The sequence below is a fragment of the Triticum aestivum genome, chromosome 5D (genome assembly GCF_018294505.1).
Source record: "Triticum aestivum cultivar Chinese Spring chromosome 5D, IWGSC CS RefSeq v2.1, whole genome shotgun sequence".
Lineage (NCBI taxonomy): Eukaryota > Viridiplantae > Streptophyta > Magnoliopsida > Poales > Poaceae > Triticum > Triticum aestivum.
The window spans coordinates 325,311,491-325,383,309 of record NC_057808.1 but is presented as its reverse complement, the minus strand read 5'-3'; the positions used below and the strand labels follow the sequence as shown (position 1 = coordinate 325,383,309).

General features: G+C 46.6%; 2 protein-coding genes across 7 annotated transcripts; both read right to left on the bottom strand.

The window, feature by feature from the left end:
* Positions 1-24,518: 24,518 nt before the first annotated feature.
* Positions 24,519-32,050, bottom strand: LOC123121492 (uncharacterized). Of its 4 annotated transcripts, XM_044541491.1 has the most exons (15): positions 31,556-31,919; positions 30,286-30,376; positions 30,120-30,195; positions 29,924-30,008; positions 28,825-28,894; positions 28,444-28,513; positions 27,840-27,885; positions 27,704-27,755; positions 27,506-27,574; positions 26,982-27,187; positions 26,782-26,853; positions 25,968-26,037; positions 25,815-25,895; positions 25,362-25,441; positions 24,519-25,216 (listed from the first exon to the last, which is right to left on the bottom strand). In XM_044541491.1, the coding sequence occupies exons 1-15, from the start codon at positions 31,747-31,749 to the stop codon at positions 25,105-25,107; spliced, it is 1,374 nt and encodes a 457-aa protein (XP_044397426.1). In that variant the 5' UTR covers positions 31,750-31,919; the 3' UTR covers positions 24,519-25,104. The 4 variants fall into 4 exon arrangements, 3 of the variants coding, with proteins under 3 accessions (XP_044397426.1, XP_044397425.1, XP_044397427.1); XM_044541490.1 differs by having other exon boundaries at positions 30,120-30,376; positions 31,556-31,958; XM_044541492.1 differs by lacking the exons at positions 29,924-30,008; positions 30,120-30,195; positions 30,286-30,376 and having other exon boundaries at positions 31,556-31,893.
* A 180-nt stretch (positions 32,051-32,230) lies between these two features.
* On the bottom strand, positions 32,231-46,408 carry LOC123121491 (transcription initiation factor TFIID subunit 2). 3 transcript variants are annotated; one of them, XR_006459759.1, is made up of 25 exons: positions 45,971-46,408; positions 43,399-44,002; positions 43,155-43,306; positions 42,994-43,060; positions 42,530-42,729; positions 42,237-42,390; positions 41,697-41,781; positions 41,513-41,604; positions 40,190-40,315; positions 40,066-40,119; positions 39,652-39,708; positions 39,028-39,125; positions 38,599-38,934; positions 38,436-38,523; positions 37,398-37,523; positions 37,275-37,331; positions 36,724-36,803; positions 36,542-36,597; positions 35,920-36,006; positions 35,729-35,818; positions 34,774-34,832; positions 34,594-34,684; positions 34,330-34,495; positions 34,081-34,264; positions 32,231-33,624 (listed from the first exon to the last, which is right to left on the bottom strand). XR_006459759.1 is itself a non-coding variant. In XM_044541487.1 (25 exons), exons 1-25 carry the CDS (start codon positions 46,078-46,080, stop codon positions 32,592-32,594), a joined length of 4,239 nt encoding a protein of 1,412 aa, XP_044397422.1. In that variant the 5' UTR covers positions 46,081-46,405; the 3' UTR covers positions 32,231-32,591. The 3 variants fall into 3 exon arrangements, 2 of the variants coding, with proteins under 2 accessions (XP_044397422.1, XP_044397423.1); XM_044541487.1 differs by having other exon boundaries at positions 36,555-36,597; positions 45,971-46,405; XM_044541488.1 differs by lacking the exons at positions 32,231-33,624; positions 34,081-34,264 and having other exon boundaries at positions 34,325-34,495; positions 36,555-36,597.
* Positions 46,409-71,819: the final 25,411 nt, after the last annotated feature.

Genomic DNA, 71,819 nt, shown 5'->3' with positions numbered 1-71,819 from the left:
GCCGCTGGGAATGCCATTGGAGCCACAGGGAGTGCCATTGGAACCGCTGGATGTCCTCTCTGTATGTGTCCTCGTGGGTGTGCTTATTGTGTCGTGTGAGACGAGAGATGAAGGTAAATGGCCGCAGGAATAAAATGGGGCCGAGCGGCGTGGATTCTCGGCGCGTCCGCATGGCAGTTTTTGCAGCGGGTAACTGCATCGTCCCACCGCGCCCGGCGCAACCGCTTGCACACGAATGTGCGTGATCGTGTGCCGGCCCAAAACACTGGCAGCACGCGTGGAGGGACGAGGGCAGAGCACCCGGAGGGACGCGAGAGTAGAGCGCGTGCGGTGGGACGCGAGCAGAGCGCGCCGTGGCCACCTGAACCGTAAGCAACCACACGCATAGAGCAGTTGAACATGCAGGAAATGGTTGCCTACAAGCCGGCCGACAGTTGCGTCGCTGCGTAGAGAGCGGCCATGTGGTACCACCTCCGTCTAGTCTATACTCTCCTTTATATTCCGTGCCATATGTTTCCCTCAAATTTAACCAACAAAATGTTAATGCATGTTTTAAAAACTATATAATTGGAAACTATGTTCAAATACAAATCCAACTATATAATCTTTGGCGACGTGCATTCGTATTTTATTAGTTAAATCATACTTATAAACCAGGATGGTGGTATAGTAGGTAATTAAATTGCAAACATTTTTTTATTAACCGTAAGTGTACGTGGCCTTTCGTCCTCCTCTCGCACGTCTTGTCACCCCGCTTCCGCAGATGGCTTACAGCGCAAGCTTGCGCAGCGCGCGGGGGCGTTCTTTTTGCCAAATGGTGGCGCCAATGAATCGTCGGTGAGCCCGTTCCCGCGCAACCTCGCAGGTTCCCGCGCAAGCTTCCCGCCTGACTCTGTGAAATCCCCCAAAATCCCAATGCTTACCGGCCTGCTATAAAATTAAAAACCCTCACGGCCGGCGAGTCCTGCGTCACATTCTCCCCTCCATCCCTGTAGCTTATCTCGTCCGCTTCTCCCACATTCGCCAATGGCACCGGTCCGTCGTCGTCACTCAGCCACTCCGCCGTCATCAGAGGACAGCTCTAGCTGGGAGGCTACACCGCGGCGACGGCGCAGTCCCCGGCGTAGTGTAGTGCGCGTGGCATCCCTGTTGGGTGTTCGCGGAACACCCACCACACGCTCCCCCCCCCCCCGGTGCCCGTCGGCAGCTGTTGCTGGTCGCCATTGCCGCCACACCACCGTCGAAAGCCAGGGCCATCGCCCACTCCGCCGCGGCCCGAAGGCGGGAGATGGCCGTCGTGGCCTCCACCCCACTGCTGGCCACTTTGGCCATCACCCGCTCCGCCACCGCGGCCTGAAGGCAGGAGGTGCTAGTCGTGGCCGCCACCCCGTCGTCGGCCGCCGTGGCCGCCAGCCCACCGTCGACCGCCGGGGTCATCACCCGCTCCGCCACTGCCGCCCGAAGGCGGGAGGCGGAGGTGGATGCCTGCACGTGCGACAGCGACCTTGCGCGCTACACCGAGTTCCTGCGGGAGGAGGAGGAGCGCCTCGTCGAGCACGCAAAGAGCCTTACCGCCGCAGTGGCCGCAGCACATGCCGCCTCAGAGGCGAAGAATCAGGAGATCTACAAGGAGAACCACCACTTCGAGAGGGGTCTTCTGGAGCGGCAGAGGGCGTTCGAGGTGAGCGTCGCTAAAGCTGCATTAGCGGCAGGCACCGCATTGCGGTTTCCCAGCTCGTCGATAGGCTCCTCGTCCTCCGCCTCTTACTGAGCACGCTCGGCAGAGGAGAGGCAGCCGGAAGTAGTACAAAGCCCCTCCACAGTAGTAGTATTTAGGGGCTATTTTGTTCAGTTCATCTGACTATAGATGTGGTGGAACTGTACAACATACTTAAAATTAGCTAGTATATATGGTTGAACTAGCTATTTCAGTATGTGGTTGGCAACAATTGGGGAAAAGTTTGCTCGGTTCAGCTGTCGAGTTGAACTGTTTGTATAAATTAAGAATGACTGCTTAATCTATGAATGAAATCTATGCTTAATTACTGAATTTTAGTTGCAAAAATTAGATACTGCTAGTGATTTTTAGCTTCATATTTTGACAAATCGCAGTGTACAAGGATTGACAAATCTTACCAAATTGTTTGTACGTGGTTGCACACGGGTCATCCAAAACAACTGTTTGCGTTGAAGGGATGCACAAATCTTGCGCTGCTCTCACTTTACATACGGGTGTTCTATCTAAAACGTTTGCGATCAAGAGCTGCAGAAATCCTGCTCGGCACATTTTCTCTTGGCTTCCTGGGGAAGCTGTCGGTTTGCATACGGGTGTTCTAACTAAAACGTTTGCGATGAGTGTTTTATATTTAAAAAGCAAATTAAACTGCGGCTTGGCGCCATTAATGGAGAGGATGCGAGCAAGGCGGGCGGCCATGGAAGTCAAATGGCTAGCTTCCCAGTGAGCCTGCACAGCGTACAGCTCGCACGCTTCCCAGTGAGCCTGCGCACTCGAGGACAGCTTGCACGCCTCTCGGTCAGCCTGTGCACCGGACAGCGTTCGCACGCCTCCCGTTTAGTCTAGGTCAAGCAGCTATCCGCATGGCACCTCCTACAGCCATTAAAACCAAGACACGTGGTGTCACGTGAATGGTTAACAGAATTTTGGATTTACTAGAATTTAAAAACTAGGCATCTCAATGTTTTGCCGGCAATCAACGGTGCCCCGGTGTTTGAAATTCATTCCCATTTCTTGCACGGGACCTAAGCATGCACCCAAGGAGACATATTTGATTTTTCAACCAATTTATATGCACTGCAGCATGCGCATGTAGTTCAAATTTGAATTATGCACATAAATGCATTGAAAACTTAGTTAATGCATAAAAATGTCCAAACAAACCCCAAAAATTCACACAACACTCCTGTTGTTCTATGTTAACACGAGAAAAAAAATTGAAAGCAATAAGAGGCAATGGATATCGTTTCGTCCCCAAAGGTGGGATGTTCCCTACCGAAAACCATCATGCTTGTTGTGAGAAGCTCCGGTTTGTGAGAAGCATATACCCAAACCTCCCCAAATGGGACAAAATTTGTACCACGGCATGTTGATGCCGCTCCATGATAGCATGCCAAGTTTCATGAATTTCAGACGAGTTTTGGATTTACTAGAATTTAAAAACCAAGCATCTCAATGTTTTGCCGGCAATCAACGGTGCCATGGTGTTTCAAATTCATTCCCATTTCTTGCATGGGACCTAAGCATGCACCCAAGGACAAAGATTTGATTTTTCAAAGAATTTATATGCACTGGAGCATGTGCATGTAGTTCAAATTTGAATTGTTCACCTGAAATGGCTAGAAAACCAATTTAATGTATAAAATGTTCAAACGAACCCTGAATAATTCCAATTATTTTACGACACACATATAGTTGCATGTTCACTCTAGATAAAAGGTCTAGCAATTCAAACACCGTCCATTGCCGCTATGACCCCATTATGTAATTCAAATCAAGATGAAAAATCAAGTAGATCGCACGTAGTTTGTTATCAGCAACCGTGTGAGATATAGTACAAAATATCTTGGAGCACCGTTGGTGTATAGTACGCCTATGGCTTACGCGAGAAGGTGCGTCAGCTACAGTCCACAGCCGGCGTCTCAAGCACACTAGCTCGCTCCCCAAATATCATTTCACTATTCAATCGTCGCCGGTGAAAGATGGGAACGTGGACCCGCGTCGTGAGGGCAACTTCGGTGGCCCACTCCGGCGAGAGCGCGACCGTAGCCGCCATGCGCGTGCTAACAAGGTACATGAGCGTGGCCGCAATTTGCGACCAGGTGGCAAAGGTAGCCCAAACGGCCATTGTTGCTTCTCAGGTGGCGGCAGCAACATCTGCCTCTGGGATAGCAACTGGCGAGAGCGGCACAGCAGCTGTCCGTTCCGCAGCAGCGGCCTTAGCCCTGATGAAGGCCGCCCACGACCATGTCAAGGACGCCCATGCCCAGCTCCTGGCGGTCACCGCACAAATCGAACGAAGCTTCTCCGACAACGGTCGGCAACCCACGGCCGAAGAGCTGGCAATCGCCGAGAGCGTTCGAGCAGCCGTCCGTTCCTCCGCCGCATACCTTGCGACGATGGAGCTCTCCAAGCCCAGATCGCGTCCGCCCATGCCCAGCTCGTGGCGGCCTTTTCCAAAGAGATGGCGGACGCGGATGGTGAGATGCTTGCCGAGTATGGTGCGATGGATGCCATGGAGCCCTTCCCCAGGAGACCGTCAGGCATGAGCTGGACATGGAGGCGGCGGCGGAGATCGACGAGCACCAGCCATAGTAGTACTCTTTGTTTTGTTTAATTAAGAGCACCGGTCTTTAATTTGTTAGAGTAATGTTTAGGTCAGCTAGCTCTGTTTAATTGCTGAACTTGCTCGATTAAGAAGTGTGGGTGTGATGTAGACTCCTTTGTGTACCCAAATTATACAATGACGTGGATGACCACTGTAACCATGGAAATTTGAACCAAAACTTTTGACGTTCAAACTCATCACACACGGGTTAAGCTATCTGAATCATTTGTGATGTCCACATATCGTACACAGTTCTGAATAAGGGACCGTGTCTGATGACACTTTACGCGCCAGTTTTTTGGCTGAAGCGATTCCAAATTTTTGGCTTCCACGGAAATATCTACCTCCCCGCCCCCTCCCCCTTACCAAAAGGCACATTTCCCCTCTTTTCGCCTTCCTTTCCAAGTTGAAACCTTCACTCCTTGCTTGCAGCGCCGCCGCCTCCTCGCCGGCGACCCTCCTTCACGCTGCTCGGCCTCCTCTATCCAGGCAGGTAATCCACACCCGACCCCCATCCTCCTCCTCCTTCCACATCCCACAAGCCCCGACCGCCGGCACGCGCGGAGAAGCAAATTGCGGCCGCACGCGCGGATGAGGTCGTGATGGCTGCCATTCGTGCCAACTCCCATATCTTGAAGGAGCACCTTGCCAATTGCTAGCTACGCCGGTTAAGCATGCTCGATTTACCCGTTGCGTGTGCTGCTCCTGCCTTTCCTTCACAAATTCTAGTGAATTGTGCTATCTAATTTAACCATGCAATCTGTTTCTCTAGTGTATATGTTCTATATGTCGTGCAGTGTGGTGCTCACTTATTAACTGTTTTGTTAATTAGTTGTCGTCTTCAGTTAACTGTTTGGTTCAATTCTGCAAATGTGATGTTCAATTCTTCAGGCTGCAATTTTGTATTGTCTTCCATGTGAGAAATAAATCAAATTTATCTTTACAAAATTATGGGTGCATTCTGTTATTGTATACCATGTGAGGAATAAATTGAATTTGGCTGTAGTAAATACATGAGAAACAAATACATTTGCTACAATTGGCTGTAGTTAACTGTTTGGTTAACTCTCCGATCTTCTATTAGGAGTATGTTATATTATGCAATGTGGTGCTCAGTTAATGTTTGGTTCATTTGTTGTGGTGTTTAGTTAACTGATTGGTTCAATTCTGCAATGCGATGTCCAATTGTCGTGGGTAGAATTTTGTATTGTTGTGCATATGAGGAATAAATTGAATTTGGTTGCACTTAATACATGAGAAACATATACAAGTGCTACATTTCCTAGTTCTTAATCATGCTTGGTTTGGGTAAATGGGTTTTCCGTGTGGCTTCAATTAATCTGATGAATCTGCAATGTGCTTATTTTTCATCAACATATTTTACTGATAGCATGCGAACCCTTACTTAACCTGATAACTAACTACCTTATATGTGTTCCAGGGAAACAATGGGAAGCACTGAGGTTTACAATCGAGGTTAGCATGTGCATGCTCCGTTGTCTAATAGCACATTATTGTGCAATTGCAGGAACCATTCTAATATTTAGGTTTTTAACAATTTGGTCTTGCACATGTAGGTCCTGCTGTCAGAGGTTTTGACCCACTGTTCGACCCTTTTTGCATAGGGGGAAATGAGTTGTCCGTGAATATCAATCAAATCGAGAAACTCAGAAAGATTGTTAGGATAAAGAAATTAGCGACAAAAAACGACAAGATCTTTGTCTGCACAATGAAGAAGACATCAGTTCACTACAAGATGGTACTAACTATTATACCTTGCCTTTTTTATTCCTTTGCCCCATTTCCAATATAGAGAAGATATTTATGGACATCCTTGTTTTCAGGCCTTTCCAAAGCAGTTCACTGATGATTACCTCTCAAACCACCTCTATGGTCAGGAGGCGAGGAAGGTTTTCATACAACACCCACGGTTCAATATTGAAGTGTTCCTGAAGAGGACGAAGGACGGACGGTCAATCATCCACAGGCACCGGCCTAAAGTTACAAAGACCTTCAACATGAATGAAGGCTCAATATTCACCTTCCGCTTCAGCAGTTTTCTAGATGAGATGCATCTGACTATATACCGTCTATGATGCTAATTTGGAAAGGTTCTACATGTTGCATGTGGAACTTGCTGCCGGTGCACTTGTGTAATGGGGTAGCTGAGTGCTGAAGCTATATCATGTTGTACTCTGATGTATTACAATTATGAAATTCTGCTTCCTTAATATGGAAATGAAATATATTGTGTGCTTAATATGAAATGCCAATTATATTAATAAATGGATTATGAATAATCGGATAATTAGCCTGCTAATGGCGAATTAGCATGCTAATTGTGTTTTGCTATTGCAAACGCTTGTTGAAAAAATACCATGGGCGATGACCTCAGGCAACGCACACAGTTTCTAGGAATAAACCGTGTTGGATCAATGAACAATCACACACGACTTTCTCTTGAAAACTGTTTGCATTAGGCCACCTTGCGCAAACGTTAACCACATAAAAACTGTGTGTGATGGACAGCCTTTGCCACACAGTTTCTTCTATGGATTGTGTGTGATACATACAATAACGCAAACGATTTAACGGGAAAATTGTGTGTGATGTACCTGTGAACGGAAACGTTTTCCTTGGAGCGACTATGTGGGATGTGCATACGAACGGAAATGTTTAGCGGGGACTAACTGTGTGGGATGTACTTGCGACCAAAAACAATTTCACCGTATAATTGTATTTTTTTTTAGCTCTACTGTACGTATTTCTGTATTTGAGTGCTCGCCGGTCGCACACGGCCTCATTTTGCCGAACGTGTGTGCTAGGAGGGCATATCCCCGATGGTTTCTGGGTCGTGTGGGAAGGACCCCCCTATCGCCCACACTCACTTGGCGACGGTTCCAGATGTCGTCGCGGAAAGGGGTTAAAAACCGTTTGTTTAGGACCGACACGCACCAGTGGAGTATAATGATATGGTATCCTCCTCTGAATGTTCGAGTGGCTTGACTTGGCACATGTTCATGCATGTAGTTGAATCGAAACCAACATAGCCTCTATGATATTTATGTTCATGGTGTTCATATCCTACTCATGCTAGTGTTCAATGTTACTTATGCATAATGCATGTTCATGACCGTTGTTGCTCTCTAGCTGGCCGCTTCTCAATCTATTTGCTAGCCGTCACCTGTACTAAGTGGGAACTCTGCTTGTACATCAAAAACCTTGAAACCAAAGTTATTCCAGATGAGTCCACCATACCTACCTATATGTGGTATTACCCTGCTGTCCTAAGTAAATTTGCATGTGCCACCTCTAAAAACTTCAAATAAATATCATTTTTGTGTGCCTGGATCATTCATGGAACGACAAGAGGTGGTTGGTATCTTTCATGCTAAGCGGGTTATTCTCAGGTCGAGTGTTTATTCACTCGCCATCGCATGAGAAAAGGCGGTAATAGGGATGCCAAAAACTCCCAATGGAGTCAAACCTTTACTTTTATTGCTTGGGAACCGCCACTAGCGTGCTTAGCATGGAAGATATTGATAACTGATGGTCGTGAAGTGAATGAGAAGGGTGCATGTCTCAAAATATCATTTACCTCTGTTTTAAAACTTGAGCTCTGGCACCTCTGCAAATGACTGCTTCCCTCTGCGAAGGGACTATCTATTTACTTTTATGTTGTGTCATCACCTTCTAAAAACAAGCGCTAGAACCTGAGAGCACAACTGTCATGACTTATGCATTGTGTGTAGCTAATGTTGGGTGCATCATGACTAGATCTTTTCTACCATGAATTACAATGTCTAGTCGCTGCTTGAACTTTGGAGGTGCTCTGCATTTATATTTTCCAGTCTCAAAAAGGGCTAGCGAGATACCACTATTGTCATATTATATCATGATTGTTTTGACAACGTGTTGCTGTTTGAGATCTCTTATTATTGCTCGCTAGCTGATTATGTCATTGATATGAGTTAATATAATCTTTAAGAGTTATTGTCGGCATGGTTAGTTATAATGATTGGCTGAAAACCTGGGTGTTGTTTAAGCTTATTTATGCGAACAAGAGCAAAAGAGTTTGTAAAAGTTTTTCTTTTTCACTTTCTGTTTATTAACTGAATTGCTTGAGGACAAGCAAAGGTTTAAGCTTGCGGGAGTTGATACGTCTCCAACGTATCTAATTTTCCTAATGCTTTTCCTCTTGTTTTGGACTCTAATTTGCATGATTTGAACGAAACTAACCACGGACTGACGTTGTTTTTAGCAGAACTACCATGGTATTGTTTTTGTGCAGAAATAAAAGTTCTCGGAATGGAACGAAACTTTGCGAGAATTTTTTTTAATAAATAAGAATTTCTGGAGCCAAGACCTACCGGAGAAGGTCCCCTGGGTGGGCACAACCCACCAGGGCGCGCCCCCCTCTCCTGGCGCGCCCAGGTGGGTTGTCCCCACCTGGTGGCCCCGCAAACCCTGAAACCGACGCTATAAAATCCTATTTTTCCAGAAAAAATCAAGGAGAAAGAATTATCGCGATCCACGAGACGGAGCCGCCGTCACCTCCTGTTCTTCATCGGGAGGCTAGATCTGGAGTCCGTTTGGGGCTCCGGAGAGGGGGATCTTCGTTCTTCATCATCACCAACCCTTCTCCATCGCCAATTCCATGATGCTCCCCACCGGGAGTGAGTAATTCCTTTGTAGGCTCGCTGGTCGGTGAGGAGTTGGATGAGATTCATCATGTAATCGAGTTAGTTTTGTTAGGGCTTGATCCCTAGTATCCACTATCTTCTTAGATTGATGTTGCTATGACTTTGCTATGCTTAATGCTTGTCACTTTGGGCCTGGGTGCCATGATTTCAGATCTGAACCGTTTCTGTTATCATAATTATATCCATGTTCTATATCCGATCTTGCAAGTTATAGTCACCTACTACGTGTTATGATCCGGCAACCCCGGAGTGACAACAATCGGGACCACTCCCGGTGATGACCGTAGTTTGAAGAGTTCATGTATTCACTATGTGTTAATGCTTTGTTCCGGTTCTCTATTAAAAGGAGGCCTTAATATCCCTTAGTTTCCAATATGGACCCCGCTGCCACGGGAGGGTAGGACAAAAGATGTCATGCAAGTTCTTTCCATAAGCACGTACGAGTATTTACGGAATACATGCCTACATTATATTGATGAACTGGAGCTAGTGCCGTATCGACCTAGGTTATAGCTGTCTCATGATGAATATCATCCAACAAGTCACTGATCCAATGCCTACGAATTTATCTTATATTGTTTCTGCTAAGTTACTACTGCTATCATCACTGTTACACTTGCTACAAAACACTGCTATCACTGTTACCGTTACCGTTACTGTTGCTACTATTATCAAAACTATCATACTACTTTGCTACTGATCACCTTGCTGTAGATAATTAATCTCCAGGTGTGGTTGAATTGACAACTCATCTGCTCATACCTTCAAATATTCTTTGGCTCCCCTTGTGTCGAATCTATAAATTTGGGTTGAATACTCTACCCTCGAAAACTGTTGCGATCCCCTATACTTGTGGGTTATGACTTTGTTTCGATGACTCTTAGATTTTTGCAATAAGTATGTGAGTTCTTTATGACTAAAGTTGAGTCCATGGATTATACGCACTCTCACCTTTCCGCCATTGCTAGCCTCTCTAGTACCGCGCAACTTTCGCCGGTACCATAAACCCACCATATACCTTCCTCAAAACAGCCACCATACTACCTATTATGGCGTTTTCATAGCCATTCCGAGATATATTTCCATGCAACTTTCCATTGTTCCGTTTATATGACACGCTCCATCATTGTCATATTGCTTTGCATGATCATGTAGTTGACATTGTATTTGTGGCAAAGCCACCATTCATAATTCTTTCATACATGTCACTGTTGATTCATTGCACATCCCGGTACACCGCCGGAGGCATTCATATAGTTTAGATGTACAGGCGGATCATTGACATGAGGAAGTGCCTCCTTCCCCAAAATGGACAGGGATCCAGCCGGAAGCAGAGCAATGGCAAGCGTCGTCGCAACAAGAAGTAGATGATTAGATCCTCGTTTCTCCTAGTTTAGTGTACATGTAATTGCTTACTTTGGTGTGTGGAAATGTTATGTGTGTAGTCACTTGTGTAATTGTATGCTTAATTTGGTTATGCACTGTTGTCTTTTTAAGTATAGATGTTGATGCTCTGTAGACAGAGCGTAGATTGTGCGGACAGAGGAAATCACATCGCGGACGGACTGAACAATGGAACCCGTCGGTGATGTTTTCATCAATCACTCACAATTGTATATCAGCAATCGTTTGCTCACAACACACACGGCTGGTTAACAGGAATCGTCTATGTTGTTATCGGTATTCCCACACATTTCCGATTGCAGACCTGTTTGCCGCGTATCACACACATCTTGTAAAGTTGAACCGTTTCTGTTCTCTTGGCTCAAACGCAAACAGTTCATCCGACTGAACTGTATGCCGGTATATGGCACACACATTCATCAGGCTGACCGTTTCTTTTGTGTTGCCTAATCACAAACGGTTCATCCGAGTGAACTGTATGCCATATATCACACACATCTTCATCTGGTTGCCCGTTTCTGTTGTTCCGCCTCATCACAGACAGTTTATCGGGGTGAACTGTATGTCGTATATCGCACACACCTTGACCTGGCTGCCCGTTTCTGTTGTTCTGTATCATCGCAAACAGTTCATAGGGATCAACCGTATCCCCTGCATCGCACACGCATCTAAAATATGAACCATGTTTGATGTATCCACCATCGCAAATGTTTTGCATCTTTTTTGATAGTTTTTTTACATCACCGTTTGCGATTAATGCATCGCACACAGTTTCATTGAAGGGTCTCTGATTGTAGTGTCGCGTTAGTAGCATCCTGCAGTAGTGTATGAACCTATCAGCTGCCAAATATCCTTACATCTGGAGCTCCCAACAGGGAGCCTATTTTTTGTGTAGTTGTGCCAGATTATATTAATGTACGCTCCATACTACAGCACACATGGGCTCTCTCATCAGAATCCAGTGATAGCACACAAGGGTTTACACGGAGCCCCGTATTGTTTATGTTTTCATGCTTCTCAGATATTGTACGTAATCACAATGAATATAAGAATGCGCACATCAGAAGAATATTGCGGAACAGTTCAATGGGTAACTAACTTGGCATCAAGGGATTGAGGACCATTCTGGATGCAATGAAACCCACATGTTCCCGGCCTATAGATTCGTATTCAGAATATGATCCTAATGACTATTATGAGCTCAAGGAGTCAAAGGCAGATGGCATATCATGTTCACCCAATAAGGTGTCTGTTCTAATTTGGCAAGGTTTTATTGGTTGCGCGTATCTTGCATAAGGTGTCTTGCATTTCTTCTGCTTCGTTGCACCACCATCTGCTTAGTTTACTCATGATATATGCGAAGATGCCATGCCCGTCCATTATCAATACCTATTCCATTTGTCATCATACCATGTTTTTCCATTCAAATGTTGTTCTTGTGTTTCAGACATCCAAAAGGAATAGGGCGGTTGCAGAACCTGAAGGAGTACAAGGAAAGTCCTTGAAAAAGGTGGTGGTACCAGAGAAATCAGATAGCACCCTACTTATATTGGCGATAGAACCAACGCCGCAAAACCTAGGATATCGCAACTATGTTGCTCGCTGCTTTGCTCTTGTTAATACCTGTTGTCCTATCATTGTACTTACATTCATACCTGGTGGATTATGTGACATCATTGTGCATTATAGCTTGCTTATCCACTGTGCGCTCCAAATTATTAGATCTATATTAATGCTTACATTAATGTAGAATAAACCCAATGCTTATGAAGAAGTTTAGCTCTGCATTGTTCTTTTAAGTATTTGTTGTCCTTCATCACTATACTTATATTGTCAACTAGTTGTTCATGTACACTTTGTAGCTTATTTTCCTTTGCCCTGCATTTTCTACACATCATATCTATATTTACTCTTGCCAAAATGTTGAATAACAATGCTACTGAAGAAGTTTAGCTCTGCATTGCTCTTGTTAGTGCCTTTTGCATGTATGTTGTACTTACATTTATAGTCTACATCTTAGCTTAAATAATCTCCATTTGTTCCTATATTATCACATCTATATTTACTCTAACAAAATGTAGAATAAAGGCAATGCTCTTGAAGAAGAGTCTGTGGTAAACTTCTTGAATTGCCCCCCCCCCCATCAATATGGACAAGGGCTTTATAGAGCCGGTCTTCACTACTAACGTAAGTTTGTCCTCCTCGAGCCTTCAAACTTTGTTGTGTATATTTGGATAGCTATGACTGCAAATGTTGTTTATTTTTGTCGTTTGCATCAAATTGCATGTTCAAAGTTTATTACGAAGAAGTACATAAACATAAGTTTGTCCTTCTCAATTTCAGTTTTTAGTTGTACAACCTAGTTCATTATTCATACCATGTAAATTAAACTAAACATAGCAAGTTATCTTCTTTAGCACTGCATGTATGCTTGTGTTCTTGAACTGTAATCCAGTGGTGTGGTGAAACTACCAACTCCAGCACAATGTCATATCCTGCTATGTCTTAACTATGAACAATGCCATATTATGTTAATGTTATTTAAATCATGTCTTTATTTACCAATCTGAAATGGGATAAATTGACAGTACACTCACCATTCATGCTTATACGTTGTTTAGCACTACATGTATGCTTGTGTTCTTGATCTGTAATCCAGTGGTGTGGTGAAGCTGGCCGCTCCTGCACAATGCCATTTCCTATCGTCTTAACTATGAACAATGACTGTTATGTTAATGTTATTTTAAACTGTGTCTCTTTATGTCTGACTAAGAAATGAGATGGATTAACAGCACTGATGCTTATACGTGCAAAACCTGTTATCTACCTACTTGTTTCTCTTTCAGGGTGACATCACTGATGCTAGGAAGAACTACCACAATGATAGTGAGACGAACCCATTGTTTGTCCCTCTAACATATATTCCAAAGAAGAAGGAAACACATCTTGAGGATAGCGATACAACCCCAAAGTCATGTCTTGATGTAGTGTCGAACTTACTCGCTAATAGCAATGACACAAGCTTGATGAAGTTGCAGCCTCAATCTGTTCGACTTCTTTTGTCTGAAATTCAAGCAGAAAGAGATGCTTCCACTCAAATCCGACTGGAACTCCAATCTCTATGCAAGATTAACCATAAGTACAGGACGTCTATTGATGCTATGCAGCTTGAGTTGGTGGATATAAGCGTCAAACAAGCGCAGTCTCATTGGGTTGCTAAGCTGCTTGCGCTGCAGCTCCTGGGCAGGGCTAACCTTTCTTGAACTATGTTGAAGTGTTGTCGGTTCTGTCTATCATTTGTCGGCGTGTTTACTTCCACTGGTGGCGACTTGCCATGTGTATGGAATCTGCTTTTTGGTTGCCCTTTATTATCACTAGTGGTGAACTTTGATGCCCAGGGGATGTAATATGTTGTAATTTCTTTGTTGTATAGTCTAGGTTTATTCTCCGTCACGATGTTGTAATTTAGTTGCTGTATATGATGTCGTCGCTCTGAGAAAAGGTTGTAATCTTTGATCGGAGCGCAATGAGCCAATACGTTAGGTTTATATAAAAAATCAGTACTAAAACTGGTCGGCCGCCAATCGCTATAAATGGGCCGAACTGTGGGCCTACAATCATCTTGGGCCATTAGCAGGCCTAGACTTAATCTGGCCCACTATTAGTTTCGGGCCTTTAAAAGGCCGACTAAACTGCTTGCCTTAGTTGGGCCAGAAAATAAAATGGGATTAAGAGGCTGAGATGTAGATTGAGCCTGAATTGTGGCGAACAAATCACGGGCTGACAGCACGCTGGAATATACATTGGCCCAGTGATATGACGGGCCATTAACAGGCTGAAATGTTGTTGGGCCTTGGTGGGCCCAATTCCATGACGGGCTGGAAGCAGGCCGGATGCATAGCGGGCAAAAATTAGCCCCAACACTATCAAGGGCCTTTAAATGGGCCGGTAGGCAGTTGGGCCTAAATTGTATCCACGAAGACTACGGGCTGTTAAGAGGCCAAAAGTCACTACAGACCAGAATTAGGCCCAGATGCAGCTCGAGCCTTTAAATGGCCAAAAGTGAAACCAAGCTGAAAGAGGCCCATATGTACACAGGACCACTGACAGGCTGAAACTAATATCGGGTCAAACTATTAAACGGGCCATTAAGAGGCTGAAGAGCAAATCAAGGCCCCAATGGGCCCAAAGGCAAAGTAGTTGTTAACGGGTCATATCTGTTATGGGTTGTAATTTGGCCCAAGATATGAAAGTAGCTAACGGACCGGATCAGATATGGTTGTAATTTGTCCCAAACTATAGCAAGCTGTTAATGGGCCAGATCTGATATGGGCCGTAAACTGGCCCGGAATATTGCAGGCTTTTAACGGGTCATATCTGATGTGGGCCATAATTTGGTCCAGAAAATTGTAGGTTGTTAATGGGTCGGCTCATTAGATCTAATGAAATCTTGTGGGCCTTTTCCTGGGCCGGCTTTTCAACCTATATGGGCCTCTATTGGGCCATCCCACGTGTCAACATTTCATTGGCGACTCCTGTCCAGTGGACAGTTGACATCTGTCCCAACACGATGCTGACACGTGGATCCTTTAGCCAGTGAGACTTTTACACATGGAAAATCGCCATTGGTGTTATCGGATCCAAAATCGGACTCGATAGCTTAACGGCGACCCGTTTCGGTGAATGCCACATGTCGGTTAGCCTTGACGAAAACAGTTCCATGACGCGCCATTTATCGTCATGGAAGTGGACACCTCCATGATGATAATTTCAGTATTGTCATGGAACACTTGTATGACAGCACAGGTATGACTATCTTGATTCTGTCATAAAAAATCGTCACGGATGTACATGCATGACAGAAAACGTGACCTACTGTGACAAACACGTATCATCACATAAGTGTTTTTTGTAGTGAGACAAAGTAAACTAACACATGAATAAAACCCATCTTTTTACCCTTAATAGCAACGATACAATATGTATCATGTCCCCTTCTGTCACTGGGATTGAGTTACGCAAGATCGAACCCATTACAAAGCACCTCTCCCATTGCAAGATAAATCAATCCAGTTGGCCAAACCAAATCAATTAATCGGAGAGAAATATGAAGCTATAACAATCATGAATAAAAGAGTTTAGAGAAAACTCAAATAATATTCATGGATAATCTGATCATAAACTCACAATTCATCGGATCCCAACAAACACACCATAAAAACTAATTACATCGGATAGAACTCCAAGAACATCGAGGAGAACATTATATTGAAGCTCAAATAGAGAGAAGAAGCCATCTAGCTACTAACTATGGACCCGTGGGTCTGTGGTAAAATACTCACGCATCATCGGAAGGGCAGTAAGGACGATATAGAGCCCCTCCATGATCGAATCCCCCTCCGGCAGAGTGCCGGAAAAGGCCTCCAGATGGGATCTCTCGAGAACAGGAACTTGCGGCGGCGGAAAAAGTATTTCGTGGACTCCTCTGTTGGTTTCCCGATTTTAGAGAATTTATAGAGGCGGAGTTAGTATATACCACCTCACAAAATATACAGACCATAAGATTGTTTTCAAGCCCTAGCTACACAAAATAAACGTCGTCATCATCATAGTCGTCCCCATCGGCATCGCCATCGCCATTGCCATCCAGGATCATGCACGCGGTAAACCAAACTTTGGACTCCATTTGGTACTGATTTCCTGGAAAACCAAAAACAAGCAGAAAACAGCAACTGGCACTTGGCACTGGGTTAATAGGTTAGTCCCAAAAAATAATATAAAATAGCATATAATTGCATATAAAACATCCAAGATTGATACTATAATAGCATGGAACAATCAAAAATTATAGATACGTTGGAGACTTATCAGATGTAGAGGCGGTCCTTGATGGCCCTGACAAGCCATTTGAGCATGTCCCTATGGTTGATAGAAAAAGGAAGAGGGGAGGCCTGATGGAGGATGAGATCAGTGTCTTCACCAGCATGACTGAGGTCGTGAAGGAGGTGGCGACCGCCATTAGGGAGAGCAAGTTCGTCGACGTCCACCCTGACCTATACAGTGCCGTCATGGAGCAAGGTGGGTTCAGTGATGAGGCTCTCATGGCAGCTCTGAGCCACCTGCTGGATGGCAATGGCGATGGTGATGCCGATGGGGACGACTATGATGATGACGACGTTTATTTTGTGTAGCTAGGGCTTGAAAACAATCTTATGGTCTGTATATTGTGGTGAGGTGGTATATACTAACCCCTCATGATGACCGTGAACTTATGGTGGTAGGATGACACCCTCTTTTGGATGTGGTGGTGGTAGGATGACACCATAGTAGTGATAGGTTGAACTTGCTATGCCATATGATCATGCATGCTTAGTACTTCTCTTCTGCTCCATTGCTTTGTGTGCTCCTTTGCTTGCTGCTTCAACTGTTACTCTTTGTGCACTTCTAGGACAAGTGGTGTGTGGTGTTCGTCGGGAGGGAACTAGGGGTTTACAGTTCATGGGAAGCTTGCAACCAACAAGTTTGAGGGTACAGTGACAGTAGCCATAGAGGGTTTAAGACTAGGAGGGCGGCAGAAGATGCTTACGCCAAGTTTGTGTGAAAGGAGGCATATGCAAGATTGAAGTTGGCAAGGCCGCGCCGCACTTCAGGGTGAAGAACTTGGTCATCATCATGCATTTCATTGCGATCGCAATGTTGTGGCGTTGGTGTGGTAGTTGTGAACGTGTGTAACATAATCTCACCACATAGGGTACAAGGTTAGCACACCTCGCACCCTGTGTGCAACCAAACAGTGTGCTTATGTTTGAGTTGAGACAATGCAGGAACACCGTGCGCAAAGTGATCCCTTAATGCAGGAAGTGTCGATGCAGGCAACTAAACATGTTGCATATGTTGGTTTTTAAGCTGTTTCTACTCGTCTAAATTTTTTTCGAGAGTACGCCAATAGCGTACCATATTTTTATAGAAGACAGAAAAGTATTTACAAGAAGCCAACTCAAGATGCGTACATCTCAAGTGACAGAACACCACACCAATACCAACAGAGCTAAACTAGGTCACTCTCTCATGAAAGGTTCTAAACCCCCAACACCCAAGCCCGCATGCCTCAAGTCCCTAATCTCTTCCAGTACCTGTTCCACTAGTTGTGTCAGGGATCTCTGATCGCTCACTCTATTACACTCTAGCATTCCTATGTTTCCACAATGACCAAGTCGTCCCGATGACGAACGAATCGAAGCCCCGTCAAATTCTGCCTGAGAAACTCCTTCTCCTAGCAAGCCACCAATCTATCAGTGTGTCCGTCTGTGTGGGGATCTGGCTGTTGATCCGCAAAGCCTGGAAGCAACGGTGCCAAACCTCTCTAGCATAAGTGCGTTGGATGAGAATATGGTCGACGTTATCCTCTGCCTGTGAACAAGTGAAGCAGCGTGAAGGTTCCGCTTGCAATCCATGTCGTGCCCTTCTATCCGAGGTCCATAGTCTGTATTGGGAGCCCAGCCAAGCAAAGATTTTGCATCGAAGAGGTGCCCAGCTCCTCCAAATGCACATATGCACCGGTGATCTTATCAAGCCCAAGTAAAGCCTCGCATAGACTGATTTTGCCGTATAGATCCCAGCCTTGTCCGGTGGCCAGGAGAAGAGGTCCTGCTGGTCTGGGTCGCACTCAACGGTGGCTATCGCGTGGCAAAGGTTGGCCACCTGTATGTGAGCCACAAAGGGGATGTCACCACGCACATCATTGGACCACACATTGTCGATCATAGCTTGCTGCACTGTCCTGGTGTTACGCGCACGGCCGCTGACCATCTCCATGATGTTTGGCGCAATCTCACTCACTGTCAATCCATGGATCGATCGATCTTTCTAGAATAGCACTCTTTTGCCATTGCCGACCTTATCTTTGCTACATTATCTTTACTCATCCAAATTTGAGGCAGGCTTCACCGAGTCAGGTTCCACTGGCAAGGCTACCAAACACGTCGTTAGTGTTCTTCTGCGACACTGCAACAGTGACGCCCCTTTCTCTCTCTCCACGCTTATGTGTGCATGTCTACATCTATCTGGGGCCATCCTTATCCTCTAACCGACAGCAAGACAAAGATTTAACTAATACTGCTCCACATAATCCAAGAGATCGAATCTAACACCACTCCACTCCACCACCACATAGGTCCAAGAGATCAAATTAGGGTTTTGTTTCTCCGTATACATAGTCAATGCCCCCTTTGAAAGTAACATCCTGTCATTCATCCAGGGAGCTAGCTATCTGCTGGCCCGGCCGGCCGGCGATCCCGCCGCCGGCGCTGCTCCTGCAGGCGCGCGCGGTGTGGGGCCCCACGCACCTCCGGCCATATTTTGCATGCATGGCGCACACACTGCCGAGCTGCAGCCCGCAGGCGATCGGTGACTGGCCGTGGCCGTACCCTGTCGTTCTCCGTCAGGCGATCGACATGGCCCGTACCTGAGTCGTCATTTGACGGCCGGGGCCGCCCCCGGAGAATCTCACTCGTGTTAACCCTCGCAACTTTCAGGGACAGGCTTTGAATAGATATGCATTTGTTTTTCTCCTAGGTTGCCTTTGCCTCTCGTGCATAGTACTTGCTGCCTCGTCGTCTAGCTAGCTTCGCTGTCTCATCTTCTGTTCCAGTTCCCAGCAGCCGGCCTCCCGTGCAGTGCATATATTGCTTGTTGCCACTTTAAATGTCCAGGGGTTCAAACCCAGAAAAAACACCTCTTAGACAACATATAACTCGGTGGAATTTTAATTAGTACCCATATTTGGCAGATTAATTCACCCCCTTATCAGAATCAAACCCTAATTACCAACCACCTTCCATAGAGAGTATACTCCCTCCGTTTTTACTTGCTTCCCATATTAGCTTTGACCTAAGTCAAACTTTATAAAGTTTGACCAATTTTATCGAAAACAATCTAAACTTTCACACTAACGAATATATATGGTATGAAAATGTATTGAATGATGATTTTAATGGTGTTGATTTGGGATTGTGGATGTTAATAAGTTTTTGTATAAACTTTATCAAAGTTTACAAAGTTTAATTGACTCAAGACAAATCTAATATGCGAAGTAAATAAAAATGGAGGGACTATTAGGCAAGCAAATACCAAGCGACTTAATACATATGCAGAAAAGAATCATTACCCATCATTAATTTAGCTTGTATGAATCGAAAGTGTATAATGTTCGGGTGCAAAACTTCATTGGAAAGAGCCGGATCTAAGCGTTGGCTAGGTAAATGCCCGTAGTAAGTGGGATAGTTATGAACCATGTGGACCACCCCATGGGGTGATAAAGGGAAAGCTCTCATTGGTATGTCCCATTCATAAGAGTATTTTCCTTGTCTCGAAAATGAGGTTCTTGTCAGGTCAAGGCGAAAAAATAGGTTTTATTATTTCAGTAACCCTTACTTGAAATAGGCTTTCGCCCCATTTTATAGATAAAACAACGGTCCATACAACCAACATCCAACACCAAATCATGAACGACGGCTCGGGCAACGGCAAAATCATGCCCAAAAAACACAAGAGAAATAGGGGGGGGGGGAACCATCAAGTGGCTGCCGACAAGCGGCCCTACGAAAACGATAGTCAACCCGCTGTAGCCAGTAGCGCGTCCAGCATGAGCCCAAGCCGATCGCGGTCTTGCTGCCTAGCGAGCGGGTGCTAGTGCTGTAGAAAAGTAGGGAATTTGAAGGAATCGGACGCCTGCCTCTGAAAGACCCGCTCAATCTTCATTTTATTACGTGTCGTCCATACTGTCCACGACATCGCCGCAAAGATAAGCCAGAATAAGCGAAGATATCGCCCAGGCTGGGTACAGCCCTGGTCTGGAGGAACTCCGCGAGGTCCAGGGCCTCCCAGTCGGGCCCCAATGCATCGCGGACGAACGTCCATATGACCCGAGCCGCCGTACATGAGAATACGGTGTGAGTCCCAGTCTCCGGTGCCGCGCATAAGGGGCACAAGCCATCACCCGGGCATGCTGCTTAAGCTCCTCGGTCCCCGAAGGGATGCTATCTCTTCGTAGTTGCCACACAAAAATCTTAATCTTCAAGGGCAGAGGGGCCTTCCACAAAGGAGAAAGCCAGGGGATGGTGGGTGACTGGCATAACGCCTGGTATGCCGTGTTCACCGAGAACTCACCCGTTGGTGAGAGCCGTTAGGAGACGGTGTCCGGATAGTCCGGCATCACGGTCGGTAGTGCAGCCCGCAATCTAGTCCACTTGACAGTAACCCTTACGAGAAACTTTATAGTAAGGATATAAAATTACAAACAAGTTCTTGAAGAAATGGACACCGTCATCTTTCTGCATCCACCAGCGGTGTGCTGTGTGCAGAGCTTGTGACCGCCTCCAAGCCTTCATCTTATCGAAGTAATCTTATTAAACCCCAAGAGCTTGTAGAAAGCATTGGTTATAAAGTACTCGATGTAGACTACATATATTGATGCACCCAAGAGCCTGTTCTTTTATTTTTCTTTCTTTTTTTTTTTGCGGGAGAAGGTGTAGCTTTCTGTTGCGCCTCTGCATATATTGATCCACCTGTTGCTCGGCCGCCGCCTCAAATTGGCTAAGCTACATAGCTCCGCCTGTGCTACGCCCGAAGTTCTTCTCTTTACACAAGAGTAAAATTAGGGTTAATTTGTCTGGATGCAAGCAAGTAGAGAGAGAGCGTCCTGGATCGACGGGTCTCTTCTTTTCCCGCCCTGCATGCAGACGTGCACAGCACAGTACACTGGCCGGCCGGTCGATCGTGTTGTTTTCTCCTCCTTTCTCCCTGAGCCTGAGGCCACACAGTACACTGGTCGTTGCAATTTGCAAAGCAAATCGATGTGGCCGGCCGGCCGGGAACGAAAAAGAGAAAGAGGAAGCTCCACTCCACTCCACTCTTGGCCATTACCCCATGCACACATGCTACAGCGCCTACCTAGCCATGTCATGTACCTACTCCATGTGTGCGGCTTCAAAGCTGGAGTGTTCGCCTGGGACACACTTTGCGGCTTCACTCACGGCCTAGCTAGCTAGGGGCGGCGTTCATGCGTGCCATGTACGTACTACGTACGTGTGGCGGCTACCGGCTACACATCCATGCATCGGCCGGTGCATGTACACTCTCTTTTTTCAAGGAATCGAGGGTCGAGACTAGTCCCTTGATGAAACCATTGAGACCCACTACAAAAGCAGAAGGAATGTACTACAACAGACCATAGTTTGGACCTCGTCGATGTAACAACAGCTGTGAACTGAGATTAGCTCGGATGGTTAGTTTCTTTACGGTGGAACCATTCCATAGGGATTCAAGTCTCGGAAGACTTGACATTGCTGCTCATATTTTCCTGAATTTATTTCAGATTTTCCGGCAATGTTTGTCCAGTGGGAGGACACGTTCTCATTGATTTCGTCAATCTCAAGATGATGTATCGGCCCAGTCTCTCGAAGATGCGCATAAGGATAAGGTGTGACAAAAATTTCCTGGAAACACGCCTTGTTACATTGCTGCAAAAAAATTAATAGTTTAGATTGCTTACGACATGTGTCACGTGGTACATTGCTGCAAGTTGGATGGACTAGAGCCCCGGGGAGGTGAAATGTGCACTGGATCACATCCCACAGATACGTACCTCGCCACAGCACAGCTAAAAAACAGGTGGTCGATCGACTCATCCTGATCACGGAACAAACATTTCTTTTCCCCAACACACCCACGATGGAGCAGCACATCTCTGGTGTTTAAGTTAGATGCTGTGAAAAAAGTGATGGAATTAATACAATCCACTGAATCTATCTATGTGCATGACGTTCAGAACCAATCGATTGTGAGTGTGTAGGTCCTTTTTCGGCTTGTGACAAAGTCTGATTACTCCCTCCGTCCCGAAATGTAGGATGTTTTTTATACTATGTAGTATCAAAAAACATCCTACATTTCGGGACGGAGGGAGTACTTTTTTCTGCCATGACGAGTTGCATCTTCTTCGGTTTCCAATTTCCACAGCCACTTCTCAAGAAGATAGATGCTCATATATTTTCTAAATTCACAATACACATGCAAGCCGAAACCAACCGCGCCTACGGCGCCGTACAGAAGAGGCAAAGCAGCTAAGCACCGAGCTACACACACACACACACACTTGCATGCGGGCGAGCTTTGAGGGATCTCTTTCTCGGTACTGTCTACTAGCTTCTTCCTTACGGAGTACTAATACTAGCTAGTTGAAGTAATGGGTACTGTATATGCTTTGCATGTACACGTACGTGGTAGAGGACATGCATGATCTGCCCTCTCGATGGACGATCCACTCGGAGTAGCGGCGATCATGATACGTATGCATATATGTGGGGCTAGCTCCTAGCTTAGGGGCGGCCGGCGAACAAGTTACCTTTACCACGAGAGGATCGATCGAGATGCATGCGAGGTGCCGCACGCGTGGAGTGCAATGAACCTGTACGAAGATACAGGACCGCCGCACGATCGATGTTGGTTCTCTGCACCTGCGCGCGCGTCCCGTCCTCCTCCGTCTAGCCGAGTAGCAGCAGTGGCTACGAATTGCGGCGGGAGGTACGTACGCGTTGGCGTCGCGTACGGACCGAGAGCGTTTTTCTCCGACACACGCTTCATCATGCCGATGGAGACGGGTCGATTGATACGGGGATCGAGCGAGCGAGCTAAGCAGTGCGCGGCTAGCAGCTGGTTTGAGAACATCCTTTGACGCCCATGCGCAAACTGCCCGGCTATGGTTGCACCCGCAAGCCATGCAACTAAAGTCGCGCATCTCTCCTCGAACGGGCTTGATAAAAATAAGAGTGAAATGAAAAACGTCCTATATTGATTTCAGCTGAGTTATTTCGATCTTAACTAGAGCTTACTTCCAAAATAGGGTAATCTGCCAGTGAAAAGCACTACTCCTTTTGTTTGGAATTCTTGTATTTCTCCTGTGCCTAGAAACTTACTGTATTTTAGGTAAACAAACGTGTGTGGATAATGTGGCGGATGCTCTTAATTAGCTAGTCCGGACTGGTCATCGCATCCTGTCTCGCAGTTGGTGCGATGTGACGCCCTCTAGCGTTGACGCGTGGACCTCGCAACAGGATAGGACAGATGGTTACCGCCACAGCTCGGGTTCCAGCTGGCCCTAACCAGCAGGAAGGATAATGCATGCCAGACTTGGACCCAAGTGCGCAGCACAATCATCTTGCACGACCATAGAAGGAGTAGTTGGTTTTCCTAGACCACGTACAGGGCAGAGTGTGATGGATGGAATTAATCAGTGGCAAAGGCGACCGCTCGAGGCGAGGTCAAGCAAAGCAAAGCAAAGCCAAGCCAAAGGCGCGCGTGCCGTCGTCACGTCGATCCTGCACGCACGCACGCACGCACGGTTCGTCCCCTACTGCTACAGGTGGCGCCTTCGTTCATCATCTTGGTCTTAGGGAATAGGGACCGACCGCAAGACCAGACCCACTTCCTTTATTTCACGGCTAACCACTTGTCCTTAACCTTGCAAGTACAAGTCAGCCATCCAATCCAGATAAACAAAGACGAGCAAGACACGTGCTGGGTTGGATGGAGGGCCAGCCTTCGGAGTCCAGATGCGGCTCGCCGCCACCTTATGGCGCCACATGCATCACCATCATCATCACGCAAAGACGGAGGCAGCAAAAGCAGGCCTACACAAGCAACGACCAAAGGGAGGCGACCTGGACCTGGAAAGAAAGCAACGGCGCGGACAAGGAGCGCACCAACGCAGCGCGAACCCGTCCTTCCGTCACGCGGGGCAATGCACCTAGCAAAGCAAAGGGAAGCCCCTCCCCAAGCACAAGACATGCCGAATCATTTCATGGCAACCTGACGGGAGGGATGAGAGGTCGACCGCGGCCACAAATGTTGACTTGCTCGCCCGTTCTCGTACTGCAAAGCTCGTCTTTCCGGCGAGCACGAGCAGGAGAAAGGCCCACGCATGATGCGGCCGACGTGCCTGCACGAGCAATGGCTCTCATCATTTGACAGGACCAGGGACCAAAGCTTTCCGCCGCGACGCCGAAACCTGGGGTGAGAAACTGGGGGGCACATTATTGCCTCATCTATCTATATATGTGCACCAAGGTACTAGGCAGAATTAGAAATGCTTGTTTACAAGAAAGATGGGTAACTAACTACGTACACTGGAAAGAGCGGCGACTTTGCTGCAAACAGCTGATAAACTCGTCTGAACTGATGAAGTGAGAGTTATAGTCTGGACTCTGAAAACAACAGTTCAAACAACCTGAAGCGACCCCTGTCAGCTGTTAAGATGTTAAGAACCACAACTTCCTCAAAAACTGTCCAGGTGCAACACGTCTGCCAGCCTTTGCCAGGAAATTCAGTGGTTCAAGTGGATATTCGTGCTGGCACCATATATGGGTGAGAGAGAATCAACCGCTCGCACTTTCTTTCTGTAATACTGTCACTCGAGAAGAGGGATTGCGCACGCGGTACGGCTCTTGATCTTCATGTCCTCCATTCTGAGCCCAAACTTATTCTAGCTTTCTTTTCAACTTCAAAGCCAGAATAGTTTGTCTTCCTATGCTGCCAATCAGTGTGTTGCTGCTGACACCAGAAGTTGATGTTCTAATCCTAGGGTCAAAACATGTGGACTTCTAGACGATGTCACTTAATGGATCGTCTGAATTCACTGCATCATTAACGGATAACTTGCTCTCAATAGGCACTCGACAAATCGGGCAGGACTGGCACTTGTCAGAGCAAGGTCTGCGAGAACAACAAAAAAGAGAAGGTTGGACATTTGCAGAAAAATAAGAATGCGCATATATCAGTATGTAGCTTCAGAGCTTGAAAGTAATAACCTGTGAACGTACAGAGCACGGGCATATTAGTTAATGAAAATGAATCTTACTCGCATAGAACATGATGGCGGCATGGAAGCAGAACAATGCAGATGTCCCTCTCAAAGCAAATTCGACATAAGATCCGTTCCTGTATTTATGGACAAATTATCAGAAGTATTATTAGCTCGCTGAAATTGTTCCGGTCAAAATTAATCAGAATTATGTATTGCATCTTAAGTTTTAGTTCTTTCATGATGAGATCTAGTCTCTCCCAGTCATATTGCAATGTCTTGGACTTTTTAAATTAGCTAAACATTCTAAAATGCAATAATGCCAATATTCTAGACATTCTTAAGATGTACTCCGTCCCGAATTACTTGTCTTAGATTTGTCTAGATACGGATGTATCTAGACACATTTAGTGTTAGATACATCCATATCTATAGAAATCTAAGACAAGTAATTTGGGAAAGAGGTAATACTTATTGATCCTTTTTTTCAAATGGGGGAACCAAGCATACATTCTTTAGCCTCTCACACTGCTGTTGGCTAAGCATTGCCATTTTGCTTTGCTCTCCCAATGCTACCTGAAGTCTTTGTATCTGAAAGTATACATGACAAATTAGCTCCATGCAAACAAATAAGCTAGTGCAGAGAATATTAAAAAAAATAACCTCTTTGACAAGAACTTTTTTCGGCATCTCTTTTACCATCTCGGGGGGATAACTGCAAAATGTACTATACCTGCAAAGGTGCAGACAAATAACAAGACCAATTAATGGAAGACTTCAACTGTCCTGGAAGTATTCATAATGGTTCTAAGTGATTAGCTATCTTGTTATCTAAATACACATGATTCAAGATACGCATGCATAGGTGATCTTTTTTAGTTAATGATGAAAGAGCAGACAGTTGAATTAAATGTATTTATCTCTGAATGGTTCCCAATTGAACTGTATTGAAACAAGAAATCGGTTTTATTATCTTCTAGTGTCAAAAACGCTCTTATATTATGGGACGGAGGGAGTAGTTGATTAGTTTGCCCATATTTCAGATAATGTAACATTAGCTGACATCCTCCATATTCGACTATGGGCTCAACGTGGTAAGTTCTTTTAGATAGTGATGATTATCTTGTCTTCTCCCCTCCTCCCTCAACAAGACACAGACCCACATCTTTCCTCCTGATGCACTTCTGCAGCGCACTACTACATGTCCCCCAGTCCGGCAGTCCCCCTACCCAAAAAGGGTGAAACACAACAACAATAAGAAAAATGATGTGCCGCCGTTCTGTTTTAAGAGGCAGTGACCTCCATATAGGCAGTGTTTACTTGAATATTTATGTTTTCTAGCTTCTCATAGATTTATGTACAAATGATGCCATCTGTAGACAAGCAGAAACATGGCATATACAATAAATAACACTGGCGACCTATAAATCCAAATATTTACATAATTCACAACTAGATAGAATTATGTGGTGAATACCCAATGTTATTTGTATAGCATAAATGTGCTTGTTCCTCTTTGCTATCTTCGTCAATAGACCACGTAATAAGCCTGAACAGCAGTGGAAATTAACCAGATGAGAATCCAATCAAAACTCCTGTGATAAATATACAGCTTTTAATGTACAGAAGGAGGAGGGACTGAGATAATGAAAAGAGAAAACAAAGAGCATTTAGAACCTTGAACCATATTGTACCATCATAAACAACTCATTAATCTTTGATGAGACAGAAATATATCCTTCACTAACAATTCCATCTTGTAATTTAATGACAAGCCTTTCAAAGAATCTCCAAATGGCAAACAGTACAGCAACCACTTGGAGCAAAAGTATAGGTGAGAAAATAGCTCGAACTGGGATAAACCGTGCATAAGATGGAGTACCCTGCAAAGAATATAGACAGACAAAATGTACTTAGTAGACTAGCAGTTGAACAATATTTCAACATAGACTTAATAATCATACTGGCCTTCACAAACACTAGGTGACTACAAGCTTAACACAAAAATGGAATAAACAGCTCACAAACGGTACCACAATCTATGTGCAGGACAGAATACATAGGATGTTGGCAGTCAGCTCACAGATTTCATATGCCGTATCACATTGAACAGAAGTTGAAAGCACGGCAAGGTGGTAAAATAATGCTACCAATCAATTTTGAAGGGAAAAAAACATTTGGAAAAATGGAACTGAGCAGACCTCTAAGCGCATACATAGGAGAACTTGAGAAATTACGATAGGAATTATCAGTACAGGGCCACCAATATCCTGCACATCACATGGTTTGTCTACATCAGGATCCCTTTTGGAGAATAATGAAATATTGTCGTTTCAGTTGCACACTCTGTGCCTGCAAGATGAATTTATTGCTATACCAAGGATTGGCTGTATACCGACCATTGGATTGGACCACCTTATGCAGACAAGAAAAGCAAAGCACTGGGAAATCCTGTAAAATTTGTCATCAAGTAGTTAGTGAGGACTGCTCCATGGAATTATACTGTAATTTAAAATGACGGGATATCTTTGTTACCCAAAGTTAATGAATAAATCCCACCACCCCAGAGTAACTGCATCACCTGTGGCAAATAATATAACTTAGCCAATTCAAATGTTAGGTCCTCTTTGATTCAAAAGATTTTCACAAGATTTTTGGAGTAGAACCCTTAGGAATTTTTCCTACGTTGGCCTTTTGATTCGTAGGATTGAATCCTATAGAACTTTTTCCTAAGGAAACATTTGTACTACATTCCACAGGAAATCTAGCATCCACTCCAACTTCTTGGAAAAAATTCTTTGTTTTTCCTGTGATGCAATCAAACAAACTCAAATCCTGTAGGCTTCAAATGGGCATGCCATTCCAATCCTGTGTTTTTCCTATTATTGCGTTTCTACAATCCTGCAAATCAAAGGCCCACTATAGTATTCTGACCTATGGCTAAGTGCTTCAGCTTCTTAACATGTTTGACTATAGATGCTACCACTTGTAAACTAGTTATCCTCAAAAAATTACTGTGCAAATCCAGCAGAAAAGTACCTAAGCTAGATACATTGATGTAATCTAGTAGAAAGAGGGGGACATATATAATGTCAAACAGCACAACTAGACCACACTTAATAGTATTTGTATAGCTTACCGCATAGCTTGAGAAGCATGAGTGAAGTAGCTGCTAGTAGAAACACCATGGAAATTGCAACCCAGAAGTGCTAAGGAAATATGAAGCTGTTAGTAATGGTTAAGGTTAAGAGTTCACAGAATATTATCCAGTAATCAACATTGATATCTAGTGTTTTTAAAATACATTATGGTACACGTATATAAGTATGTCTAGAATTAGCACACATATCACTTTGTTGGACAAAGCAACATTTATTCAAAAATTGCAGTTTGCGGAAATGATTTCTACTGAAATGAAAAGGCTTATAGGTTTAGTTGATTCGGTTAAAAGGTGGGAAACAAGCCAACACAGGCCAAAAGTTACGGAACAGCAGGTGCAATGTGTACTCTGGATTCTTACAGGAAGCCTATCCCATATCTCTTCATCGGTGATTGTTTCCCCATGTCCAGGCATTAGAGCACCAAACATCCTAATGAGAATGGGAAAAGATAGGAAGCACAACAAAACAACTAGAAATGTTAGCTAAAGTATTCTTTACAACATAGTTTCTGAAATGGAGAATTGGTCACTCGAAGACGTCCAGTCATGTGTTCACATTACAATGTGCAAATAGCATCCCATAAAAGGTATTCAGAAACCCAACAGGCAGAAACAAGTATATAAGTGAAAATCATCGATTACTAAGTTATTATCATGTGCTTATTAATTCAATAAGATTATATTCACTGTTCAGCAGTTTCTACAATGTGAGACATTGAGTGAGAATGACATCGTACAGGTTGGATTATTACTGACAAAAATGTATTGTGCAACAGAGGTCCATCAGTTTGCATCATAGTAACATCTTATCATGGTTACTTGGCTAGGCAGTAGGAACATTGAATTGAAACCATCGCAAGTTTAAAAATACAATTGTAGTACAGAATGTTATCCAAAATATTATTTGTAATGCATGAAACTGAAGTTCATAAACCTGCAAAATGTTAATTAATGGTCATTGATTGGCAGTTGCAGAGCTTAACTGGATATCAAGCTGGGGGCAATCAATAGTGTATTAACTTAGTACGTGAAGATTTAATGCATGCCTTGATTAGGTACCTAATCGGATTTTGTTGGTACACATTAATGAGATTTTGATTTGCAAGGAGGGGGCCCACCCTGGCCCCAAGCTAAGCCAATGTTGATTGGACATAGAGGTGTTTAAAATCTTAGAACATTGAGTAACTCGGATAAAATTGGAAACACCAACTTTTCGATGGATTCTAGTAAATTTCCAACAGTGATACATACTCCCTCCGTTCCTAAATATTTGTCTTTCTAGAGATTTTAACAAGTGACTACATACGAAGCAAAATGAGTGAATCTACACTCTAAAATATGTCTATATACATCCGTATGTGGTAGTCCATTTCAAATCTCTAAAAAGACAAATATTTAGGAACGGAGGGAGTACAATACAAGTACAATTACAGTTTTGCCTTGAAGAATTGTCAGTTACCTAAAATTGTCAACTAACGTAATAATTTCCAAGGCCAGGAGTGGAAGGAAAACAAGCTTTAAATCTAGAAAAGGTTCACCCTGGCCTGCAGATGACAGATAACACACTCAGCTGGCAAGTGAAAATACAGAGACAAACAAAAACGAATGTGTTTTTTGGATAAATTCACAATAAGCTTTGGATTCACCATTAATACCTTCAAGGTAGATACAGAGAAGAAGTTCAAAAGCAACTAGCAAGGGTGTGGCAACAATGGAATGGCATGGAATCCGCTGTAAAGTTGAATAGTCTAATTTACTTGCTGCCAGACATTTCAACTTCAGAATGGAAGAATGAATTTGGAGCAAAGCTAACGGACACACCTGGTAATTTTGAAGCAACAAAGGAGCAGGCAATGAGAATCTATACCGAACAACGGCAGCATGGAATAACCACAGAGGAGTGAAAAACACCCTGCAGATTTGTTGAGCATTTTGAAAATTGCAACATGCAGAGGGTTACCCTCAGTTCATCACCAGACAAAGTACAGCTTGGTATAATTGGGCAATGAAGATGAAAACAAGTTGTTCAGCTTTTTTTATCAGAAAAATAGCTGGAACCCGATTTATAAGACCAGTTACCGCTCAATCCCCTCCAATGGCTTTACTTTTTTTTTTAAATCTTCCGATGGCTATACCGAGTTATGTGCAATGAACACTTACATACATGCCAGTGATAACCATGCAGGCATGCAGCACAATACTAGAACTCGAGGCCAACAGCACATCATCAGGAGAGGAAAAAAAATGAAAGATGAACAGTAAGCACATGGTCTTAGCTGGTACTCAATTGGACAAAAGAATATACCAAATCACCAATATGACACTCTCTTGGGTCTGATCAACGCCTAGTCTTCTCGTAGCAATCAGCTGTGGACGCAACCTCATCCTCGCAGAGAAAGGGCTTATCCTTAGTGTTAATGCTGACTGCATGCTGGATCTGGAAGACCAGCAAAACGCTGCCGTCTTTGAACGGGGTCAGGCCTGAGGCTGCCATGCTGTTCGATAAAATCAGGGCGGGAGTGCGTCCGTGAGTATTGCACGGGTCCGGGCATGGTTCAGGTCGGAGCTTGGCACTTAGGAGGTGGCGCGTGTGGCATTGGAATCACCTATTTGTAGACCTTATAACACTGTTTCCTATCTATCAATGCATTGCGAAGAAAAAGCTTTTTGCATTTTCTGGAAAAAAGATCCCCAATAAGAGAGCTAGGCCGTTGCCCCGTACAAATTTTCTACAGGGATGTTCTCAAATCACCAATACAAATGCATCATTTCCCAAACTGTCGAGACCCGAATCTGCGTGTTCAATTGGATTGCAGCTTTCCAGTCCATCTATAACGTGCCAGCTATTTCCTACTGTCGTCGTCCTCAGCTATAAATTCTAAACAAAGCATCGGGAGAAAAAAAACACCAGCATGCTCAATCTAACTACCTCAGGGTTGCTATAACTGCACAAGATTCAGAGTGCACAACACAAAGTGACGCACGGTTTCAGGTGCCCGCCCAAACTCTCGCCGAGAACTATTGTGGACTGGTGGAAGTGTGGCATAGCTAGGGTATGGGGTTGGGGCCTTGGGGTGCTCGGCTAACTTACCACCAGGAGCGGGAGACGAAAACGCCGTCGAGCTTGAGGGCGAGGAGGGTGGTGAAGCAGAGCAGCAGCGCGTGCGCCGCCGCCTCCCGCGCCGCCCTCCGCACCCGCCTCCACGTCCCCGGCGCGCCTCTGCTCGCCCGCGCAGCGGCGGAGGCGGAGGCGGCGCCGCCTGATGCTGCTGCTCCATGTGCCATCGTGCGGCGGCGGGCTTCGTTCAGGAGCTCTTTTGTTCGTGATCTGCGTGCGTGCGAGTGGAACGCGAGAGCGACGCGGGGGCCCCGGCCCGTTGGTGTTTTGCTGCTCGTGTGCTTGTCAGCTTTGGATTCATCATATCTCACGGTCCGGAAAACCGCATTTTCCAGGATAAGGCCACCGCTTTATTTCCCTTTCTTGGCTAGAACCCGTGTGGTTTCCTCGCCGTCAGCTTCGTCTGATTCAGTCTATTTCGATAAGGATTTGCTTGCCGGGAGCAAGGGCTATAGTACGAAATACTCAGACCCAAGGGGAGAGAAATCCCGAAGGCATTATATGGTAAAGGTCAAGCATACGCGGCGAACATGCGAGAACCAGGATTTGAACCCTGGTTGGTAGCCCCAAGCTCTCTACCACCGTGCCGGGGGCAAGGGCTATAGTAGAGATAAAAATGGACCGAAAGTGTCAAACAAAGCAACATTATTAAATAAAAAATGGCAAACCATTGCAATGCAGGCAAAATTTATCAGCATACAAGTGAAAGGCCTTCGTAACAGAACTGAACAGAACTGCACCATCCAGGATCGTAAGACCTGGAGATAACACAGAATGGGGCGCTCTCCTTCGCCCTAAGTTGCCCACCCCTACAGCTTCATCTGAATTACTCCCAGAAATTACTGGGGCAGTTGTTGTGTTACAAGATACATTAGCCATTCACAAAAAAATCTGGCCGCTCATCGTACAATCTACCGCTCGCCTGTTTCTTTTCTACTGTACAGCAATTCAATCCTCACAAACAGTGACGCGAGGACCGTCTAGGTAGGATCACTTACAACTCCGCTTATTAGCCTATCTTCTTCAAGGGCTTGAATTTGATCTTTATTTTCTTGGTCGGCGGCGGCGTCAGCGTCCGTGCCGTGTCTACTGCAGCATCCTTGTTTGAAACCTGGGGCTCCGCGCTTTGCTCTGGAGCCGGTGGCGTTGCTGCCACAGTTCCTTGCGAGTCAGAGGGTTTCACTACTATATCTTGCTGAGAAGAAGCTCTGTCACCTTCCTTCTGCTTTCGGGCCAACTCTTTCTCCATCTTTTTCTTCTCTTTCTTAAGGCGCTTCTTCGCCAGGTACTCGGGGTCATCTTTCTTGTCTCGTTTTTCATCTCGGTTGCGCTTCTTATCTTTCTTGTCCTTTCTCTTCTTCTCTTTAGAGTGCAGACCATTGACGGAGTCTGGAGCTTGGGTTCCAACATAGCTGGTGGATACTCCTTCAAGCTGACTGCCAGGCTTATCCACATCTTCCCGCACATTGACGGCAGGAGAGAACTCATCCTTGGGAACCGCATCTAGCCTTGAATCAGCAGCATCTGTCCTTGAATCGGCTGTACACTGTAGTTCCTTGGAGATTTCATACGTGTCCATTACTTTGGCGTTGCTCACGCTTGCGGACATCCTTGATTCACGGTCATGACATGAGTTCTGCTCCTCAATATTATGATTACTTGTGGTCGGTGGCTCATTTGGCGCTCCAACCATAGGGGCATCCACCGACATAGAACTACAAGGACCCGCTTCGTTTTCATTTCTTCCACCATGTGAATGATCTTGGTGATCAGCACCATCTGCTTTACTGGATGATGCACTACGCCTAACCCTAATTTTGACAACATTCCTTCTCTCACTGCAGTTAGATATGTTATCAGCATCTTTGGAAGGTCCAGTGGCAGGTAAGACCTCACGGACACTAGGAGTGCTAGTGGAAGGTTCTTGAGGCCTTGATAGTTGAGGAACCGAGGAATCAGCTTTAGTATGCTGATCAACTGATATCTCCTGGACCAGTGGAGAGGGGGCGACAAACTTTGGAACTCCATACAGTGTTGGAGACCTGAAATAGGAGATATATCAGTATAAGGGTACAATATACAGCAAAACATATTTTATGTTGGAAGGAATGCTCAATGACTTCAGATTTGTCCTTGATACACTAATGAAACATTGCCTCATCTTTTTTTAAATGACCATGTATATTGACCAAAATTTCAGCTGGCTGTACCATGAAAATAAAAATGGAAAAGTAGGTAACCAATTAGCGTTGATCATGCATTACCTTTTTCTAGCAGAATCATGCATTACTTAGCATAATGATAACTAAGGATACTAATTGGCACAACTCAGCAACACGCCAAATAGCTTTGCAGTATAACAAATCATGTTGAGTACAGTTCATTCATTTGTATCCCATTTCAGGAAAGCCAACATATATGCAAAGGTTGCATCTAGCAATATAACAATTAAACATGAGAGAATGTATCAACCTACATGTGAAGTAACAATTACTAACCTTCCAGCAGCAATTTGCAAAATGCAGAACACATTATGGCGAAGAAGGACATTGTTGTATGCTTTTTTGCTACTGAGCAGGTGAAGGAGACCAAAGAGTGTTGGCAATTTTATCTGATCAGTAACGTTAGATTCAACATTTGCTTGACATATGCGCAAGACATGAACAGCCAACTTTGTCGCACCTGCAATAACTCAATGTCAGGAAATCAAGTTAAACAAAAAGAAGCCTAAAGTACACCAATCTAACCTCGCAAAGATCTTTCTTCATCTGTATATTTCAAGAACAACAAGAGAGCTGCATCTAGCCCCTTATGGTGAAGCTCGAGATCAAGAAGAACCCTGCTGGCTTCTATTCGGACTTTCCATGGTTTATCCATGCTACGGAAAGGGGCAATCAATTCACAAATACGATCCTGCAGTAACAAAATTTTGCACCATATGATTGGGTTATGCAGGAAGAGCACCGACAATAAGACAAGACAGTGAGGACTATTATTGGGATCGTTCTTACAAGGCAAATGGAAGATGATACCCTCTCCGCTATACGTGCAAGAGCTCGAATGCAGCTGACAGTCAAAACCCCATTGTAACCAGGCATAAAGCTGCATGAAATTTTCAGGCCAGTTAGTAGGAATCACCTTGATCGGAGGACAAGTAAATGAAAAAATACTACTAGGCCAATTCCACGAACTTGTCAAATTGCAGGAGTCGGTCAATACGCTTCAGAAGAGAGGATAGGAGACCTATGCCCTGAAAAAGGAAATCAAATGCCATTCACCAATATCAGTGGCCTCTCCTAAGGTTTTCTCTAAAGAACACTTGACAATATTTCAAAAGAACGCCCGAGAATATAAACCAAAGGGATGTTAGCCCTATTTAAGTTAGGGGCAAATGGATCAACCTACTGACCGATCTCGCCTAATTGGTGGCTCACTTTTTATTCACGGCTCAGGCATTAGGGCCAAAGCAAAAGGATTTAGGATGGACCAATGTATCAGCCCAACCCAGTCCACTTGCATCCTTAATTTCAATGTTGGCAGAATAATATATGCACAAGTTGAAACAACAGATGCACATTGGGCCAGGGCTGGATTCACTATATCGCCATGACGTCATGTCATTTAAGATAAAGAGCAAACCTCCAACATAAATTTACACTAAAATTGGATTAGCAAATAAGATGGAAAAAATTAACTGAACAAATAGAATTGTGGCAGGTACATCACCACGGCATGACCATAAATATGGTCTGACAGGAAAAAGCATAATTAGTTCAGCTATATAGAGTGCCCACACTTCCTTAACTGGTAAAAAAAATTCTCATCTAGCAAGTATTCCTTAGGAGTTAGGACTGGAATATCACCAAAGAACTAGCCATGGACAGGGGTGCATGGAAGCTAGCTATCCATGTGCCACAACCATGAGTTGGTTGCGAGATCTTATGGGTTTCAGCTCTAGCCTACCCCAACTTGTTTGGGACTAAAAGCTTTGTTGTTGTTGTTGTTGTTGTAGCAAGTAGTCCTAACAATTTGAGCACAGATCATAAGCCTGATCATGCAGCCACTGAACAGCTAACCATCCACAACAGGTATCTAAAAGACAAATACATGGCATACTGTATGTAGTCAATGTGCATCCATACAAACCTGCTGGCCAAATTCTACTTCGCCTATTGCTTGGACCATTGCAGCTAGCCAGTAGACATCAGAGTATACATTTCCGTTGTTATCATTATACTGAAAATGGTCAGGACAAAGATAAGTGCAAATGATTAGAATTGTTGTTACATCAACATGTAAGCATAGGGCTATATGTTATTCGTAGGTAAAATGCAAACCTTCAGAAGCTGAAGAATAAATTCAATAGCTTGTCTCGGGCTGCTCTTATCTGATGATCTAACAAGAGCTACTGCATGAGGAATTGCCTAATCGAAAGAGTGCAAAGAAAAAGATCAGTGCAACAACAATGGCTTGAGTAAAGATAACCATGATCATTGATTTACTAACTTGATCAACAGCCATTAAATTGAAATGGTGTCAGCAACATTTGTATGGATAAAGCAATGAGATTAGAAATCCCCCCACCCTACTTTCTTTCTATTTCATATTTTAGTTGAAATTTCATGATCCAAAAGTCCTTGGAACACCGAATCAATTGAGTTTTTTCTGTAGTAAAATACAAGTCACAATATTGACAGTTAAGCCTGCAGAATATCCTATGGGGGCATGGTTGCCTCCACAATCAAGAACATACGAATTTTCTTTTCTAATGACCCAAGAGGAAGTCTATCTTGCTATTCTGGTTATTCTCATGTATGACTGTAAGCCCAACTCTTCTAATATTGTCAAAAAATATTGAAACTAAATTTAACAAACTAAAGATGAATGTATGAAAAATCTTGGTAATGATGCTATACAATGGATTTTGTTGACACGGTTAATCACAAATACAATTCCTACCTCAGTGCATTACCTCAAGAACAAAGTATTCTGGAATGTCATGGAAGTCGTTCGGCCTATCATTAAAATAAAATAATGTTTATTACACGTTTAGAACACGAAGCAAACATAGCCATGGATACATAATAGTTTGTGACTAATGACTAAAAACAACAGGTTTATTGAGGAATGCAGATCCTGACCTGGGTAATCCAATATCTGTATCAAACCGGCGGCTTTTATAGAATTTAACCAGATGAAGCAGCCCAGCTAAATCTGTCTCCTAAATGAAGAGAAAAAACAATTCAGGTAAGCAGCAAAACAAACAGTGTAGAAAGTGTGGTTACACCAAAGCATGATCCCTTGAAAAATTAATAACTTATCAAGATCTTCCTATTTTTTGACTGCACAGTGTAAACAAATGAAAATGCCAGCATAAGCTATTAAAAAGGAATTTAAAGATCTAGCCACCTCAAAAGCATACTGCACACATGGCAAAAGTCAATATATAACTTACTACCGATTCAAGATTTATTTTCATCGTTTGATTTTCCACCCTATCTTAAGCATCCGCGTCCACCAGCAGCTATATGAATGCTACATTTGATATTTCACAGAATGGATCTTTTGAAGTAAAACTCCTGAGGATAAAAACCGCCTTTCCAACCCTTTCACCACAAATGTATTAACTAAATAAAATGCATCCTATAAATTATAAATAGTTGCACGCAGATGGAAACTTAAAGAAGTGTACCTCTGATGCAGTTACCGCTAATGCATATGCCGCTTCAACTCTAACTCTCCAAAAGGCCTGTTGTGTTACCAATCAGTACGAAGTGACATTGGAATTAAGGTCTCAAGAAGCATGATGAAATACCTTTGTATCATTTAGGAAATTATTGAGGGCATTAATCACAGCAAAAGAGAGCTGGGGTAATTTCTCCAGAACAGCTATTGCCTGTGACTGGGAAATGACATCTTTGTCCTTCTCCAATTGATTGATCTGCCAAAATGTCTCAAAACTTTAGAGTGAAAAATAGAAGAAAAAAATGTAAGCATATATCCTAATGGCATCATGTTTGGTTAATTATTAATTTGCATTCTTCCTGAAGCTTAGACTACAGGCAAAAAGTCATTTCAATAAGCACCACCATATACAGAAGTCTGACAAATATGAAAGTAATGTTGAAGCTAATTAACTTATCAAGATTCCCTGCTCTGCAATGTAGAAGCAACTATACCAACACTCTTATAGACGCTTGTCCAATTGTCTTACAGACATCAAGGAAAATTACATTATTTAAAATGCATATGGATATTTTATACATTTATCTGAAGACCAACAAGGAAGCAGAGACCATTTGTATGTATGCAAAAAAAAAATTGAAAGACGCAGCAATAAATCTGATCAAGCTCAGGCAATATTGTGGTGCCTAAGGCAGAAGGGAATCAGAACCTCAAGGCAAAAACTGCACTAGTCCAGATTCAATAATCACCTTCTGAACGTACAAAGGATACTTGCCTTTCTGTAGCTTAATCCTCACAACCGAGTATTAGAAGTTTAACACAATTATCAAAATGACAATGTAAAATAAAATGACGATCATAGTTAAAAAAGGCGCGCCTAAGCGAGCGCTTAAGTGCGCCTAGGCTCTAGGCGTTGGCAAATGCATTGCGCATAACTACGCTTAATCTGTGCATAACTGCGCATAAGCATGCGCTTTGGTCAGTAAAGCGCAAGGCGGTGGCAAAACGCACAATTAACGCCTAGCGCTTTTTTGAACTATGATGACGATAGATCTAGATAAATAGGGAAGACTCCAGCAGTTAAACAAGAAAAAATTACTAATTTCCTTTATACAAACTATGCAGCATTAAATTGAAGTCAACATTAAGTTTATCTGGTGATACGCACCCACATCTGAATAGGCTGGTGAAAATGGATTTCAGCAAGGTATTCCATTTCTGGGTCCACTCTGATCCATAGTAAAGGGGAATCCATGCTGCAGTAAACAGATTTGAAATAAGTTTCAAGTAAACTGCACGATAAAGAAAGAAGTGGATTAGTCAAAATAGACCTTGTGCGGTTCTCTTGAGTTGAAGCATCTACGTTGTCATCAGAACCATCAGGCTTGGAGCCCTTTTTGGTTTTCTGAAACCGCTTTGCTGCTAGTTTGGAATGGCACTGTAATTCCACCACCTGCAATGCTTCACCAGCCATTGGCAGTATCGGATGATCATACACTCCATCAGTTTCATGAACACGTACACTCATCATTCCTGGCCATCCAGTTGCACCTTCTTGAATATCACCATTCACGTGACTATCAGAACCGGGATCAGCTTTTGCTGTACAACCCCGTGAAACAGCTAATTCGACCAAATTTCTCCTTTTGTTATAGGAGATTCCCAATCTTGCAAGCAGAAGGAATGCGTAAGCATGTGGAGATAACAAAAAGATTGATTTCTTCTTACTGGGTAAATCCAAACAAGGAATGCTCTTTTACCTCATAATTGGACATCCACAAGATTCAATCCACCGTGGAAAGAATTCTTTGAGGAATGGGCGTTCAAGATTGCCAATCTTATTCGCGAGGTGCCTAAACTGAATAAATGAACATAATCTAATAAATTCAATTGTGTGCATACTACAAAGTTGAGGTTATGCTGCTAAATACTCCCTCCGTAAACTAATATAAGAGTGTTTAGATCACTAAAGTAGTGATCTAAACGCTCTTATATTAGTTTACAGAGGGAGTACATATGTATGTGTCTTTTGTTGATGTGGCAATGGCCATGATGGATGAGTCTCATCAGATAGCTAGAGCAACAGAGTGCAGAAATGAACAAAGAGGGCCCACCAGACTAACATAGAAGTGCTAACATATTGTGAAACTACAGTAATCAGCATGCTACAGTGCTTAGTTTAACGTACGAGAAGTTATGGCCCACAATGGAGTGTAACTAGAACATCAGCACAAACATTTGTAGAATATCATGCGCCACTCCTAATATATTGAATGTACATATTCCAGGCTGAAAAAAGGCATATTCGGAAATGCCAAGAGAAGTTCCAAACTAAAGATCACAAGCATAAAGCCGATAAACAACTGGTTAGATGAGAGGTATACCTCTTTCGTACTTAGTGTCCTCGAGGCACGAGTCGAAGCAACTATCATCTGCAGAATCTGGAATAGGAAACAACAACCACATCATCATAAGTGACAATGCTCATAGCAGTCAATCAAGAGGATCTATAAGCATTAAGTACACAAAGACAACAGTAGTTAGATGATAAAAAGAATGTTCATTCACAACAAACATTTCCTTTTCTTTTGCATAAAGTATAAATATTCAACAATTCAGCAAGTGTTGTTCATTGATAGTCATGTAATCAAATGGCTATCAATCTGTATCCTAGAGATACTGAGGTATGCAAGTACTTTCAGAAGCTACATCAATTGCTTAAGCAAACTGCTTCACTGATGTAGACAGCAAATTGTCAAAAATACAAACACCAGAATACCAAAGATGCACATAGCAACCTTTCGAAAAGAGTCTGGCCCCATCTGTTTCTCCAATGTTTGAAGAACAGCCACCTGTTTAAAATACGAATGTGAGAGAATGATGCATAAAGCTAGTGGTATAGTTCACAAAAACAAAACTTACTGCCTTCAATGAACGAATTTTCCCATATGAGCCAAGTGTTTGAGTTCCATACAGATCAGTTGAAGCATCAGGAGACCCCAAAGCAGTTGCACCGCTGACATCGAACTGGCATACAGTGCAATTGGCCTATTACAAGTACACAAAAGGATTTCAATAAATAACAAACAAGAATCTTGTGAGTCAGATCAAGATGAGAACGCATTGTTGTCGAGAATAGTTGGAGCATCAAAGCCAGAAAGTCATATTTAATCCCTTTGGCAGATTTATTTAATCATTTGGGTTTATCCCTTCAAACCAGACGGACAAGATAATCCCAGAAGGTGGGGCAACAAGAACGCTTGGAAGTTAGGTCCGCTCAAGTTGGACTTTCTACGCCGTATCAAGGTGAATGAATATAAAACAACAGGCAATTGAATCAAGTGAGGAAGTGGTGAGATAACGATAAGATGGCTACAAAGAAATAACAAGCGGCTTCATCAGATAAACATTCTTGAAGGTGCTCCAATTAATTAGGAACATTTTGTCTGAACATTGCAGCACACTTCTACATAACATGTTATTTGCATTTCTACTCCTATTTACAATTTACGAGATAGAGTATGGCCTGAGATGCATGTGGTGTAGAACGAAATACCTGAAAATACACAAGTACATCATGTAAAATTGCAAGTGCAGGTACTACGCTGTGTTTGGCTTTGAGGTGGCTTATGATAATCTTGTTTGGCTAACCAGTTTTCACCTACTTTTATCGTTTCGCTAACCATTTTTTTTCTGTTTCCATGCTATTTTCCCACGGCAGATAATAAAATTAGTTCAGAACAGCACAGTTTAGCAACTGCAAACTCAGCCATAGTACAAAAACATATCCCAAGGACAAGAGTCAAATTCCTATTGTTATCTACCATAGACTGTTCTAACAGCAAGATCAACTAGAATAGCAATCATTCATTTACAAATTAGCACTAGAAGGTAATGCACAACAGCAAGAACTGTATATAAATAATTCTGACAACAATAAAAACAGCATTGTGCCAGTGTACTAATTTCAGAACACTGCAGCATTATGAACTAAGATACAGAAGCGTTTTAGCATCAATTAACTCCAGCTTTCCTTTAGAAAGAAATATTAACAGCAAATGAAACCATTCGAGCATCAACAACTTTCAGGTAACTGACTTGACTTTATATTTCAATATGATAAACTAGTTAATTAATCTAGAGAATCCTGGTTCAAACTTCAAAATGGGTAGCATATGTATGATTAACAATTCCATGGTAAAAAAGAAGCTCAATAGAAGTATTTTTGTAAGTAAGACAACAAACCTTGAAACGCCTATAGCGTGCCTCGTTATTCCCAAGGTAACGCTTGATAAAAAGGTCAGTAAGAAAACCAGCCAAACCATCCAGTAGCCAGTCTGCTCCAACAGAGTATTATATCGTCAATACTTCAGCAAATTTTACCTACATAAGTAGTACCACATATGATCTAGCAGGTATATATAATTACCATCATTTGGCTCTTCCGCACTTGTGTATATGCCAAACCACTGCCTTGCAAGAGCATATGCTAGTTTGATTCTCGTGCCAATAATCTGAACTATTTTATATGTTAGATACAGCAGTAGTAGCTATTATATCTCAACTAGGTAAGTTGAGAATCTGCTAGCAAAATTTTAATTCAAATATCAAAGCAGAGCAAAACCTAAACAAGTGAACCTCAGGCTATTCTTAATAATGGATCTGTCAACTATCACCAACGTGCATGTCTATTAAAGCATTATGCACCAATCATACCCGAATCTGGCAGAACTATTGTGCATACAATTAAGCAGACATATTCATAAACAAATCAGTGAAATCAATTGGTCAAACTAATAGCCATACAATAATAACATCTAATGCAGATGACAGACTCATGACACAAAATACGAGGGGGGTCCTGTATACCGATCCGGAGGGAGTCCTGCATACTGTGGTTCGTGAAATAGTCACACACAATATTGGTGCATTTGATATGGGAGAAAGCAGAGAGAACACAAGCATACACCTGGTCTATAACTTTTTCATCATTTAAGATATCTGCACTGAAGATGCATGTGGAGGCTCCAAAGCTTGTTGGCGATACTACCATTTCAGATGGAAGAAAAATTTGCTTGTATAAACCAAAGGGAAATGATGCCGCGAGATAATCTTCGTAACAGCTGCAAAACAACAATCATGAAAAACAAATGTCAAGAAAGTAAAAAGGTTCAGAAATGCCAAAGCAGAAGCTTCTCAAGATATTAGTAAATACTAACTCCAAACAATAATATTTTGACAAAACTGTGTTTTGTTTAGCACCTGTAAGCATCGTGAAAGAATGAGATGGTGTTATCGAGCTTTGACAAAGTCGAAGATAAACACATGTGGGATACACTTATTCCATTCTTGTCAGGAAGAACTTCAAATGGGCCTACAACCAATGATATCCACTGTGCACTAACTGGAGTGCTCAATTTGTATACATAAGTTTTCCTTGGAGGATCTTCCTTGCTTAAGACCTGCATAGTGCAACATCAACGAAATGTATAAGCAAAAATGCTGTCAATCATAATGCCCTAATCAACAAGCCAGGTTGTTCCAGAAATAATACGGCAAGAGATCACATAGGTTTTCAAAGAATATAGAGTAATAGGCATACTACAACACACAAAGTGTGTATGGAAGGTTCATTGTCAACACAAAAAAAAAGCATCAGTTTTCCATTAGCAGATACTACGTCGAGTCGATTCCTTGCCTCACTGTGATACAGATTGAAAGCATACCTGGTAAAGCAAGTCCCCATTGCTGACTGCAACTAGATCTGTGCTAACTGTAAACTCCAAGTCAAACCTGGGAATAGCATCATGGTATAAAGAGTATTGTTAACAACCAACATCAACTACAATAGCAAGATGAACAGGCAGAGTTAAGTAAAGTCACTTACGGACAACGTTGCGTGGCACTATCAATGCAAGGGAACCAACAGTGTGCACGCCTTATTTGACTATTACTATGCAAGACATTGTTGACAAAATGAACGCCAGTTTCGGCCTTCTCCAAAATATAATCTACCCGAACCAGTTTTGTGTTCTTCACCTACAACAATTTACAATAACACATCATAACTACATGTTCACTCTAGAAGTGTAAAAAATGATATTAACATGCATTAACAAAACCTTTTATACCTTTTCGTTCTCGATTTGCATTTCCTTTTCTTTCTCATTTTCATTTATGACTTCCTTTTCCTTTTCCTCGTCCTTCTCCTCTTTCTCCTTTTCCTTCTCTTTCTCCTTCTCCTCTTCAGTTTCCTTCGCCTTCTCTGTATCCACCTCCATCTCAGTTTTCTCTTCCTTCTCATTGTCTTTTGCATCTTCTTTTTTGTTCTCCTTTTCCTCTTCCTTACCATTTTCCTCCGCAGAACCATTGCAGATTTTAACTGCTTTGTCATCAGAAAATTGAACATGTTTTCCACCAATTCCTTCATGCTTTTCACCATTATCATCACCCGGTAGCTCAGTGGTTGACTTGACCGATCTCTCAGATGAAATGATGAGATTAGGTACAGCTTCACTGGTTAGAGAAGAGACGTAAGCTGAGCATGCAGCATCAGCAGCAGTCTTCAAACATGATACTGACAACCAACTCGACTGATCATCAACGTTTTTCCAATGAGGAGAATACTCAAACTCAGCAGCCTCACCATCCACCAATATGTTCCTAATCGTCATACTGTCAGCATGTAGAGCAAAACTATCGTTCTCAGCTAGAAGAACTTTCATCTCGGTGTACCTTAATGAATGGACCAAATATAAAGTTTAGCAAGCTCCCATGGGATCATAACAAAGGTTTTGCACTATGGATACTCGATTGACGATGAACTAATAATGAGGAAATTAGCACAGCACCATCGGTAAATAGAGATAAATTGGAAAAATACCATACAGTGCAAGGATGGCATGCAGGGCCACGTGTTAGTGTGACTTGATATTATTTTTTGATTTCTTTAGACAGTACTAAGCAATATTGCCCAATTTTATTAGATTTTCAAGAAAACACCAACCAGTAATATCTGGGCACCTTCAGGTCCTTCACCCAATTACCCATTGGACATACTCACAATGACAAGTCAAAATGACTATGTCCACAAGTACAATCTGGGATTCAATAATCTAAGAAACAATTCATATGCAGAGATCTGGAAGCTCAGGGGGAGTTTGGTTCCCAGGCAACATCCCTGCTAGCCTGATTTGGCGCCGTGGCAGGCGCTGGTAGAGAAGGGAAGGGGGGAATCCGGAAGGAGAGAAGGAAATTAGGGATTCCAGAATTATTGAATTATTTCCTGAAATCCTAGTACACACTACTGCTCAGATGACCAATTTTAACACAGGAAAGTATGTGAACATCTTCCTTATGTTGAGAAGACAACTACATAGATTCTATAGCGTTGTATGAGTAATTCTCGTAGCGTTGAGACAGTCCAATCCTTCCATTTAGATTTTTACAGATCAGGACTAGTTTCTGATGCACAACTAAAATTGCATCTGGAAACATATACTGAATCAATCATCACAAGTCTCCAGAACCAAGTGTACCAATTAGAAATTCCTGTTTTCGAAGAAAAGCAGACTCGCATTTGCATACTAAGGAACTACTCCCTCTGTTCCTAAATATAAGTCTTTTTAGAGATTCCACTATAGAGACTACATTCGGATCTATATAGACGCCTTTTAGAGTATAGCTTCACTCATCTTGCTCCGTATGTAGTCTATAGTGGAATCTCTTAAAAGACTTATATTTAGGAACAGAGGGAGTACAATGGTAGCCCATTTTTACCAAAACTTGTTGCCTCCATAAAAAATTGCTTACTATGGCACATGCCTCCACTCAAACTGATCCTAGCAGTGATAATTTAGCTGTTAAGCACATAAAGTAGCTTGCAATTTTGCCTCTACAGATACAATTTAATAATTTATTAAATGATAAAACAGCTCTTTATGAAGTTCTTGAATCCATTGAATTTTTGTATGAATACCGTGGGAGTGGGAAAGTTTCCTTCCAAATTACTGCACTCTCAGCATGCCACAATTTTTACTTTGTTTTTTTAACTTCTCTTACATGAACCCAGCAAGCCATGGAGATGGATTGCTAATCAGGACAAGACTACTGTATATGTTTTATCAGGCTATATCAGCTAACTGTAACCTCATTTTTAACAGTTCAACTCGAAAATGCTACTGGGCATTTGCCATTTTGCCTACCGCAGGGAGCAACACATTTTCTCATGGTGAAAGGCACACTACTATATTTATTATATTGCATAATTAACACAGAAACTGGATAATAGCAGCAATAGATGCACAGATTGATAAACAGACCAAACTAAAAACAACCAATCCTGACCAAATACAGAGCAAGAGGCTAAGCACTACCATTTCAATACAAATGTAAGTGTGGTCTCTACTCAATTAACTCCGATTCATAGATAAATCAAACAAGACAAGAGTCAGTGCCTTGGAACTAACTGCCCCACGGCATTGCCCAATTTTTTAAGCATTGCACAATTCAAGCTCCAAAGCACAAACACAAACGCTCACAGCACCAATATACCACTCAATCGCCAACTCCAAACCCTAGCCCTCGCGGCAGGAAGCATATGACACTAAGCATCCCCAAAAGGCAGCTAAAGTCGCGCGCATTAGGGCACGGGCATGAGTGGGTCGAAGCTATTCGGGCAGAATAAGCGGCGGCGAGGCTCACCCGTAAATCAGCTGGTTCTCCATGTCGATGGAGAGGCACAGCTTCTGGTGGAGCACGGTGGGGCCTCCGCCGGCGCCCCCTTCCGGCTTCTGCTTCCGCGCCTTGGCCATCGCGGCGCTCCTCGAATGCTCCCCTCTGCGCTGCTCCGCCTGCTCCCCTTCTAGGGTTTGGAAGCTGCTAAAAGGGGGTTCGTCGGTCGGAGTACGGTGGTGTCGGGCGGCTTAGTGAGGTGGTGGTGGCGGAGGCGTGGAGGGGCGCCACGTCATCGGGCACTCCGAGGGACGCGAAGCCGGGGGGGGGAGGCGGGTGAATTTTATAGGCCAGATGAGCGAGCGCTCGCCGGCGTTGGAGCCCGTCGCGGCTCAGATCTTTCGCCGCCCGGCGGCTGGGCTGCGTGGATCCGGTGTATGGGTTGCGGCGTGGGACCGGAAGCCTCGACGGGCGTGACGACTGACATCGTAAGGTTATGTCCCGGAAGTCTATAGACCCGATCTATGCTAGCCGTGCAGCTGGCAGCTACCCTTTTCTTCCATTCTGTTCTCTGATGTGGTAATCGGCACATCGGTGGCTTCTGGCCGTGTTGTTCGGCTGTGGATTTCTAAAAGTAGTTGTGAAAAATCTGCTGTGGAAAAACAGCTGTGAAAAATCTGATGTAAAAAATATATAGGTCATTTGGCAAACCAGCTGATACAGCTTTTTTAGATTTTGGCCCGCAGCGGAATCAGATTTTGGAAAGCACGTCCTGGGCTGCTTCCGTTTTTGGTTCAGATTTTGGCAGCGGATTTCTGGAATCGGATTCTGCTGGGTTCGCCCTTTGGTTCAGATTCTGCTGCACGGCAGCGGAATCCGTCGATAAAGGCTGAACCAAACAGGGCCTTTAGGCCGAGCGAATACTTGAGGATGGGCTGTTGTGTGGGCCTGGGATTTAAAGTTCGTCCCCCTCAAAAAATCCAAATGAACTTATGGGCCAGTCGGATTCGAAAGTCCAACTCTGATCTCGAGCAAATGTTGATGATGATAGGTTAGCCAAGTTTTCGTATTCTCTTGATCAGGGTAGACATGTTTAGTTGCTACAACCTCCTGATCCCTTCTGCATTCCTCTCCTTCAGGAGTTTGATGAATAAAGCTTGGGTTTCCCCTAAAAAGAAAGTCTGATCTCGAGCTTCTCAAAAGAAAAAAGTAACTATCGCAAGTTCATATGCTCCACTACTGAACAGTGAATTCAAATAAAATGCCAAACAAATTATAGAAAAACTGAAATATTTACACATCAAACTTGAAAGACTTTTCTAGGTGCCTTCAAAACTTCGCATTGAGATGACATCTGAAGAGTTTGATACAGAAAAAAAACAAAATCAGAGCTTCAATATGAATGTCATCTCAGCTCGGAAATTTGCAAGCACCTATAAGCGTCTCTTCTCTTTGATGTGCAAAAATTTCAAAAAATTTAATATTTGTTTTTTTATTTACTGTTCAGCCGAGTGAAGATAAAAACCGCTCTCACAAAGCTACCACATTTGGATGTGGGTATACACTCAAAATAATTTAGAAAAGACGAAAAAACATGTATGCGCGCATACAATCACCAATCACCATTACGAACGCACATACGAACATTCTACCCCTATGGACACGTAGGAAAGAGTGAGCCAACAGATTTTAAGATTGATGAAGACACTAAAGGCACCTTGTTATCGATAGGAACATCGCCTATACTGAAATAATTTTTCTCTCTATGAGACACACAAGTTTCAAACTAAAATTTAATCTTTGATGGGCTGAGGATACAACCACCTTCTTTTTTGCGGGAAATCACTTTGTATTAGTCACGTAGCATCGCTACTATAACATGGCAAGTTCAGGCGTGGAGCCTAGCCACGTCATAGTGTTGGGAAACGTTGCATGAAAAATAAAAAAAATCTACACACACGCAAGATCTATCCATGGAGATGCATAGCAACGAGAGGGGAGAGTGTGTCTACATACCCTCTTAGACCGTAAGCGGAAGCGTTTGTTAACGCGGCTGATGTAGTCGAACTTCTTCGCGCTCCAACCGATCGAGTACAGAACGTATGGCACCTCCGCGTACAGCACACGTTCAGCTTGGTGACGTCCTCGCCTTCTTGATCCAGCAAGACGGCGAAGTAGTGGATGAGTTCCGGCAGCACGACGGCGTGGTGATGGTGACAGTGAAGTTATCTCCGCAGGGCTTCGCCTAAGCACTACGAAAAATATGACCGAGGGTGTAAACGGTGGAGGGGGCGCCGCACACGGCTAAACAATTGTCGTGGTCGTGCTAGGCACCCCCCCTCCCACATATATATAGGTGGGGGAGAGGGGAGAGGCCAAGGGGCGCCCCAAGTAGGGACGAATCCTACTTGGGGACTTCCCCAAGCCGCCGCCCCCCCCTTCCATATATGAGTACGGGAGGAAGGCAAGAGGAGGAGGCGCACCCCCCTTTCCTTTCTCTCAAGAGGAGGGAAAGGCGGGAGGGGCCACCCCTCCCCTTTCCTTCCCCTAGGGCCGGCCGGCCATGTAGAGGGGCGCACCAGCCCCCTAGTGGGCTGGTTTGTCCCCTCCTTTGGCCCATTAAGCCATAAACTTATCGGGGGTGTCTGGAACCCCTTCCGGTGACCCGATGACTACTCGGTGCACTCCGAAACTATTCTGGTCTCCGAATACCATAGTCCTATATATCAATCTTTACCTCTCGACCATTTCGAGACTCCTCGTCATGTCTGTGATCTCGCCCGGGACTTCGAACAACATTCGGTCACCAAATCCATATAACTCATATAACACTATATCATCAACGAACGTTAAGCGTGCGGACCCTACGGGTTCGAGAACTATGTAGACATGACCGAGACACCACTCCGGTCAATAACCAATAGCGGAACCTGGATGCCCATATTGGCTCCTACATATTCTACGAAGATCTTTATCGGTCGAACCTTATGACAACATACGTAATTCCCTTTGTCCATCGGTATGTTACTTGTCCGAGATTCGAGCGTGGGTATCTTCATACCTAGTTCAATCTCGTTACTGGCAAGTCTCTTTACTCGTTCCATAATACATCATCTTGCAACTAACTTCTTAGTCACTATGCTTGCAAGGCTTCTTATGATGTGTATTACCGGGAGGGCCCAGAGATACCTCTCCGATACTCGGAGTGACAAATCCTAATCTCGATCTATGCCAACTCAACAAACACCTTCGAAGATACTTGTAGAGCATCTTTATGATCCCCCGTTACGTTGTGACGTTTGATAGCACACAAGGTATTCCTGCGGTATCCGGGAGTTGCATAATCTCTGTCGGCGTTCTGGGAACGGGGGTCCCCAGACTTGCCTGCCTGCGGCCCACGGCGTGGCTCTGCTAGCGGGCCCGTACGACCCATCTTCACCAACAAGCTTTCAGGACCCTCGCGAGGCGGACGACGCAAGACCTCCTCGGGAGCGGCCTCACCAGGCTGGATCACGAGGGGCGGAGAGATTAAGGCAAGGCAAACCTCGCGAGATTCTCGTGACGTGAGCCATGACGATCAAGGCCAGGCGGGCGCCAGCGCGCACAGTGTCCTTGTTTCCCCTTTGGTGCTAAGGGGGCAAGCGCAGGCGAGGAGTACCGAGGCGTCAAGCAAAGGTTTCCCTATCGGTGCAACGAGACCAAAACCAGCAGGACGGCAAGACGGAGGTCACCGTGGAGCCCAAGGCGGCGTCACCACCAGAGCCTTTGGCAGGCGAAGACTACTTTTGTCAGGATTAGTTGTACTAGCTGTCCCTTTTCAAATTGGCTGTTGTGGGATCCCTTCCCGCTCAATATTTGAGAAGAGGACCGGGGCCTCTATAAATAGGACTAGCCACCACAGTAGGAGGAGATCCCATCTGGAGCAATCCTCACACACCTCAAGTTCACCAAGCACAAGAACACCTCTCCTCAGGAGGCTGTTCTTCCCCTTGTACTGTTCATCCTCAGCCCAAGAGGCAATCCACCACCACCACACTGGAGTAGGGTATTACACCACAACGGTGGCCCGAACCAGTATAAATCTTGTGTCCCTTGTGTTGCGAGTTCGTCGAGCTAGCCTAGAGATCGCGAAGCGTGTGAGGGCGTGATCAGTGAGGGAGAGGTCTTCGCGCGCACCCCAGTGTTCGAACCTTAAGGGTTTTGCCGGAACCCGAGATCCGACATTTGGCGCGCCAGGTAGGGGTGCACTGAAGCTTTCCTTCCGTCGCTCCGCGCCCCGTTGCTTCGTCATCTCCATGGTGGACGCCCACCGAGCCCACGCTGAGCGCAGGGCTGCCCTCGCCACTCGCGTCGCCCAGACAGCTCCCGTCAGCGGGCCACTTCGTCGTTCTCCGTCGCCTGCCGCCAACGCCGCCACCGGCCCGGCGGGGAACGAGCAGCAAGCCTCCTCGCTGCACCCTCGGTGCGGCATGACGGCCGCACCGCTACTCCGTCGCTGACCCCGGCCGGTTCGTCGTCTCACGCTCGTCGTGCTCCCACGGACGCGCGGGCCGCGTTCCTCATGGCGCATGAGCTCCTGCGTTACCGCCCCGTCGACGACCTCTATGAGGACTGGTTGGACCGCATCGCCGAGCTTGTCAGCACCGCAGGGGGTTCCCCTGCACCGTCCCTTTCACTGCCTCGCCCACCACCAGCTATAGGCGACGTAGCTCACGGAGCACCTCCGCCACCTCTGCACCAAGACGGCGCCCTGGCGCCAAGGCGCACGGCTCCGCGGCGCGACCCACCGCGCCCGGCGCCCATGCGCGAAGAAAGAAGCTGCCAAGAAGTCCCTCGCCCGCAAGAGAACGCTCCACCGCTCCCCGCACCGCCACGTCAGGATCGCTTGCTGCGGCAGGGCCCTGCGCCGCTCGCCGTGGCGGCGCGCGGGCGCCAAGACCAAGCTCCACCTCCAAGACGGGCCCCGGTTGCCGCGCCTTCACCCCCGAGCTATGTAGCGTCGCGTGGCCGGGCAAGTTCAAGCCGGATCTGCCTCCTCGTTACGACGGCACCCCGACCCCGCGGAGTTCTTGCAGCTCTACGAGCTGAGCATCGAGGCGGCCAACGGCGACGAGAAAGTCATGGCGAACTAGTTCCCCATGGCGCTCAAAGACGGCGCTCGTTCGTGGCTCCTGAACCTGCCTCCAGGCTCGATCTCCTCCTGGGACGAGATGCGCGACCACTTCATCGCCAACTTCCAGGGCACTCGCGACCTCCTCCCTGCCACGAGTGGTCTGCGCCGCGTCAAGCAACAACCAGGAGGGACCCTCTAGAAGTACATCCAGCGCTTCAACAACGTTCGTCTCAAGATCCCCAAGGTGACGGACGATGCCATCATCTCGGCGTTCTCCGATGGCATCGGTGACGTCAAGATGAAGGAGGAGCTCGCCATCCACGAGGAGTTGTGCACATCCCTGGAGTTGTTCAACCTGGCGACCAAGTGCGCAAGGGCTGAGGAAGGGCGCCTTTCCCTTCTCGACCTCCCAGGCTGCCGACCTGGAGGAGAAGAAAGCCAAGGCCAAGGACGTGAAGCGCAAGGGAGCAGCCGTACTCGCGGCAGAGCCGGACACGAAGCGCGGCAGGGACCAGCCTGAGTCATCCAAGAGCAGCCGACCATTTTGCACCTTCCACAATGTGCACAGTCACAACACCAACGATTGTCAAGAGCTCAGGGCCATTCGCGATGGATGCTTTGGTCGACGCCCCGAGTGCAGCGACCGAGGCTACGACCGAGGAGGATGATGTGGCGGAGGACGCTGGGACGACCGTGGCCCACGCCAGGAGTGGCGCGACCGGCCTCGTGAGGACCGCTGGCAGGACCAGCCTCGTGAGGGTGCTTGGAGGGATCAGCCACGCGAGGACCGTCCTCAGGGCAATGATGGGCTTCCTCCTCTGCCGCCCCCACCAAGAAGGAACGACGACCACCATCAAGACGAGGGGGCTGGGGGCTTCTAGGAGCCATGTGCTATCGCCTGCATCTTGGGCGGAGCTCAAGCCCCGGCCTCACAACGAATCTTCAAGCAGTTTGCCCGCGAGGTGAACGCAGTCCTCCCCAAGCTCGAGGCCACTCGCCCGCTCAGGTGGTCCAAGTGCACTATCACTTTCAGTTCGGCAGATCAACTCAAGTGCACAGCTATTGCTAGCGCTCTCCCAATGCTTTGTTCACCCGTCATCAGCAACGTACAAGTCACCAAGACGCTCATCGACGGCAGCGCAGGACTCAACGTCTTGTCCGTCGACACGTTCGACAACCTTCAAGTGCCCTACGACCAGCTTCAGCCTACCAAGCCTTTCTCAGGAGTGACCGATGGTTCCACCACACCGATAGGGCAGGTCTGCCTCCCTATCACCTTCGGAGAACGCAACAACTACCGCACCAAGCTCATCGACTTCGACGTCGCACACATCCGCCTACCGTACAATGCCATCCTCGAGTATCCAGCCCTGGCCAAGTTCATGGCGGTAACGCACCACGGCTACAACGTCCTCAAGATGCCAGGGAGCGGCGGGATCATCACAGTCCCCTGCGGAGAAAGAGATGCGGTGTGCTCCCTCGAGCGCGCCTTCCAAGCAGCGTTAATCGAAGACCCCGACAACAGCGCAACTCAATACCCTCCTGAGGTTGTCCCCAAGAAGAAGAAGAAGCAGCTACTTCGTGCAGAACCTCAGGAGGGTGGCGACGCGAGTGGTACCTCGTCAGGACCAGTGCCCGCACCTAGGGCGCCTCCCTCCCTCGCATAGGAAGGCGCGCCTGGCGCCCTCCTCGGGCAGGGCTCGGGGGCTCTCTTCTGGAGGGCCTCAGACCTCGCCAACATCACGAGGGAGGCGCTCGAGCACCACTTGGAGGCGTGCTTCGTGATACGTCTCCCTCAGGAGGACACAGGATGAGGGGCGCCTAACGCTCAAGAGTTCATCGCCAAGACCACTCAGGAACTACAGGACGCGAGAGCCATGCGCGGCGACCGCCGTTCACCGGGCGCAGCTCCCCATCCAGGCGAGGATGCCGGGCTTTGCGTCTGTATCGATGTCCTAGGACTCAACAGGGCCGCGTCTCAGGAGCCCTTCTGGCCTTCGCGCGTGGGACGCTGCGAGGGCCCACCGCACAGTTACGTTCGCATGCCATTCGGCCTGCCGAGCATGGCATCCGCTTATCAGCGCAACTTGCGGCGCATCCTGGCGGCTCAGGAAGCCAGGCACCATGTCGTCCTGACGGAGATGGAGAGAGTCCTTAAGGAACCGCCTGGACCCCCGGAGCCTCCTGAGGCTCAGGGTCCCGGTGGCTCGTGAGGAGCAACCCCTTCGCCACGCCTCTTCAGCTGCCTCAACATTTCTTCAACAACAGAACCAGGTGACATTTTCCAAGTTTATTTAGCTGGGAGCGCCCCTCGGGCTGCATCATTCCCAGGCCGCATGGGTCCGTCCCTGTGGCATATATCCTCTTTTTTATGTCATTAGCTTACCTTGCTGGGGGTGCCCCTCGGGCTGCATCATCCCCAAGCCGCTCGGGCCTGACCCGGTGGCATGTATCTTCCTTGCATTTACTAGAGCCAGTTCGCTTTCCGTACTTAATCTATCTATGACTATCACCTGCTCGATTGTCACCCACTGCGGGAGCCGCGCGCCGGTCGTCTTTCTTCAGGACCCTTCACGTGAGAGGGTTAGGCACGATGTCTGTGCTCGGGCCCATCCCTGTAGCATCGATAAATCCAACGGCTGAGCTCTGTCTGGCGGGCCGGCCCCGTTCGTGTCACCTCCTGGGGCCGTTGGTGCCTGACCTTCTCACGCGATAACCTCAGGAGATCCGTTCAACGCAGGTTGTCTGACCACCTCGCAGGACCAACACAGCGAACAAGAACCAAGACCAGGCGCAACCCGCCTTGAGGTAGGGCCTCGTGAGTCCCGCGCTGGCTCACGAGTGCCCAGACACACCTCGTCCAGCCCTGCCGTGCAAGCCACGTGTCAGGGCGGGGCTGTAAACGCCCCGGGGGCTCTCCGCAGTAGGGAGTCCCCTCCCACGTACCAGTGGAAGCACCATGCTCCGTGCTAGCCGTCGACACTGCCGAGGAGCGGCTATGCCTGTCCAAGTGCGGAAGCGCTATGCTCCGCGCTGGTGATAAACAACTGAGGGCGGCCCCACGGCCGCATCAATCTCAGGGAGCCCCTGAGCTCAGTGTCTGGCCTCACTGCAACACCTCCCCTCGGGAAAGTCGTGCGAGGGGGCTGGGCACAGGGGCTACGCTCGGGTCACGCCCAAGAGTATGCCACCCAACCAGGTTCCCCGGACCTGGTCGTCGCGCGCCCCTCCCGAGCCGAGCCTCGGCGAGGGCAAAGGTATGAAGGGTGTTTGCACGTCAAGGGGGACTCCTGAGCATCGCGGCTCAGGAGCCTAACTGGTCACGTAGCCCCTCACTCCTTGGGTCCGTCCTGGTCTCCGGTCGGCCCAACGGCGGTTGAGGTATGCGCGGGGCCGGGCTCTGCCGACATAGAACACTAAACCTATCCCCGCATCTCCTTCCTATAAGTTGTCTGCGCGTCAAGGGGGACTCCTGAGCATCGCGACTCAGGAGCCTGACTGGTCACGTAGCCCCTCACTCCTTGGTCCCGTCCTGGTCTCCGGTCGGCCCGATGGCGGTTGAGGTATGCGCGGGGCCGGGCTCTGACGACGTAGAACGTAAAGCAAATAGAAAGAAAATCGCAAAATCTCAAAGCAAACATTACAAGCCATATTGTTCTCCCAAATACCAAACACAAGTTTAAACGCCTCCACGAGGCATGATGCATGTTGCAGGAATAAAACAAGAAAGCAGCCGCAGGTCACCCCTGGACACCACCGTCGCCCGCAAGAGGTGCTCCTTCCTTGGTGGCATCGCCTCCACCTGCACCACTGGTCGAAGGCACGAGAGCGAAGCCGCAGAACTTCTTCAGCAGGGCCTCCACCTGGCCCTTCACGGCTGCGGCTGCGGCCGCACAACGCTCCTCGTCCACAGGCTCCAGCAGCTCGTCAAGGCGGGCGGAGGGGTCGCGAAGATGGAAGTGGCTGAAGACCCGCATCAGCGCGGCCGAGGAAAGAACGCGGGCCTCTTCCTCTGCCATGGGACCGATGCCGATCACGACCTCCTCCAGCGCGTCAACCAAGTAGGGAAGCAGCTTGGCGGGGCCGTCCTCGTCGGTGGTCAGCAGCCTCTCCAAGCCTTCTCGTAGAGTGCCTTCAGCATCGTGTGGGACCTCTTCTCGAGAAGCGCAAAGGCCTCATGGTCTTCAGCCAGGACCTTCGCCTTGGCGTCAAGATCGACCTCCCTCGCCCCCACCTTTCGCTCCAGCTCCTCCAGCCGGCTGCGTTCCGCGGCCTGCGCCTTCGCCAGCTCCCCCAGCTCAGCATCGCGATCCTTGATGGCGTCCTCCCGGGCCCTCATCTTCTCCTCCTCCGCCTGGCGGCCACGAGCTTCTTCCACGCGCAGATCGCGCAGATTCTTCAGTTCGGCCTCCAGCGCCCGGCAGCGATCCTGGGCGGTTTCGGCATCCTTCAGCGCCACTTCATGAGCAGCTGCAGCTTGGGCGGTGGCTTGCTTCTTCCTTTCGGAGGCCGCCACGGCTTGGCTCAGCGTCGCTCATACGGACACGTCGGAATGAAGCCAGCCGGAGACCAACTCCAGGTGCCCGGCTACCAGGTGGGAGTCGGCGCCCTGGAGATCTTCTCGCAGCTGGGCCATCTCCAAAAGGGCGCGCTCCAAGACATCAGGAGAAGCAGAGGGACCTGGAAGCACTGGCGCAGCAGGAGGAGGTGACGTCGTCACCAGGACCTGGGAGACCAAGGGCTCCTGAGCCTTCGGGACCTGAGCAGCCGAGCCGGACATCAGCACTTCTGGAGCCAGCGGGGCCTCGGGGGCTGACCCCTGTGGACGACGCCCCTCCAGGCTTCGCGAGGGCGACCGGGCCGGAGAGGTGCGAGTGCTGTCGCTCCCTTTCTTCGTAGAGGGGGGTGCGGCCGCTGCAGATGGTTCAGCCCCAGGCGTGGCCGCTGCATCCTCCTTCCTCTTCTTCGCCGCAGGCGGCGGCCTGGTCAACCAAGGAGGAATGCCAGGAAGCGGCAACATAAGCAAGAACAAGACGAAGCTCGAACACTTACTGGTCCACCGCAGCGTAGTCCACCCTCCGCTTGGTAAGCTTGAAGCCTGAGGAGTGGGCGCGCGGACTCCGGGGGCAGAAGACTGCGCAACAGAGGGGCCAGAAGCAGCTTCAGGCGGCGTCAAGGCGGGAGTAACATCTCGGGAAACCAGCGACGACCTGCCCCTCGTCGGGATAACGGGCAGCTCCCCCTTCTCCTGGCGGGCGCCGACCTTGTCGTCATCCGGCAGGGTGCGGAGAATGTCGGCCTTGCTCAAGGGAGAGGTCTCCCCCATCCCCTCGGGGGTCACCTCCGAGTTGTGCTCCTCGCCCTCCCCTTCCTCCTCCTCGCGGGACTCATCAGAAGACAACTCCACCGGCGGCGGCGCCGCAGGAGCTCCGGAGGGCGCAGGTGGCACCAGCCCGCGCTCGTCGAAGGTAGGCCTGGCGGCCACGACCTGCTCCCAGTCCTTGCGGCGGAACCAGGGAACGAAGGCGCTCGACGGGTACTCTTGGTCGTCCCCGACCAAGAGGCGTAGAGCTGCAGCCAGCTCATCGTTAGGCAAGGCTTCCGGGCTCAGGCGAACCTTGTCCCCTTCATCCCCGAGCCGCCACAGGGGGCGCGTACGCGCCTGAAGCGGGGCCACGTGCAGCATCAAGAATTCCCTCAGAAGCATGGGCCCAGTCACCTTCGCCGCCTTCGCATTGCCCGGCTTCAGGTCATATTTCATCTGCTCCAACACCAATGTTGCCCGCTCATCAGTGAGCTTCATGCAAGACCACCCCTTGTCGGACTGGGGCATCTCCGTTGGCAGCATCAAGCGTGGGTGGACGCACTTGGCGTCCATCAGGACCCACTTGCTCCGGAAGCCGTCGGCCTTCTTTCCGGTCTTCGAGATCGAGTTGGCCTTGCCGGCCGCAATGAAGTTGGCACACCCGGAGGTACGACCCTCATTGACGCGGAGGAAGAAGAAGTGGCGCAGAAGGGCCACGGACGGCATCACACCGAGATACGTCTCGCTGTAGTAGGCGAAGATCGACAGGAGAAGGATGGAGTTGGGATGGAGATGCAGCGCCTGCAGCCCGTAGTGGCCGAGGACCTCATAGAAGAAGTCAGAGAAGGGGGGAACCAGCCCCGCCATGATACTGCTCGTGAAGAAGGGGGAGAAGGTGCTTCCCTCAGGCTCCGGCACGGCGGAACCAGCCCGGAGCTCAGTCTTCCCCCACTCGTTGCTCTCCCCCGCCACCAGCAGGCGAGTGGCAGCGAGGCTCTTCTCCGAGACGTTGGGAGCGTCGAGAGCCGGCTCGTACCAGGCCGGCGACGAGGCAGGCTTGACCTTCCGGGGCGCCATTGGTCGCCGATGCGGAAGGGGACGGGAGCATATCTGGGGATTTTGACGGCAAGAAGCGAGAAAGGGGATCTGGAGCAAGATGGAAGGGAGCAATGAAGGCAAGCACTGTCTGTGCCAACCTTTTGACAGTCGGGCAGTTACCGAGGCAGCGTGGGGAAGCGGAGATGCCCACGTCCAATCAACCGCCATGCGTCGACCGAGGCCGCAGGCTGTGGAGGCCCGCAACACTCCACACTTGCCCTTTGGCTTCGCTTCGAAGCCAAGTCCGAGCGCGCCTTGGGCCCGGGGGCTACTGTCGGCGTTCTGGGAACGGGGGTCCCCAGACTTGCCTGCCTGCGGCCCACGGCGTGGCTCTGTTAGCGGGCCTGTACGACCCATCTTCACCAACAAGCTTTCAGGACCCTCGCGAGGGGCCAAGCCTCGCGAGGCGGACGACACAAGACCTCCTCGGGAGCGGCCTCACCAGGCTGGCTCGCGATGGGCGGAGAGATCAAGGCAAGGCAAACCTCGCGAGGTTCTCGTGATGTGAGCTATGACGATCAAGGCCAGACGGGCGCCAGCGCGCACAGTGTCCTTGGAGCCCAAGGCGGCGTCACCACCAGTGTCCTTAGAACCTTTGGTGCTAAGGGGGCAAGCGCAGGCGAGGAGTACCGAGGCGTCAAGCAAAGGTTTCCCTATCGGCGCAACGAGACCAAGACCAGCAGGACAGCAAGACGGAGGTCACTGTGGAGCCCAAGGCGGCGTCACCACCAGAGCCTTTGGCAGGCGAAGACTACTTTTGTCAGGATAAGTTGTACTAGCTATCCCCTTTCAAATTGGCCGTTGTGGGATCCCTTCCCGCTCAATATTTGAGAAGAGGACCGGGGCCTCTATAAATAGGACTAGCCACCACAGTAGGAGGAGATCCCCATCTGGAGCAATCCTCACACACCCTCAAGTTCAACAAGCACAAGAACACCTCTCCTCGAGAGGTTGTTCTTCCCCTTGTACTGTTCATCCTCAGCCCAAGAGGCAACCCACCACCACCACACTGGAGTAGGGTATTACACCACAACGGTGGCCTGAACCAGTATAAATCTTGTGTCCCTTGTGTTGCGAGTTCGTCGAGCTAGCCTAGAGATCACGAAGCGTGTGAGGGCGTGATCGGTGAGGGAGAGATCTTCGCGCGCACCCCAGAGTTTGAACCTTAAGGGTTTTGCCGGAACCCGAGATCCGACAATCTCATAGTCGAAGGAATATGTATTTGGCATTAAGAAAGCAATAGCAATAAACTGAACGACGAATATGCTAAGATAACGGATGGGTCTTGTCCATCACATCATTCTCCTAATGATGTGATCCCGTTATCAAATGACAACACATGTCTATGGTTAGGAAACCTTAACCATCTTTGATCAACGAGCTAGTCTAGTAGAGGCTTACTAGGGACACTATATTTGTTTATGTATTTACACATGTATATAAGTTTCCGATGAATACAATTCTAGCCTGAATAACAAACCTTTATCATGAATAAGGAAATATAAAATAAAAACTTTATTATTGCCTCTAGGGCATATTTCCTTCACATAGTGCGACAAGATGTTCTACAATATGAAGTTAAGAGGTGGCCAGCATTATTTTGACCATGTCTAATGTGATTAATACAAGAACTTCTTTGTTGAGCAAATGGATCTCAAAAACGGTGAAGCTATGTTGTGATATGTCCATCTCTTCTTTCTTGATAAGTTTTACTCCCTCCAACATTCTGACTCAATAACAATTTGCTCATGGCTCCATTCCAGCGCAAGTAAGGCTCCCTCTTTAACGGCCAATAATTCTGGTTCTAATGCACCATGACGGTGATGAAGTTGGCTGCAGGCTCTAACCACAATTTCCTCCAAGTGGTCATGAAGGATCATGCCACTGTCAAATGTTCAACCCAATATGAATGACATGTTCGTGTTCAACTTCACCCACTTCTCCTTGGGTATCTCCCATCTAACATGTTGTCCAATGAGAAGGAGTTTACTTCGGGCCTTGGCAATATAGAACAACATACTTACCTTTGAACGGATCCCTCCCTGGATTTTGGGAAATTTGAAGAATGGATTGGACGTAGCCGCGAAGGAATCAAATAGAGACAACAACTAGCAGCCCCAGCTTATTATGGGCCAGCTCATTATGTACATACCAAATTCACCACAGCAGCACTAGGAAGTTGAGACGTTGTCCTTCTGCCATATCGCTCAAAGCATGTGATACGCATTCAGAGCCCATATTCCACAAATTCTTCACAGTTGGGATTGACCATTGTTGGAAATATGCCCTAGAGGCAATAATAAAATGGTTATTATTGTATTTCCTTGTTCATGATAATTGTCTATTGTTCATGCTATAATTGTGTTATCCGGAAATCGTAATACATGTGTGAATACATAGACCACAACATGTCCCTAGTGAGCCTCTAGTTGACTAGCTCGTTGATCAACAGATAGTCATGGTTTCCTGACTATGGACATTGGATGTCATTGATAACGGGATCACATCATTAGGAGAATGATGTGATGGACAAGACCCAATCCTAAGCATAGCACAAAGATCGTGTAGTTCGTTTGCTAGAGCTTTTCCAATGTCAAGTATCTTTTCCTTAGACCATGAGATCGTGTAACTCCCGGATGCCGTAGGAGTGCTTTGGGTGTACCAAACGTCACAACGTAATTGGGTGACTGTAAAGGTACACTACAGGTATCTCTGAAAGTGTCTGTTGGGTTGACACGGATCGAGACTGGGATTTGTCACTCCGTATGACGGAGAGGTATCTCTGGGCCCACTCGGTAATGCATCATCATAATGAGCTCAAAGTGACCAAGTGGTTGGTAACGGGATCATGCATTACGGTATGAGTAAAGTGACTTGCCGGTAACGAGATTGAACGAGGTATTGGGATACCGACGATCGAATCTCGGGCAAGTAACGTACCGATTGACAAAGGGAATTGTATGCGGGATTGATTGAATCCTCGACATCGTGGTTCATCCGATGAGATCATCGTGGAACATGTGGGAGCCAACATGGGTATCCAGATCCCGCTGTTGGTTATTGACCGGAGAGTCGTCTCGGTCATGTCTGCATGTCTCCCGAACCCGTAGGGTCTACACACTTAAGGTTCGGTGACGCTAGGGTTGTAGAGATATTAGTATGCGGAAACCCGAAAGTTTTTCGGAGTCCCGGATGAGATCCCGGACGTCACGAGGAGTTCCGGAATGGTCCGGAGGTGAAGAATTATATATAGGAAGTCCAGTTTCGGCCACCGGGAAAGTTTCGGGGGTTATCGGTATTGTACCGGGACCACCGGAAGGGTCCCGGGGGTCCACCGGGTGGGGCCACCTATCCCGGAGGGCCCCATGGGCTGAAGTGGGAGGGGAACCAGCCCCTGGTGGGCTGGTGCGCCCCCCATGGGCCTCCCCCTGCGCCTAGGGTTGGAAACCTTGGGGGTGGGGGGCGCCCCACCTGACTTGGGGGGAAGTTTCCCCCCCCTTGGCCGCCGCCCCCCATGTAGATGGGATCCCAGGGCCGGCGCCCCCCAGGGGGCCTATATAAAGGGGGGGAGGGAGGGCAGCCGCACCCTAGCCCCTGGCGCCTCCCTCTCCCTCCCGTGACACCTCTCCCTCCCGCTTGCGCTTGGCGAAGCCCTGCCGGGATCCCCGCTACTTCCACCACCACGCCGTCGTGCTGCTGGATCTCCATCAACCTCTCCCTCCCCCTTGCTGGATCAAGAAGGAGGAGACATCGCTGCTCCATATGTGTGTTGAACGCGGAGGTGCCGTCCATTCGGCGCTCGGTCATCGGTGATTTGGATCACGACGAGTACGACTCCATCAACCCCGTTCACTTGAACGCTTCTGCTCGCGATCTACAAGGGTATGTAGATGCACTCCTTCCCTCTCGTTGCTAGTAAACTCCATAGATGGATCTTGGTGATGCGTAGAAAATTTTAAAATTCTGCAACGATCCCCAACAGTGGCATCATGAGCCAGGCCTATGCGTAGTTTCTATGCACGAGTAGAACACAAAGCAGTTGTGGGCGTAGATGTTGTCAATTTTTCTTGCCACTACTAGTTTTATCTTGTTTCGGCGGCATTGTGGGATGCAGCGGCCCGGACCGACCTTACACGTACGCTTACGTGAGACAGGTTCCACCGACTGACATGCACTAGTTGCATAAGGTGGCTAGCGGGTGTCTGTCTCTCCCACTTTAGTTGGAACGGATTCGATGAAAAGGGTCCTTATGAAGGGTAAATAGAAATTGGCATATCACGTTGTGGTTTTACGTAGGTAAGAAACGTTCTTGCTAGAAACCTATAGAAGCCACGTAAAAACTTGCAACAACAATTAGAAGACGTCTAACTTGTTTTTGCAGCATGTGCCTTGTGATGTGATATGGCCAGAAGATGTGATGAATGATATATGTGATGTATGAGATTGATCATGTTCTTGTAATAGGAATCACGACTTGCATGTCGATGAGTATGACAACCGGCAGGAGCCATAGGAGTTGTCTTTATTTTTGTATGACCTGCGTGTCATTGAATAACGCCATGTAAATTACTTTACTTTATTGCTAAACACGTTAGCCATAGAAGTAGAAGTAATCGTTGGCGTGACAACTTCATGAAGACACGATGATGGAGATCATGGTGTCATGCCGGTGACGAAGATGATCATGGCGCCCCGAAGATGGAGATCAAAGGAGCAAAATGATATTGGCCATATCATGTCACTATTTGATTGCATGTGATGTTTATCATGTTTTACATCTTATTTGCTTAGTACGATGGTAGTAAGTAAGATGATCCCTTATAATAATTTCAAGAAAGTGTTCCCCCTAACTGTGCACCGTTGCGAAGGTTCGTTGTTTCGAAGCACCACGTGATGATCGGGTGTGATAGATTCTAACGTTCGCATACAATGGGTGTTGACGAGCCTAGCATGTACAGACATGGCCTCGGAACACACGCAATACACTTAGGTTGACTTGACGAGCCTAGCATGTACAGACATGGCCTCGGAACACGGAAGACCGAAAGGTCGAGCATGAGTCGTATAGAAGATACGATCAACATGAAGATGTTCACCGATCTTGACTAGTCCGTCTCACGTGATGATCGGACACGGCCTAGTTAACTCGGATCATGTTTCACTTTGATGACTAGAGGGATGTCTATCTGAGTGGGAGTTTATTGAATAATTTGATTAGATGAACTTAATTATCATGAACTTAGTCTAAAATCTTTACAATATATCTTGTAGATCAAATGGCCCACGTTGCTCTCAACTTCAACGCGTTCCTAGAGAAAACCAAGCTGAAAGATGATGGCAGCAACTATACGGACTGGGTCCGGAACCTGAGGATCATCCTCATAGCTGCCAAGAAAGATTATGTCCTAGAAGCACCGCTAGGTGAAGCACCCATCCCAGAGAACCAAGACGTTATGATCGCTTGGCAATCACGTGCTGATGATTACTCCCTCGTTCAGTGCGGCATGCTTTACAGCTTAGAACCGGGGCTCCAAAAGCATTTTGAGAAACATGGAGCATATGAGATGTTCGAAGAGCTGAAAATGGTTTTCCAAGCTCATGCCCGGGTCGAGAGATATGAAGTCTCCGACAATTTCTTCAGTTGTAAAATGGAGGAAAATAGTTCTGTCAGTGAGCACATACTCAAAATGTCTGGGTTACTGAAAGATCGTGGATGTCGCCTAGAGGGGGGGGGTGAATAGACGCTTTAAAATAATTACGGTTTAGGCTTGAACAAATGCGGAATAAACCTAACGGTTAATTTGACAAGCACAAAACCTAAAACAACTAGGCTCACCTATGTGCACCAACAACTTATGCTAAGCAAGATAAACAACTAAGTGATAGCAAGATATATGACAAGAAACAATATGGCTATCACAAAGTAAAGTGCATAAGTAAAGGGTTCGGGTAAGAGAAAACCGAAGCACGCGGAGACGACGATGTATCCCGAAGTTCACACCCTTGCGGATGCTAATCTCCGTTTGGAGCGGTGTGGAGGCACAATGCTCCCCAAGAAGCCACTAGGGCCACCGTAATCTCCTCACGCCCTCGCACAATGCAAGATGCCGTGATTCCACTAAGGGACCCTTGAGGGCGGTCACTGAACCCATACAAATGGCAACCCTTGGGGGCGGTCACCGAACCCGTACACTTTGGCAACCCTTGAGGGCGGGTACCGGAACCCGTCAAATTTCTCGGGGCGATCTCCACAACCTAATTGGAGACCCCGACGCTTGCCCGGAGCTTTACACCACAATGATTGAGCTCCGAACACCACCAACCGTCTAGGGCGCCCAAGCACCCAAGAGGAACAAGCTCAAGGGCACCAAGCACCCAAGAGTAATAAGCTTCTCAACTTGTAACTTCCACGTATCACCGTGGAGAACTCAAACCGATGCACCAAATGCAATGGCAAGGGCACACGGAGTGCCCAAGTCCTTCTCTCTCAAATCCCACCGAAGCAACTAATGCTAGGGAGGAAAATGAGAGGAAGAACAAGAAGGAGAACACCAAGAACTCCAAGATCTAGATCCAAGGGGTTCCCCTCACATAGAGGAGAAAGTGATTGGTGGAAATGTGGATCTAGATCTCCTCTCTCTTTTCCCTCAAAAACTAGCAAGAATCCATGGAGGGATTGAGAGTTAGCAAGCTCGAAGAAGGTCAACAATGGGGGAAGAACACGAGCTCAAAGGATAAGGTTCATTGGGGAAGAAGACCTCCTTATATAGTGGGGGGAACAATCCAACCGTTACCCCCACTTCAGCCCCGCAGAGAGCGGTACTACCGCTTGGCCAGCGGTACTACTGCTTGCCCCTATAAGCGGTACTACCGCTCCCCCTCGCGGTACTGCCGCTGGGCCCAGAGCGGTACTACCGCGGTGGCAGGGCGGTACTACCGCAAACGAGCGGTACTACGGCCCCCACTGCCGCGGCTAGTACCGTAAAACCCGACACGAAAAAGACCCCTCGAATCGAGGCGGTACTAGCACGAGACCGCAGCGGTACTACGGCTGGGGGCTACCAGCGGTACTACCGCTCTGGAGCGGTACTACCGCTTGTAGCACCCAAGCGGTACTACCGCTCCGGCCCGCGGTACTACCGCTAGGAAACCAAAACTGCCATAACTTCTGCATATGAGCTCCGAATTGAGCAAACTCAAGCTTGTTGGATAGAGGAAGACGAGTAGCATCAAAACAGAGGCAGGGAGGTATGCCAACAAATAGAGGAGTGAAACCTCCAACCGAGAAGAACCGGCATAACCTCCAACATCGAAAACATCATAGAAGATGCGAGTGAACTCCGTTTTCGATGAACTCGAGCTTGTCATCAAGATGACCATAAGCTCCAAAACTCACAAAGAGAAGAACCAAACAAGAACCAATAAAGATGATGCAAGGATGCAATGGTTTGAGCTCTCTATGAACGATACGATCAAGCTACTCATCGAGAGCCCCCCTTGATAGTACGGCAATCGATCCTATAACCCGGTCTCCCAACTACCATCATGAGACCGGTAAAATAGAAAACCTATCAAGAGCAAACCTTTGCCTTGCACATGGTCCACTTGAGCTAGATGATGACGATCTTGACTCCCTCAAGTTGGACCACCTTTCTTGGTTGCGTTGGCTCGATGAAGACTAGTTGATTGCTCCCCCATGCTCCACTATGGGTGAGCCACTCTTCCGCACATCTTCACAAGTCCATTGTCACCACAATGGACGGCAAGCTTCAAGCATTTGATCTCTTCATGATGCTTCACTTGAACTTGCACACCGCAACATCTTCACAAGTCCATTGTCACCACAATGGACGGCAAGCTTCAAGCATTTGATCTCTTCATGATGCTTCACTTGAACTTGCACACCGCAACCTAACCCCACAAAGAACTCTCACGAAGATCATGGGTTAGTACACAAAGCGTAATTGACAATGCTTACCACACCATGGGATCGCTTGATCCCTCTCGGTACATCTTCTACGCTTTGTGAGTTGATCAAGTTGATTCACTCTTGACTTAGTCTTGATCAACCATGAATCTTTTCAACTCTCTTCATTTGGATGATGTCTTGAAGATATACATGAATGATCACACAATCTTCTTCTCCAAGACATGCTTGCAATAAGCTCAACTCTCACATGACCAATCTTTGGATAATTCCTTAATAACACCTTGGTCACCACATAAACTCCTTGAAACCAACACATGAACTTCAAGAAATGCCTATGGACAAATCCTTCAAATATAACTCAAGGCAACCATTAGTCCATAGAGATTGTCATCAATTACCAAAACCAAACATGGGGGCACCGCATGTTCTTTCAGTTACACAACCGCTTGTCTCAGCTGAGAGTTAATCTCCCGGATGACGCGGTCATTGACAGAATCCTTCAGTCGCTTCCACCAAGCTACAAGAGCTTTGTGATGAACTTCAATATGCAGGGGATGGAAAAGACCATTCCTGAGGTATATTCAATGCTGAAATCAGCGGAGGTGGAGATCAAAAAGGAACATCAAGTGTTGATGGTGAATAAAACCACTAAGTTTAAGAAAGGCAAGGGTAAGAAGAACTTCAAGAAGGACGGCAAGGGAGTTGCCGCGCCCGGTAAGCTAGTTGCCGGGAAGAAGTCAAAGAATGGACCCAAGCCTGAGACTGAGTGCTTTTATTGCAAGGGAAGTGGTCACTGGAAGCGGAACTGCCCCAAATACTTAGCGGACAAGAAGGGCGGCAACACCAAAGGTATATGTGATATACATGTAATTGATGTGTACCTTACCAGTACTCGTAGTAGCTCCTGGGTATTTGATACCGGTGCGGTTGCTCATATTTGTAACTCAAAACAGGAGCTGCGGAATAAGCGGAGACTGGCGAAGGATGAGGTGACGATGCACGTCGGGAATGGTTCCAAGGTCGATGTGATCGCCGTCGGCACGCTGCCTCTACATTTACCTACGGGATTAGTTTTAAACCTCAATAATTGTTATTTAGTGCCAGCTTTGAGCATGAACATTGTATCAGGATCTCGTTTAATTCGAGATGGCTACTCATTTAAATCCGAGAATAATGGTTGTTCTATTTATATGAGAGATATGTTTTATGGTCATGCCCCGCTGGTCAATGGTTTATTCTTAATGAATCTCGAATGTGATGTTACACATATTCATAGTGTGAATACCAAAAGATGTAAAGTTGATAACGATAGTCCCACATACTTGTGGCACTGCCGCCTTGGTCACATTGGTGTCAAACGCATGAAGAAGCTCCATGCAGATGGACTTTTGGAGTCTCTTGATTACGAATCATTTGACACGTGCGAACCATGCCTCATGGGTAAGATGACCAAGACTCCGTTCTCCGGAACAATGGGGCGAGCAACCAACTTATTGGAAATCATACATACTGATGTGTGCGGTCCAATGAGTGTTGAGGCTCGCGGTGGCTATCGTTATGGTCTCACTCTCACTGATGACTTAAGTAGATATGGGTATGTCTACCTAATGAAACACAAGTCTAAAACCTTTGAAAAGTTCAAGGAATTTCCGAGTGAGGTTGAGAATCAACGTGACAGGAAAATAAAGTTCTTACGATCAGATCGTGGGGGAGAATATTTAAGTCACGAATTTGGTACGCACTTAAGGAAATGTGGAATCGTTTCACAACTCACGCCGCTACCCGAACACCACAGCGTAATGGTGTGTCCGAACGTCGTAATCGCACTTTATTAGATATGGTGCGATCTATGATGTCTCTTACTGATTTACCGCTATCATTTTGGGGTTATGCTTTAGAGACGGCTGCATTCACGTTAAATAGGGCACCATCTAAATCCGTTGAGACAACACCATATGAACTGTGGTTTGGCAAGAAACCCAAGTTGTCGTTTCTTAAAGTTTGGGCTGCGATGCTTATGTGAAAAAGCTTCAACCTGATAAGCTCGAACCCAAATCGGAGAAATGTGTCTTCATAGGATACCCAAAGGAGACTGTTGGGTACACCTTCTATCACAGATCCGAAGGCAAGATATTCGTTGCTAAGAAAGGATCCTTTCTAGAGAAGGAGTTTCTCTCGAAAGAAGTGAGTGGGAGGAAAGTAGAACTTGATGAGGTAATTGTACCTTCTCCCTGAATTGGTAAGTAGTTACATCACAGAAATCAGTTCCAGTGATTCCTACACAATTAGTGAGGAAGCTAATGATGATCGATCATGAACTTCCTGATCAGTTACTACCGACCTCCATAGGTCCCAGAGTAAGATCCGCACAGAGTGGTACGGTAAATCCCTGTTCTGGAGGTCATGTTACTGACCATGACGAACCTACGAACTATGAGGAGCGATGACGAGCCAAGATTTCGCATGCCTTGAGTCCATGAAATCTGAATGGATCCATGTTGAAGAACGAAGTATGGACTTTGGTTGCATTGCCCCGATGCATCGGCGAAGCCATAGAGAAATAAATGGATCTTAAGAAGAAGACTACGCTGACGGTAATTGACCATCTACAAAGCTCGACTTGTTTGCGAAGGGTTTCGATAAGTTCAAGGAGTTGACTACGATGAGACTTTCTCAACCCCATTGGATGCTTAAGGTCCGCTGAATCATGTTAGCCAATTGCCTCATTATGATTATGAAAATTTGGCCAAACTGGATGTCAAGACTGCATTCCTTAATGGATTCTTAAGGAAGAATTGTATATGTTGCAGCGGGAAGGTTTTGTCGATCCTAAGAATGCTAACAAGGTATGCAAGCTCCAGCGCTCCATCTATGGGCTGGTGCAAGCATCTCGGAGTTGGAACATTCGATTTGATGAGATGATTAAAGCGTTTGGGTTTACACAGACTTATGGAGAAGCCTGTGTTTACAAGAAAGTGAGTGGGAGCTCTGTAGCATTTCTCTTATTATATGTGGATGACATACTATTGATGGGAAATGATATAGAATTCTTGGAAACTATAAAGGCCTACTTGAATAAGTGTTTTTCAATGAAGGACCTTGGAGAAGCTGCTTATATATTAGGCATCAAGATCTATAGAGATAGATCAAGACGCCTCATTGGTCTTTCACAGAGTACGTACCTTGACAAGATATTGAAGAAGTTCAATATGGATCAGTCCAAGAAGGGGTTCTTGCCTGTATTGCAAGGTGTGCAATTGAGCACGGCTCAATGCCCGACCACGGCAGAAGATAGAGAAAAGATGAGTGTCATCCCCTATGCCTCGGCCATAGGGTCTATTATGTATGCCATGCTGTGTACCAGACCTGATGTAAACCTTGCCGTAAGTTTGGTAGGAAGGTACCAAAGTAATCCCGGCATGGAACACCGGACAACGGTCAAGAATATCCTGAAGTACCTGAAAAGGACTAAGGATATGTTTCTCGTATATGGAGGTGACGAAGAGCTCGTCGTAAAGGGTTACGTCGACGCTAGCTTCGACACAGATCTGGATGACTCTAAGTCACAAACCGGATACGTGTATATTTTGAATGGAGGGGCAGTAAGCTGGTGCAGTTGCAAGCAAAGCGTCGTGGCGGGATCTACTTGTGAAGCGGAGTACATGGCGGCCTCAGAGGCAGCGCAAGAAGCAATCTGGATGAAGGAGTTCATTACTAACCTAGGGGTGATTCCCAATGCGTCGGGCCCGATGACTCTCGTCTGTGACAACACTGGAGCTATTGCCCTTGCCAAGGAGCCTAGGTTTCACAGGAAGACCAGACATATCAAGCGTCGCTTCAACTCCATTCGTGAAAGTGTTCAAAATGGAGACATAGATATTTGTAAAGTACATACGGACCTGAATGTAGCAGATCCGTTGACTAAACCTCTCCCTAGAGCAAAACATGATCAACACCAGAACTCTATGGGTGTTCGATTCATCACAATGTAACTAGATTATTGACTCTAGTACAAGTGGGAGACTGTTGGAAATATGCCCTAGAGGCAATAATAAAATGGTTATTATTATATTTCCTTGTTCATGATAATTGTCTATTGTTCATGCTATAATTGTGTTATCCGGAAATCGTAATACATGTGTGAATACATAGACCACAACATGTCCCTAGTGAGCCTCTAGTTGACTAGCTCGTTGATCAACAGATAGTCATGGTTTCCTGACTATGGACATTGGATGTCATTGATAACGGGATCACATCATTAGGAGAATGATGTGATGGACAAAACCCAATCCTAAGCATAGCACAAAGATCGTGTAGTTCGTTTGCTAGAGCTTTTCCAATGTCAAGTATCTTTTCCTTAGACCATGAGATCGTGTAACTCCCGGATGCCGTAGGAGTGCTTTGGGTGTACCAAACGTCACAACGTAACTGGGTGAGTATAAAGGTACACTACAGGTATCTCTGAAAGTGTCTGTTGGGTTGACACGGATCGAGACTGGGATTTGTCACTCCGTATGACGGAGAGGTATCTCTGGGCCCACTCGGTAATGCATCATCATAATGAGCTCAAAGTGACCAAGTGGTTGGTAACGGGATCATGCATTACGGTACGAGTAAAGTGACTTGCCGGTAACGAGATTGAACGAGGTATTGGGATACCGACGATCGAATCTCGGGCAAGTAACGTACCGATTGACAAAGGGAATTGTATGCGGGATTGATTGAATCCTCGACATCGTGGTTCATCCGATGAGATCATCGTGGAACATGTGGGAGCCAACATGGGTATCCAGATCCCGCTGTTGGTTATTGACCGGAGAGTCGTCTCGGTCATGTCTGCATGTCTCCCGAACCCGTAGGGTCTACACACTTAAGGTTCGGTGACGCTAGGGTTGTAGAGATATTAGTATGCGGAAACCCAAAAGTTGTTCGGAGTCCCGGATGAGATCCCGGACGTCACGAGGAGTTCCGGAATGGTCCGGAGGTGAAGAATTATATATAGGAAGTCCAGTTTCGGCCACCGGGGCGGGGGTTATCGGTATTGTACCGGGACAACCGGAAGGGTCCCGGGGGTCCACCGGGTGGGGCCACCTATCCCGGAGGGCCCCATGGGCTGAAGTGGGAGGGGAACCAGCCCCTGGTGGGCTGGTGCGCCCCCCATGGGCCTCCCCCTGCGCCTAGGGTTGGAAACCCTGGGGGTGGGGGGCGCCCCACCTGACTTGGGGGGAAGTTTACCCCCCTTGGCCGCCGCCCCCCATGTAGATGGGATCCCAGGGCCGACGCCCCCCAGGGGGCCTATATAAAGGGGGGGAGGGAGGGAAGCCGCACCCTAGCCCCTGGCGCCTCCCTCTCCCTCCCGCTTGCGCTTGGCGAAGCCCTGCCGGGATCCCCGCTACTTCCACCACCACGCCGTCGTGCTGCTGGATCTCCATCAACCTCTCCCTCCCCCTTGCTGGATCAAGAAGGAGGATACGTCGCTGCTCCGTACGTGTGTTGAACGCGGGGGTGTCATCCGTTCGGCGCTCGGTCATCGGTGATTTGGATCACGACGAGTACGACTCCATCAACCCCGTTCACTTGAACGCTTCCGCTCGCGATCTACAAGGGTATGTAGATGCACTCCTTCCCTCTCGTTGCTAGTAAACTCCATAGATGGATCTTGGTGATGCGTAGAAAATTTTAAAATTCTGCAACGATCCCCAACAACCATACCTCGAAATTAGCTAGCCACAATTTCCTAGCATTAGACAACATCAAAGCAAATGAAAGGTGAAGGAAATATGCCCTAGAGGTAATAATAAAGTTGTTATTTTATATTTCCTTATATCATGATAAATGTTTATTATTCATGCTAGAATTTTATTGACCGGAAACTCGATACATGTGTGGATACATAGACAAAACATCGTGTCTCTAGTAAGCCTCTACTAGACTAGCTCGTTAATCAAAGATGGTTAAGTTTCCTAACCATAGACATGTGTTGTCATTTGATGAACCGGATCACATCATTAGGAGAATGATGTGATGGACAAGACCCATCCGTTAGCTTAGCATAATGATCGTTCAATTTTATTGCTATAGCTTTCTTCATGTCATATACATACACTACTGCAGGATGCTGCTAACGTGACACTACGATCAGAGACCCTTTGCTGAAACTGTGTGCGATGCAATAATCGCAAACGGTGGTGTAAAAAACCCGTCAAAAAAGGTGCAAAACTTTTGCGATGGCGGAGCCATCAAACAAGGTTCAGATTTTAGTTGCATGTGCGATGCAGGGCACACGGTTAATCCATTCAAACTGTCTGCGATGAGGCAGAACAACAAAAACGGGCAGCCATAACAATGTGTGTGCGATGCAGGACACACGGTTAATCCATTCGAACTGTTTGCGATGAGGTAGAACAACAGAAACGGGCAGCCATATCAA

Bases quoted from the DNA above. Each gene is read 5' to 3' on its own strand.
- LOC123121492 (XM_044541490.1), bottom strand. From the start codon at position 31,749: ATGGCACATGGAGCAGCAGCATCAGGCGGCGCCGCCTCCGCCTCCGCC. The intron at 30,377-31,555 runs GTAAGTTAGCCG...ACAAATCTGCAG, and splicing joins TTCGTCTCCCGCTCCTGGTG to GGTGTTTTTCACTCCTCTGT. The intron at 28,895-29,923 runs GTAACTGACAAT...CATTCTCATTAG, and splicing joins ACGTTAGTTGACAATTTTAG to GATGTTTGGTGCTCTAATGC.
- LOC123121491 (XM_044541487.1), bottom strand. From the start codon at position 46,080: ATGGCCAAGGCGCGGAAGCAGAAGCCGGAAGGGGGCGCCGGCGGAGGC. The intron at 41,605-41,696 runs GTAATTATATAT...CTGTTGGAGCAG, and splicing joins TGCGGAAGAGCCAAATGATG to ACTGGCTACTGGATGGTTTG. The intron at 34,265-34,329 runs GTTAGATTGGTG...GAGTTATTGCAG, and splicing joins TGAAGAAAGATCTTTGCGAG to GTGCGACAAAGTTGGCTGTT.